This window comes from Humulus lupulus, chromosome 9, assembly GCF_963169125.1.
Source record: "Humulus lupulus chromosome 9, drHumLupu1.1, whole genome shotgun sequence".
NCBI lineage: Eukaryota > Viridiplantae > Streptophyta > Magnoliopsida > Rosales > Cannabaceae > Humulus > Humulus lupulus.
This window is the reverse complement of record NC_084801.1, coordinates 116,803,340-116,875,428: the sequence shown is the minus strand read 5'-3', so window position 1 is coordinate 116,875,428 and position 72,089 is coordinate 116,803,340. Positions and strand designations below refer to the sequence as shown.

At 38.9% G+C, this 72,089-nt stretch overlaps 1 long non-coding RNA gene across 13 annotated transcripts in view; it reads left to right on the top strand.

Annotated features, from left to right (window-relative positions):
• Positions 1-71,682: 71,682 nt before the first annotated feature.
• Positions 71,683-72,089, top strand: part of LOC133802036 (uncharacterized) — a 9,687-nt gene continuing 9,280 nt past the window's right edge. For 4 of the 13 annotated variants that reach the window (XR_009877114.1, XR_009877120.1, XR_009877119.1 and 1 more), the window contains exon 1: positions 71,683-72,012. This is a non-coding gene — a long non-coding RNA (uncharacterized LOC133802036). The remainder of the gene's footprint in view (positions 72,013-72,089) is intronic. The other 9 variants (XR_009877125.1, XR_009877124.1, XR_009877123.1 and 6 more) reach the window with 5 other exon arrangements.

Below are 72,089 nucleotides of genomic sequence, written 5' to 3'. Positions count from 1 at the left end.
TCTACTTTGCTAATGTTCTAGAAAGAACATAACACTGTAATGTGTAAGTAGATCATATCGTAGATTGGCAAGTCAGTGTAAATCCTGTGCACTGACTAATCATAGGACTAACTTATTTTGAACATATAATCATATTTATATTCCACTGTGATTACATCACTATAAATAAGATTAGCTATATGCTCGGGATTTAATAAAAGTTTATATTAAACAAATAATCATGAAAATAAAACATGTGAGCAAAGTGATTGACCAAGTCAAAAAATGATTTCTATTCTTTTATTGATAATAAAATGAGATTACAAAGAATTTGGGTTTTAATTAGGGCATAAAACCCCAACAACAACTTGCCGACCTAAGCAACAAAAATAGGGTTTAACCCTAGTTCCTGTGAGAAACCTTGGCTGTGGTGGTCAAGCGTCCACATATTTACATGTCGCCACCTAAGCTTTCCAACTCATGGCATTCACAGGCATCATAATATTCATGCACATTTTGAGGAACCCACGCCTCAATCAAGACTATATTCAAGGTTCGGGCCAAGCCCTAATCATGTATATCACGTAATGGGTGCAATTTTCTTACCTCTGGTCCGATTGTAATGTAAAATAAGAACAACCCTCGAGCACAATCCTAATCCCAAGCCCCTAGCGATAACCTAGTCACAACCAAGTGTAGAATCCCATCAATAACGAGTAAACACAAGCTTCTAGAACAAGTCCTAACCTCCGAGACACTGAAACATACTAAACTATGTCGTAGGATCAATCTCGAGCCCTAAGGTTTGAGTTCCTGCACTCAGAACCTTCATCGGCCAAAAACCCTTATTTGTGCCGCGGTGCACCCAATTAGGGTCGCAGCGCCCCACCACTTAGAGTCGCGGCTCTCACAGCTAGATAGCCCTGCCCCAAAATAGACAAGACACTAGCCACAGTGCAGCCTATCAGGCATCGTGGCGCGACCCAGCTTCAAGAAACCGCCTAACACCTAAGTTCATCAGGGCCACGGCATGGCCCCATGAACTCGACTTTCTCAGTCCAAAATCTTCAAAAAAAAACACCCCAAATCTATACCAAATGCACCATTCAATCCCACAACATCCCTAGAACCTCCCAAGCAACAAAACTCGTGTTTCCAATGGATCAAAAACTCACCAAATTGTGAAATCCAATTCAAAATTTAAGAAACTTAAGGGAACGGAAACTCAAAAATTCAAAGCTTAAATTACCTCTGATTATGTCATTTTCCCACTAAATCCTCCGGCTATCAAGCTTCTATTCTTCTCTATAATCATTATGACTCTAACCTTGCTTGAATCCGAGCCCTAAAACTCGAGTTTCCTTCGAAAACACAATGAGCGGTAAAAAGAGAGAACGAGAGAGTTTGAACGTGTTTCTGTTTATGACAGGTTACTTAGGACTCAAGTAACCTTAAATAAATCCCAAGGCTCGAGGTACCAAAAACATTCCTAGGGGTAAAATAGTCAAAATCCCCAGAATTCCCTCATGTCGCACTAACTTCAAATATATCCTTAAATATTCATTCTCATTACCCAATATCCCGATAATATACAAAATACCCAAAATACCCCTTGACTCAGCCCGAGTCAAGTATTGGTCCCGTTGTGACTTGCCCGCTAACTTGCTCCCTAGGATCGCCTCGTGCCGAGAAACCAAAACATATCCACATAATAATGTGGTCTCACACATATATCACATATATGCCAAATATACCCATTACGGGCTAAATTAAGAAAATTTCCCTTTTAATATGAAACGGGCCCACATGCATATTTAATATACCTAAACATGCATATCAAGTCATATTATAGTATAACTCACATAATCATACCATGATACACATAAATATCACATTAACACATAATCTCCATAGTTTTCCATCCTGGCCCCCTAATCAAGGCCCTAAGCCTTATTAGGTAATTTGGGACGTTACACTAGGACTCCATATTAGTTCCCCTCAATAATTGTGGTGGATGGCAATACAGATGTGATTATGATGATTAGCTGGAAATACCACCTAAATTTGGAGGTTGAATTTTTCATTGATTTGATTCCCTAAGCTCAACAAACTTCCAGTGCACCTAATTGTATAGCACCACAAATGTTGGCTACGTTAATGGACCAATTATATGGATTATTGGATAATGATTTCATTCAGAATAAAAAGTTTCCACAAGAAGTTTTATTTTGTGTGAAGATTATACTGAAGGATTTTTATGTTTTTGTGTTGATTATAAACATGAACCACTTGATGGTGAATAACTAGTATAATCTAATGATTATGGATGAGTTATTTGATAAACTTAGAATATCAAGTTTCTTCTCCAAGTTTGAATTTTGATTAAGGCATTGTCAGTTAGAAGATTAAAACGATGATGCCCTTAACTGCTTTTGGAATCGTTAAGAATGATTAACTTAAGTTTTGGTGATGGTATTTTTATTGACTAACACTTTGAAATGCGTGTGGTTCTTCGTGGGTATACTTTTCAAACCTCACTCAGATAGGTTTGTATTGGTGCTCATTAAGGAAACTGGATATTTGGAAGCAGTGTTGCGAAACTTGATGGATTAAAATTTATATGTCAAGAAAGAAAGTGTGACTTCTGGATTATCGAGATTAAATTAATTGAACATGTAATCTTTTAGGAAGATATTGTAATGAATCATGCAAGGGTAGATCTATCTTGCAATGAAAATATTAGTCAAAGAGTGTGGACAATATCCGTGGATAGTTTGGATAGAGGGTCATTATCATTAGTTTGTTGAAAGTTCTCGAGGGTTGTTATGTCGTTAACAAAACATGAGACATTGAGAGGCGTGGGATGAAAGTTGTGAAAAACTAACTAGAGAACTAAAACAAGGGTTCAGTACCGCATAATAGTAAGAAAATTTTTATGGATCTCACAGGCTCTTGAGGTGAGGCTTAGATAAACACTTGTACAATGTGGTAAGATTGTTGCTTATGTTTCACACATGTTGAGGTCGTATGAAGAGAGTTACTATGGTATGAGTGAGACATTGTTTGTACCAATTTTGCCTTAAAGGATTTGAGACGTTACTTACATGAGACGGAGTTTGAGACCTATTATCAACCATAAGAGTTTAGAGTAACACTTCACTCAAATGGACTTGTGTATGTGACAAAATATGGGTTGAGTACGTGAAAGGTTATAATTTCCCATTATAGTATTATAAGGGTAAAACCAATATGGTGGAAAAATATGGTATCAGAGCCATCTTATTACTTTATCATGTTTGGCTCTTAAGGATAGAAAGAGAACAATCGTAGTTGGTGGTTATTACTTGCAATATTATGAGTGAGACAAGATAGGTTGTGTCTATTACGTAGTGATAACAACAATGCTACTTAAGCAAGTTAGACATTTATAGTTGCAAGATAAGGAATTAGGACTTTTTGGAATCGAATCCAAATTGGCAAGCATTCATATGAATAAACGGTAAATTCTAAAAGGTTTTTTTTTCTATAAGGGATGATTGGTTGTTGCATATATTCATAATCTGAAAGACTCTACTATGATCGAGGTCATAAGTCTGAGTTTGTTGCACATGATGAAAGTATAAACATGTACTGAGACCTGAGGAAACGACACTGGTTGGAAGGCATGAAGTATAGCCAACTTTGTTGCTAAGCATTTGGATGCCAACAGGTTAAGGCTAAGCACTAATGACACTCAAGTTTGCTTCAGCCATTGCTTATACTAGAATAGAAAAGGGACAAGATCACCACAAATTTTGTGAATGGTTTGCCTTGATGCTTTTAAGGCATGACGTTGTTGGATGGTTGATGACTCGTTGACTAAGTTTGCTCTGTATTAAAAAAAATACAAAAATTGATCGACTATATGTGGATAGTATAATGACTACAAAAAGCGTCTATGAGCATGGTGTCAAATTGGGATCCTTGTTTCCCATCAAGATTTTGGTGAGCGTTGTAGGAACATTCAGAGACAAAATTAGATTTAAGTATTTTTAACATCCTTAGATTGTTCGATAGTTTGAGAAGACAATAAGGATGTCGAGATACGTGCTTCGTTCTTGTATCTTGGAGTTCAGAAGTTACTTGCAATACTTGGAATCACTTGTTGCGAGTGGAGTTTACTTGGAATCAAAATTTCTTGATCATCTATATACAACATGACATCCTACGAGAATCTATAGGGGAGACCATGCATATCACCCTTCTATTGGACAGGAATGGACAAGCATGTTGCCATTGGACATTAGATTTTTGCTAACATAGTAAGAAATATTGAGACCATACAATGACTCAAGGTTGTTCAAAGACATCATAATAGTATTTTTCTTTTCATCGATGAAAAGTTGAGTTCGATGTTGGTGACTATGTCTTACTAAAAGTTACTTTCATGTATGGCGTAATGATATTTAGAGTGAAGGGCAAGCTAGCTCTAATGTATGCTAAACCTTTCAAGATTATGAGTTCCTTGTGTAAATGTTGAGGAAGTATAATCCATACCCATCACAAAAGGAGATTTCAACAATTTGGGCCTTATGGCGGATCCATAGAAAAGACAAGAATACTTGGTAGTTGGAAGCGGAAGCAGAAGTATGTGCCTATGAGAAGTACCATTGTGTTTTTTAATTTTCAATTGGAGGTTGTAATGCTAAATTTTGGGACGAAAGTTCTTTAAGAATGGAGGAATGTAAAACGTGACAACTTTTCATGTTGAAAAGTCAAATAATAAAAAAATAAAATATTTTTATCTTGTAAGAGGTGGGACCATTCTTTTTCTTTTTTTTAATTTTTTCTCTTTTCTCTTTCCTTCCTTCTCCTCCCCGATAACTCTTTCTTCTCTTTCTTTTTCATTTTCTTTTCTTTATTTCCTTTTTCTCTCTGTAACAACCCACAGCAAAGTACCAGGCCAACCATTGTCGAACCACCATTTCAGGCACGCATCAGAGCTGTGGCACCACCGGCTGATGACAACGACAACCCCAAAGTTTGGTGGCCATTGGAGCTAAGACGCGCCTAAATGGATGCTCCAAAGTTTCATCGTCAGAACTTTGAACATGTTTATTGGCCACCTCTAGCCACCCCTCGGTGAATGGTTAGTACCGTTGGACCCAGCATGAAGACAGGAACGTCACCCACTAAGTCATTCCGGTCAATTTGCCATTTTTCTTTGGCAAGATTTTGGGTATCTCTGCCCCTTTGGAAGTGTTTTCTGATGACAGCGGTGATTTTTTGGGCTAATGAGTTGCATATTGCTAATGTACTCATCGAGGGGATCATTTTGATATATGCCATGCCTATCTTCGTTGACATTTTCGGTGCATCGCTCACTGTCATCACCAATCGCCAGTGTGCACCGCTTGGGTGAGGTTTGAGAACTTGAAATTTTAAATATAGTCATATTATATGTCGTTGGACACGATTTTGATTAAAGAATGCAATGATGATAATCATCTACTCATTTGATGCACGTAGGAAAAGCGTGATATTTTAATTGGATAAATAACACTAGGATCATCGTTAAACTCGGGAGCGTCTCGGAGAATTATCGAATCATCGTATCTAGAGGTAGGGACTCAACTTGATTATTGGACTTATTTTACATGCATTGAATTGCATCAAACATATTCCAATTTTGATATTTATAAAGTGTTTGAAAAATGGAAAACCTAATCTACATGTTTTTCTGGATTGTTCTGAGGGCAATATGTGCCAATTATATTTTTATATACATAGTGATGCAGGTTATGGTTCTTGGGTTTTATTTAAATGCAGCTGTTATGCTGCCCAATTTTCTAAAATATAAGGGAATATGTTTCCTACTATTCATGTTTGTATGCATTTGGTTATACTGATGAGAGTCATAGTGATCATGATTTATGCATGTTGTTGTTTCACGACCTAGTCTCTCTATCATCATAGGTAGGTTAGGTGTAACGTCTCAAATTTCCTAATAAGGCTTAGTTCCTTTATTAGGGTACCAGTAGAGCTTGAGTCGCGGTTATTGAATGTGGTTATAACCATGCTTGAAATTTTTGATTAAAAATGATTAAATCATATCTGTATTAAGTGATAGATGCTTATCTGTTTGTATCTGATTGAAAAGCTCGGCTTATAAGTCGTGGTCGGCAATAGCGTGCAGAACGCAGGCCGTTATGTCTTGGCCAGCCCGGAACCGTGATATACGCTTGCAGGGCTCTATAGCCACTTGGAATATAGACTGTGGTTCACACTTGGTCGGTTTTATGGCCGTTTCAGAAGGAATAGTGTGATGGGCACCTATGTGGCTCTATGGCCGCTTAAATGGATTTAGTGCACGCCTGAGTGTTAGTATTAATTGCTAAGCATGCTATTTATGATATGTAATTTTTTGCATAACTGTTTATAAGTACATCTATGTTTTCTTGTTGAGCCTTGGCTCACGGGTGCTACGTGGTGCAGGTAAGGGCAAAGAGAAGTTGGACCAGCCATGAGCTTGAGAGCTTCGGGGGCATAGTGTACATATGCACCCTGATCGACCGCTACGTTCGAGATTACTTGTTGGAACTAGAGTTGAATCCTAATTTTGCCGCCTAGGCTAGCCCAAGGTATTTATTTTGTGTATGTATCAGTTTATAAACTCTTTTTCGGATCCCGTGTACAAACTTAAACATTTTTAATGGAATGATTAGTGTTTGACCAAAAAATTTAATACCTAATCCTTGAGTTAGTCTTAATTACACTTTTTAAGTCCAAATGATTCATTTAGCGAGTTAAGAACTATTTAAAATACACACTGTAACGGTCCTGGATTAGTAGGACTTTACATCAGGTATCAACTCACCTGTATGTGTAAAGACCTAGCATCTGTACACAAGAAGTGTTTTGAGCCTCCCTCTCATGGTGGTTATCAGGTCCAGCTACTCGGTTCAGAATGTTAGCTTTTTTATGGTGGGTATCTGGAACTAGGGATCTAGTGGACGATGTGATGTGCACGTGTAGCTTGTCTATTGTGATTATGTGTGGTCTTTCTATTTTTGTTTACACATGATAATGATATGTTTTGTTTCGAAAGCTAACCATGCAGTGATTTTTATTAAATCTATGGGTCATTTGTGATTAGTTGTTTTCGTACTGAGCTTTATGAGCTCACCCCTATTTCTACCTTCCAAGAAACACACAGTTGAGAGTAGGGGATATCAGGATGGATGAGGATCCAACTTTTGGATTTTTCCTTGTTTATTTAAATCTAGATTTCTTGATTTTAAGGAAATGTGTATGACTTGGGAATTATCCCTAATTCTATTAAGGTATATGAATTGGAATTGGGCTATATTATTTAGTTTGAGGAATTACAGATGCTAAGTATATTTTTATAATTTGTGACTTATTAAATTTAACTATTGGGTGATCGCATAATTGTGGGAATATTACTTTTAAACATATATATGATGAGAGTGATTCCAATTTTATTACTATTATTTTCTATATAATTATAGGAGTTATTCCATTATTTTTGGACTTGTGATTATTGTAGTTTATAGTATAAACTAAAGGATAGCTTATAAACATTACTTTTCAACAAGGGTCAAAGTTTGACTATTAACCACCCAAATTATGAATATTCTAATTATGCATGCCCTAAGGCCCGAGGTGTGACAGTTGTGCTCCCAAAATTGATGATCTTTTTCACTACTTTACCAACTAATGTAGACAGGTCATAAAGCTCGAAGAGCAGGAGCAATAGTTTTTGCTCTAAGGATAGTTTTGTGCCAATTTTGGCTTTGTTTTGTTATGTTATATAGATATTATGTAAAAAGTTTATGAAGTATTGTTATTATAATCCATATCTTCATAAAGAGACGGTTGAGATCCCCCTGACTTATGAGTTACTGTTTTCTTCTGCGAGGTTGCATGGTAAGTACGGCAACAGGCTTCTTTCTTATTAGAATTTTTCAGATCATTAGTGTGCAGTCTGATTCAACTTTATATTCTAGCATTTTCTGTACTCTAGAATTATGAACCTACATTACTCTTTTTACTAAATTAGATAGACTTTTTATGCATCTTATGATCTTGTCTTTATTTCATCTGTAAGAAAATTGATCTGTTTGTTTTTTCAGGATATGGAATCTATTAATTTTCTTGAACCGGCTGGGTATTAGTGAGTCAGTAATGATTTCTAATTGCAGTGATTTAATTAGCATTAGTTGAAAGAGTTAACGTTACTTTTAGTTTAAAAAAATCAGTTACATATATGATATTATTTTCGGAAGTATTTTTTATACTTCTTTAATACTGTATTCTTTTATTAGGAACCGTTGTTGAGTACTGTCCCTACTCTATTCTATTACTTCCTATTATTCTATACAAGTTAATAGTTTTAAGTATTTTATAATCCTTATTAATAAAGTTTATATTAACATGTTGGTTATATGTTTTCAAGTTTAAGTGCATATGCGTTGTATATAAAGGGAAATTTGGGTATTTATGCAGTGCATATATAAAAAAAATATCATTTTTTAACATCATTTCAAAATAATACTACTATTTGTTTGGTTTCCAAAAATACTCTTATCATTTTTTAGCATTCATCTCTCTTCTCTCTCTCTCTCTACTCCCTCTCTCTCGGGTCACATTTATTCTTTGGAGTTATGGCAGCCACCACCAAATATCATCACCACCAAATTTCTTTGAAAAAACGTCTACAACTTTGGCATCCTCCTCTATTTTTTTCTTCTCTCTTTCTTCTTCTCTCTTAAAGTGTCCATGGAGACCAAAATAAAATGCCCCATGATAGTTTTTAATGATATAAAACTCAAACCTACTAAAAGTTCAATTAAGACACTAATTTATGCATTTCGAATAGATCTTTGCATGATTTTTGGGTTTTTTTTGCAATTTTTTTCACAATTTTTTAGATCTGAAACGAAAAAGTTTATAGAAAACTTGATATGCCTCGATAGATGTAACGCCCTACATCCTTAGAGCCGTTACTAAGTGAGTTTAAAACGTGCATTTAACTCGCTAGTCGAGGTTTTAGATCAAACAGTGTAACTAAGCCATAAACAGAGGAAAAAACTTTAGAAATAAATTCATTTCATTGAAAATCATAAACGTTTAACACTTGGGATTCCAAAATACAGTTTAGAAATATTTACAACATATAAACTGAACCAAGTCGACTAAACGACAAAATCTAGGGTTGTTTACAAACATCTCCCAAACTCCACTGGCTGTGGCAGCCAGGCTGGCCGAACATGTACACGCCGCCTCATGCCTGCTACACTCGTGGCTGGTTGGCTTTCTCCTTACCCTTACCTGCACCACAGAGCATCTGTGAGCCGAAGCCCAGCAAGAAAACCCGCAGGCAGATAACATATGCAAAATATGCACCAAGCATATAAACAGGCCACCAATAGGCTAAACACATACGCCCTAGCCGTCCTAGGCGCTTTACCAGGCCCTAGGTTTGCAGTCTGCACCGTGAGGATATCCCAGGTATCCTTTTAGGGACCCGCCCTGACAACTCGTACTCCACGTGCTCCACGATGCTCCCGACCCCTTGCTATACTCAGCCTTGCACTCAACGTGCCTAACGCCGTTCCCGGCCCCCCTGCCGATCTCGGCCTACACCGTTCCCAGCTCTTGCCGATCATTCACATATTAGCACTCGTAGCATAATAAACAAGTACAAAATACTAACAGATACAGTCAAAGGGTCACGCCCTGGAATTCAAACATATTGGGCTCCGCCCTGCATACCAGCTCTATTCAAGCACATTGGGCTCAGCCCTGCATACAAGCTCTATGGGAACAAGGGTTTTCTTACCTGAGTCCCGAGCTCTCCGAGCACCGATGTCCCGAGCACAGTCCTCTAGCTCGAACCTCGCCGAAACCCTAGTCACAACACAATAACCATATCCATCCATCAATTTCTAATCCATTGATTAACTTCGAGCCATAACTCTAACCTCCAGGACCTTGAATTCTATCAATATGGGTGATAAAATCCATCACGAGCCTTAACCATTGAGTTCCCAAGCCTAAACACCCTTAAAAACACAAGCTGGCACTAAGGGCCGCGGCTCTACCCTCAAGCGTCGCGGCTAGCCTCAAAACAGAGGCTAGCATATCACTGACACCCACACGGGCCGCAACGCACCCACCAAGTGTTGCGGCGCGCATGAATCCTCTCAGCCTCCCATGGCCGCGCGGGCCGCGGCGCACCCCTCCTAGGGTTGCGGCTCTCACCTCCAAACCCAGAATTTTCCATCTTCTTCCCTAGCTTTTCCTCAAGCTAACTCATTCAAATCCTACTTAACAAACCCAGATAATTATCACATGCATACCAACTCAATATCGACATTAAAACCCCATCAAAATCTGCTCCAAAACCTAACTAGAATACCCATACACAGATTAAGCTTAACTTATATGCATACTCTAGCAAACCAGCAACAATTCTCAATATAATCCCAATAATTAGAGCTTACCTTGCTGAACTCAATCCCATAAGTTGATCATCAATCCTCAAGCTTTAAGCTCCTAAGTTTCGTTAGCCAATTCCTTGCTTAAGCTAGTTTCCACCAAAATTTCCTTGAGTTTTGTCTTAGGGCGTGAAAGAGAAAAAGGAGATAAGGATTATCTTCAGCTGGGAGGAGGTAAGTCGGTTCCTAAGTCTTCTAAACAATTCCTTCCTTTGTTTTATTTAACTTAGTCTATGTGGTTACCTCAAGGCTCGGGGTACCAAAACGTCCCCGAGGGCAAAATGGTAAATTTCCCCAATATTCCCGCCTAGGCATTCTATCTTCAAATATATCTCCAAATATTTATTTTCATGTCCCAATAACCCCATAACACCTAGTACCCAAATTACCCCTCGACTCGCCCCGAGTCCGAATCTCAACCCCGTTGTGGCTCTCTGGCTAACCGCTCCCCAAGACTGTCTCGGATCGTGCTGCACAGACATATCATATATATATAACATTTATCTCATTTATGCCCCTAATATCCAGATGGGGCCCACATGCACATTTAACTCAACGAAACATGCATCATAATCATATATTCACATAAATCCACTTATAAGCATATTAAATCATCTATTGCCCTCCAGGCACACTAATCAAGGCCCTAAGTCCGATTAGCAAATTCGGGTCGTTACAACTATCCCCTCCTTACGGAAATTTCGTCCTTGAAATTACTTGAGCAATTCGGGATACCGCTCCCTCATCTCTGACTCAAATTCTCATGTCGCCTCCTCAACCTTGCCGTTTCTCCACAGCACTTTCACTAAGGCGATGGTCTTGCTCTGCAAGACTTTATCTTTCCGGTCAAGAACCTGAACCGGCTTCTCTTCATAGGACAAATCCTGATCAAGCTCCAGATTCTCAAAACTTAAAACATGCGTCGAATCTGACATATAATTACGGAGCATGGATACACGGAAAACATCATGCACCCCTGATAAAGCTGGAGGCAACGCTAATCTATAAGCTACCTCTCCTACTCGTTCCAGAATCTCGAAGGGGCCAACAAATCTAGGGCTTAACTTGCCACGAACACCAAACCGTTCCTCACCCCTCATGGGTGAAGCCCTAAGGAATACATGATCACCAACCTGAAATTCCACGCTCCTGCATTTTAGGTCTGAATAACTTTTCCGTCGACTCTGGGAGGCGAGCATATGCACTCTAATCTTCCCAATCGCCTCGTTGGTCCTCTGAACCATCTCTGGTCCCAGATAACTCCTCTCACCTGTCTTATCTCAATGAATAGGTGATCTACACTTCCTTCCAAAAAGCATCTCGTACGGAGCCACTCCGATGGTCGCCTGATAACCGCTGTTGTACGAGAACTCGATCAAAGGGAGATACTTATTCCACGATCCTCTAAAATCTAGCACACAGGCTCGCAACATGTCCTCCAATATCTGGTTTGTCCTCTCAGATTGTCCATCCGCCTAAGGATGAAAAGCGGTACTAGACCGTAACTGCGTACTCATAGCCTTCTGCAAACCCTCCCAAAACTTGGAAGTGAAGGTGGGGTCTCTGTCGGATACCATCGACCTCAGAGCCCCAAGAAGTCGAACAATCTCCTTCACATACAACTCAGCGTACTGCTCCACAGTATAAGTTGTCTTAACAGGCAAAAAGTTGACAGGCTTGATATATCTATCCACAATCACCCCCACCGAGTCATACTGTCCCACAGTCCTCGGCAAACCAACCACCAAGTCCATAATGTTATCTTCCCACTTCCACTCTGGAATCCCCAGAGGCTGCACCAACCCTGCTGGCCTCTGACGTTCAGCCTTAACCCGCTGACAGGTTAGGCACTTGACTACATACTCCACCACATCCCTCTTCATGCCCGACCGCCAATACAGAACTCTCAAATCCTGGTACATCTTCATCGTACCCGGGTGCAAATAATAGGGAGTGGTATGCAATTCATCTAAGACCCCTCGCCGGATATCGGAATCCATCGGAACGCAAATCCGACCCCTATACTTTAGTAACCCCATCTCTGAATTGGAAAAGTCCTTAGTCACTCCGACTAAGGCACTCTCCCTACGACCTCTCAACCGGAAATCTTTCCCCCGCACTTCCTTGATCCTATCAAGGTGTGTAGACTGAAGAGTGATGTTGTCCAATTGACCAACCACCAACTCTATACCTGCTCTGGTCATCTCCTCAGCTAACTTATCAGATATCTACCTCGAACTAAACAACTGTCCCGGGCCTTTCCGACTCAATGCATCAGCCACTACATTAGCCTCCCCAAGATGGTATAGGATATCACAATCATAATCCTTAACCGACTCCAGCCACCGCCTCTGACGCACATTCAGGTCCTTCTGAGTAAAGAAGTACTTTAGACTCTTATGGTCGGTGTATATCTTGCACTTCTAACTGTAAAGATAATGCCTCCAAATCTTAAGTGCAAACTCCACCGCTGCCAATTCCAAATTAGGCATGGGATATCTCTGTTCATACTTCTTTAACTGCCTCGATGCTTAGGTTATCACCTTACCAGCTTGCATCAACACGCATCGTAAACCCTGTCTGGATGCATCACAGTAAACCACAAACTTTTATTCTCTGTCGGCAAGCTTAACACTAGCGCAGTGACCAATCGCCACTTCAACTCCTCAAAACTGACCTCACATCTGTCCGTCCAGACATACCTTGTCTTCTTCTTTGTCAGTTCTGTCAATGGTGTAGCTATTCTGAAGAATCCCTCAACAAACCGCTGATAATACCCTGCTAAACCCATAAAGCTTCTCACTTCAGGAACATTGCTCAGTCTAAGCCAATCTCTGACCGCCTCAATCTTACCTGGGTCAACCAAAATCTCCTCCTTACTGACAATATGGCCCAGAAATGTAACTTGTGGCAACCAGAACTTACACTTACTGAACTTAGTTAATAACCCGTGCTCTCTCGACTGCTGTAGAACCAATCGTAGATGCTGCTCGTGGTCTGTCTCTGACTGAGAGTACACTAGGATGTCGTTGATGAATACAATCACAAACTTGTCTAGATAACCCTTACAACCCTATTCATCATGTCCATGAAGGCTGCTGGGGCATTGGTTAATCCAAAGGACATAACCAGGAATTCATAATGTCCATACCTCGGTCGAAAAGCAGTCTTTGGTATGTCCTCCTCTTTAATCCTTAACTGATGGTAATCTGATCGGAGATCTATCTTGGAAAACACCGTTCTTCCCTGTAGCTGATCAAATAAATCGTTGATCCTAGGCAGTGGATACTTGTTCTTTATGATTAACTTGTTTAGCTCCCTATAGAGAATACACATCCTAAGGGACCCACCCTCCTTCTTAACGAACAACACTGGAGCACCCCATGGCGAGAAACTCGGTCTGATGAACCGTAAATCAAGTAACTCCTGCAACTGAATCTTCAACTCCTTTAACTCTGCCGGAGCCATTCTGTAAGGTATCCTAGATATTGGCTCTGCTCCTAGTACCAACTCTATAACAAAATCAATCTCCCTCTGCGGCGGTAACTCTGGCAAATCCACTGGAAACAAATCTGGAAACTCACACACCAATCTAGTCTCACCCGGTCCAACCGACACCACCCTAGAAGTATCCACAACGCTTGCCAGGAATGCTATGCAACCATCCTGCATCAGGTCCTTAGCCCTTAGGGCTGAAATCATTGGTACACGCGGTCCACTAACTGACCCCACAGACACAAAGGGTACCTCCCCTTCTGGTTCAAAAGTCACCATTTTGCGCTTGCAGTCAATCGTTGCCCCATACCTTGATAACCAATCCATTCCTAAAATCATATCAAAATCATCCATCTCTAACTAAATCAAATCTAGAGACAGTTCCCTACCATCTACCTCTACTGGCAATGCTCTAATCCACTTCCTGGAGACTACCAATTCTCATGTTGGCAACAAAGTCTGAAATCCCCTAGCATACACACCGCTAGGTCCACAAAGCTGGTCTACCACTCCAGTGGAAACAAATGAGTGAGTAGCCCCTGAATCTAACAATGCAATATACAAAGAACTAGCACTAGAGATCTAACCTGTCACAACTGAGGGGCTAGCCTCCGCCTCAGTCTTTGTCAAAGCAAATACCTTGGCAGGAGCAAAACTGTCACTCTTCTTCTGCTCCTCCTTCTTAACTCGAGGGCAATCCCTCCTCAGATGACTGGCACTCCCACAAACAAAGCAGGCCCTAATCCTGCACTCACCCTGGTGTCGTCGCCTGCACCGCGGACACACTGGAAAACTCCTCCAGTTGTCACTGCCACCTGGACGGCCAGTGGAAGTACCCCGTGCCCTCCTATCTGAACTAGGAGAAACAAAAGAATCTGGGCCTTCCTCTTCTACTCACCAGAACCACCACTACGACTTAATTCAACAAAAGGAGGCACTGTCCTCCTGGCATCGCTCCTAACAACGCTTTCCTCCCAAACCTGATCTTCGGCCCTCTGAGCTGTAAGAGCCTTGTCCACTACCCGGCCATAAGTAGTAGTCTCTGGATCCAAGGTAATATTCACATCGCAGGCGATCATAACACTTAACCCCTGCACAAACCTCTCCCTTCTTGCCGCATCAGTCGGCACTAAATCTGGCGCAAACTTCGCCAATTTGTCCAACTTTATAGCATACTCTGTCACTGTCGATCGATTCTGAGTCAGGTTGATAAACTCATTAATCTTCACAGCTCGAACTGCCACACTGTAACACTTCTCGTTAAATAAGTTTCTGAATTCTTCCCAAGTCATCACTGTTACATCCCTTCTCTGAACCACAAGATGCGGCATCCTCTCTAAACATGTAGCTAGCACAAGCTACCCTCTCATTCCCTTGAACTCTCATAAAATCCAAAATTGAGGAAGTCACATTCATCCACTGCTCTGCCCGCAGTGGGTCCAATCCACCCTCAAAGGTGGGAGGATGTTATTTCCTGAACCACTCACACAAAGGTTCCCACCTGTTTTCCATAACAGGTTGAACCGGCACTGGCGCTGCAACCTGCTGAACTGGCAACCTAGTAACCTTAGGTGGGGCCTGCTGCCTCAACTGCCACAACTCTTCCTCAGTTCGCCGCAATCTTGCTTCCATCTCGGCAAACATCTCTTGCCAATTCTGTGGGGCAGGTGGAGGGTCCTAACCCTGGTTGTCATCCTCGGCCTTACTGCCGCAGAGCCTAGCTGATGGTCGAGGCATCTCAGCAAATATGCCCGCAACCAACGACGCCGCTCATCGGGCATGATAACAACATCCAAAACCACCTCCCAAACACATCTGTCATCCACAAACAGTAACTCATATAGCATATAACACAACGGTCCATGCCCTGGCATCATGCATATGTTAACTCATTCATCAAGCTCTATATAAAATGAGCAGGCAAACAGGGCATCCAAGCATATATTCAAACATACCAGTCAATTATACCAACCAACCCTGAGTCGTGCTTGTCACTAACAACGAGCGTACATGTTCGGTCAATCTCCAGAACCAATAACCTTGGCTTGCTTTGATACCAAGTTGTAACGCCCTACATCCTTAGAGTTGTTACTAAGTGAGTTTAAAACGTGCATTTAACTCGCTAGTCGAGGTTTTAGATCAAACAGTGTAAATAAGCCATAAACAGAGGAAAAAACTTTAGAAATAAATTCATTTCATTGAAAATCATTAAAGTTTAACACTTGGGATCCCAAAATACAGTTTAGAAATATTTACAACATATAAACTGAACCAAGTCGACTAAACGACAAAATCTAGGGTTGTTTACAAACAACTCCCAAACTCCATTGGCTGTGGTAGCCAGGCTGGCCGAACATGTACATGCCGCCTCATGCCTGCTATACTCGTGGTTGGTTGGCTTTCTCCTTACCCTTACCTGCACCACAGAGCATCTGTGAGCCAAAGCCCAGCAAGAAAACCCACAAGAAAATAACATATTCAAAATATACACCAAGCATATAAACAGGCCACCAATAGGCTAAACACATACGGCCTAGCCATCCCAGGCGCTTTACCAGGCCCTGGGTTTGCAATCTACACCGTGAGGATATCCCAGGTATCCTTTTAGGGACCCACCCTGGCAACTCGCACTCCACGTGCTCAACGCTACTCCCGGCCCCTCGCCGTTCTCGGCCTTGCACTCAACGTGCCTAACGTCGTTCCCGGCCCCCCTGCCGATCTCGGCCTACACCGTTCCCGGCTCTTGCCAATCATTCACGTATTAGCACTCATAGCATAATAAACAAGTACAAAATACTAACAGATTCAGTCTAAGGGTCACGCCCTGCAATTCAAACATATTGGGCTCCGCCCTGTGTACCAGCTCTATTCAAGCACATTGGGCTCAGCCCTGCATACAAGCTCTATGGGAACAAGGGTTTTATTACCTGAGTCCCGAGCACTCCGAGAACCAATGTCCTGAGCATAGTCCTCAAGCTCGAGCCTCGCCGAAACCCTAGTCACAACACAATAAACATATCCATCCATCAAGTTCTAATCCATTGAATAACTTCGAGCCATAACTCTAACCTTCGGGACCTTGAATTCTATCAATCCGGGTGATAAAATCCATCCCGAGCCTTAACCATTGAGTTCCCAAGCCTAAACACCCTTAAAAACACAAGCTGGCACTAAGGGCCGCGGCTCTACCCTCAAGCGCCGCGGCTAGCCTCAAAATAGAGGCTGGCATCTCACTGACACCCACACGGGTCGCGACGCACCCACCAAGCGCCGCGGCGCCCATGAATCCTCTCGGCCTCCTATGGCCGCACGCACACGCGGGCCACAACGCACCCCTCCTAGGGCCGCGGCTCTCACCTCCAAACCCAGAATTTTCCTTCTTCTTCCATACCTTTTCCTCAAGCTAACTCATTCGAAGCCTACTTAACAAATCCAGATAATTAACACATGCATACCAGCTTAATACCAACATTAAAACCCCATCAAAATCTGCTCCAAAACCTAACTAGAATACCCAAACACAGATTAAGCTTAACTAATATGCATACTCTATCAAACCAGCAACAATTCTCAACATAATCCCAATAATTAGGGCTTACCTTACTGAACTCAATCCCAGAAGTTGATCCTCAATCCTCAAGCTTTAAGCTCCTAAGTTTCCTCAGCCAATTCCTTGCTTAAGCTAGTTTCCACCAAAATTTCCTAGAGTTTTGTCTTAGGGAGTGAAAGAGAAAAAGGAGTGTAACGCCCTGGCTACCCCCGAACAGTTACGGAGAACGGTGAACCAGAAATTTGACCCGCTACCCGAGTCCTTTGGTTAAAAACGTGATCTAAGTGTCATTAACAGGTTAAGGTGTAAAACCAGTAAAAAAAGAAAGGGCACTTTTCATTAAGTAAATAAACTGCTCATGAGCCTTTTTAAAATGTTTACAAGTAGTTCATGTTACAAAAGAGTTGCTACAGTTCCAAATATACAATTCTCGCCGGCCTAAGCGGCAACAATAGGGTAAACCCCTAGTCCCTCTGAGAACTCCTTGACCGTGGCGGTCAAGCGGCCCTCTATGTACATCACATCACCCAAGCTCTCCACTCAGGGTTGGCCAAGCTTTTCCTTCCCTTTACCTGCACCACATAGCACCCATGAGCCAAGGCCCAGCAAGAAAACACAATAAAGCATGATATAATATCAACAACGATCATAATAACCATTCAGGACTATCAGTCCAACAAATAGGTGACAATAGCCAAAAGTCACAATAATGAGCATCGCTCCCTCTAGCCATGTGACGATAGGGTCACCAGGGCTTAATCGATAAGTGTTTCATTCATAAGTTTGTTCAGGACAGGTGCATGGTGATTGGTCACCAACATAACCTTCCTCACGACTCTAGAGTCGAAACTATGGACAACGTCCCTTAGCCACGTGACAAACAGTCACCGGGGTCATATACCTTGGCTATATTCATCTGGTTGTAAGCCAGGCAAGTGCTTATAAGTTCCTCGACCCTAGGGTCGGTCTGGCATTAATGCTATAGAGCCATTCAATGCATGATTCTCGACTTTAGAGTCAGTCCCTGACTAGTCAGTGTCTCAAACAGGTAAACAACGTTCAACAACATTTAATATGCAATCCATGTCCACATATATCAACCAACATGCCTCAAGTATCAAACCACGCATGTCATATACCTATACAGGGTGCAACTGTACTCAAACACCGTTTTCTTACCTCTGGTTCGAGTGAGAATAATTATATGAATGACCCCTGAGAACAATCAACCTTTAAATTCTTCGACGGTCACCTGGTCATAACCAAAATATAGGATTCATCAATAAAAATGATAACTGAGGGTTCCCAAACCAAATCCCAGCCCCCGAGACCTCAAATACTACCCAACCGGGTACTAGGTCCAACCCCGAGGCCTATGGTTTGAATCCCTAAGCTAAAAACCACTTTTTGGCAAATTTGGTCTTTTGGGCCGCGGCCCCCAAAAGTTGTGCCGCGGCACGCCCCCAAACAGAGAAGCCCCCATCTGCCAGACGCGCATGGGCCGCGGCACGAAATAGCTGTGCCGCGGCACCCAGCCCAGTTCAGCCTAAGCCTCACGCACGAACCAGATTCTCCCCCTGTGCGTTTTTCTCTCAAACCAGCCTCTCAAATCATCATAAAACCTCCTCCAAACATGTAATTAAACCCCCAAATAACAACCTTAGCTCACTCACATTAAACCCCAATCAACTAACACCAAAAACCTCCTTTGATTCTCATTTCCCACATCAAAAACCATGAATTAAAAACTATAAGCAAAACAGAGCACCAGCTATAATTAATGGCCAAAACTCACCTTGAGACTAGCTTTAAACCTCCCACACAGGCTAACACAAGTGCTCCAACCCAGCCTTAAGTTCCTCTAGCTTGAATTATCACCAAGAACACAAAACCATCAAAGGTGGAATGAAGAGGTTGAAGCAAGGAGAAGGTACGGGAAGAGAAGATAGAGCCTCTGTTTTGTTCTGTTTTATTCTACAGCCTTCAGCCATTTAAAACAAGTATATCCACCCCTAAAATGACCAAAATGCCCTTATACCATCCAAAGCCTCTTAAACCAACCCAAGGGCAAAATTGGTACTTCTAGCCTAACCCGTTAATCATAATTAATGCCTCCCAATTCTCGCTAATCTCAATATCCTCAAACACCAACAATTTATATCCCGTTACCCTAAAATCCCCGGTAACGCTATAACCTTTAATATCACCCCGAGACTCACCCCGAGCCCCGAGCTCAAACTTGTTATGACCAAACCGATAAATCATGTTTAAGGATCGTCTCATGTCGAAATTCTCGAACCAATCCACATTATAATGTGGTCTCACAATATATCATTATCAGACAAATAAGTATTCAATTATACCCTCAACGGCCAAATTACCAAAATACCCCTGTAAAAAAATGTGGACTCACATGCATGCATTTAACATCATTTTATAATATAATTCTCATAAACATGCATAAACACATTTAATGGCATAATTAAGCAGTTATGGCCCTCCCGGCCTACTAATCCAGCCATTAACCATAATAGGGAATCTGGGGCATTACAAGGAGATAAGGATTATCTTCAGCTGGGAGGAGGTAAGTCGGTTCCTAAGTCTTCTAAAAAATTCCTTCCTTTGTTTTATTTAATTATTCAATGTGGTTACCTCAAGGCTCAGGGTATCAAAACGTCCCCGAGGGCAAAATGGTAAATTTCCCCAATATTCCCGCCTAGGCATTCTATCTTCAAATATATCTCCAAATATTTATTTTCATGTCCCAATAACCCCATAACACCTAGTACCCAAATTACCCCTCGACTCGCCCCGAGTCCGAATCTCAACCCCGTTGTGACTCTCTGGCTAACCGCTCCCCAGGACTGTCTCGGATCGTGCTGCACAGACATATCATATATATATAACATTTATCGCATTTATGCCCCTAATATACAGTCGGGACCCACATACACATTTAACTCAACTAAACATGCATCATAATCATATATTCACATAAATCCACTTATAAGCATATTAAATCATTTATTACCCTCCAGGCACACTAATCAAGGCCCTAAGCCCGATTAGCAAATTCGGGTCGTTACAATAGACCTCGATGTACCTCGATGCCTAGCTCGATGGGCCCCTAAAAATCATGATTTTCATGACAAAAAAGACCACTTGTCTCGATAGACCTCGACATGGATCGATGCAAATCAATGCAATTAATAGAAAGTGCATAACTGTTCACTCGAGTGTCCATTTGAGGTGTTTTTTTTTTAATTTGGGTATTTTCTTGAGATCTACATCTCTGGGATGTGTACACACACATTTGGAAAGTTGAAAGTTTGAAAACAAACCCAACTTTGAAAATATAAGGGTATTGTGTTTGAACTTTGGTGTGTTTTTAAGCTTTCAACTTCTCAAATATGTGTATACACATCTTAGATGTGTAGATCTCAAGAAATTACCCAATTTAAAAAAAAATCACCTCAAACGGACACCCGAGTGAAATATTATGCACTTTCTATGAGTTGCATCGAGGTCTATCGAGGCCTATCGAGATGGCATCCAGGTGTGTCAAGGCATTTTTTCATGAAAATCATGATTTTTATGATATACCTTGATAGATCTCGATGTACCTCGATGCCAACTCGATGGGCCCTTAAAAATCATGATTTCCATGAAAAAAACCACTTTCCTTTATAGGTCTCGACAGACCTTGATAGGCCTTGACATGCCTCGATGCAAATCAATGCAATTAATAGAAAGTGCCTAACTTTTCACTCGGGTGTCCGTTTGAGGTGATTTTTTTTTAATTTGGATATTTTCTTAAGATCTACACGTCTGGGATGTGTACACACATATTTAGGAAGTTAACAGTTTGAAAACATACCCAACTTTGAAAATATAAGTGTATTGTTTTGAACTTTGGTGTGTTTTCAAGCTTTAAACTTCCCAAATGTGTGTGAACACATCCCAAATGTGTAAAATGTGTAGATCTCAAGAAAATACCAAAATTAAAAAAAAAAATCACCTGAAACGGACACCCGAGTGAAAAGTTATGCACTTTCTATTAATTTCATTGATTTGCATCGAGGCATGTCGAGTCCTGTCGAGGCAAGTGGTTTTTTTCTTGAAAATCATGATTTTTAATGGCCCATCAAACTGGGCATCGAGGTATATCTTAAAAATCATGATTTTCATGAAGAACAAAAACATATGCCTCGACACACCTCGATGCCATCTCGTTAGGCCTCAACAGGCCTCGATGCAATTCATAGCAAGTGCATAATTTTTCACTCAGGTATCCGTTTATGGTGATTTTTTTTTTAATTTGGGTATTTTCTTGAGATCTACACATTTAAGATGTGTACACACACATTTGGGAAGTTGAAAGCTTGAAAACACATTAAATTTCAATACAATACCCTTATATTTTCAAAGTTGGGTATGTTTTCAAACTTTTAACTTCCTAAATGAGTGTGTACACATCCTAGACGTGTAGATCTCATGAAAATACCCAAATTAAAAAAAATTACCTCAAATGGATACTCGAGTGAAAAGTTATGTAAAAACTATTAATTGCATTGATTTGCATTGAGGCATGTCGAGACCTATCAAGGCCTATCAAGGCAAGTGGTTTTTTTCATGAAAATCATGATTTTTAAGGGCCCATCGAGCTGGGCATTAAGGTACATTGAGGTCTATCGAGGTATATCGAGTTTTCTACAAATTTTCATGTTTCAGATCTAAAAAAAATTGAAAAAAATCATGCACATATCTATTCAAAATGCATAAATTAGTGTCTTAATTGAACTTTTAGTTGGTTTAAGTTTTATATCACAAAAACTATCATGGGACATTTTATTTTAGTCTCCATGGACACTTTAAGAGTGAAGAAGAAAGAGAGAAGAAAAAAATAGAGGAGGATGCCAAAGTTGGAGAAATTTTTTCAAAGAAATTTGGTGGTGGCTGCCATAACTCCAAAGAATAAAGGTGTAACGTCCTGGATAGCCAAGACTGTTACACTGTGTATTTATAACAGTGCAGGTCTTACTAATCAAGTCATTTAGTTGAAAACGTGTCACTAAAACCATTAATGAACTAGGGTTAAAACATATATTTATGGTCCTCCTGTTCCTGTCCCACCCATAACCGTGGCGGTTGAGCAGCTAGTCACGTACATTCCACCTCTAGAGTTCTCCAAGTCAGGGCTGATCAAGCTTACCCTTGCCTTTACCTGCACCACGTAGCACCCGTGAGCCAAGGCCCAGCAAGAAAACATAACATTATAGCACAAACAATGATAATAATTGAATAACTCATTAAGCATGTTCATACACTAACATCCCACATTAATCACATAGTCCATAGACATAACCAGAGAATCTACAAACCAATATTCAGCTATTCAGCATGACAAATTCATCAATCAGCAATGATAACCGAATCACACGATAAACTGAGCTTAGTGAATATTAAGCTGTCCTCGGCTACCATTGGCTGAGTCGCGCCCTGTGCGCCATTGTAAACTCCAGCACTCTTAGGTCGTTTGTTTATTATTCACATGGCATAATACCACCCTTCATAATGCATATAAAACAGGGAACCCTTAGTCCCATTGTAAATTCACAATCGAATGCAGTTTTCTTACCTTTAATTTCCAAGTACTCTGATTACAAGGGATGCCTCTTGAGCATGATCTGTTTCCCGAGCCTTATCTTATACCTAGTCACAACCAAGATAAGGGTATCTATTAATAATTGTATAAATGTTTCTAGATAAGGTTCTAACCTTCGAGACATCGGATTCCACCAAACACGGTAGTGGAATCGATCCCAAGCACTCTAGGTTAGGTTCCCGTGCTTAAAATACTCCAAAAGGTCAAAAATTCCCAAAAGGGCTGCGACCCTATGAACCCATGTCGCGACCCGCCTCAAAATCAGAGGCTCGGCCTCCCTGGAAAACCACACACATGCCGCGGCGCTCCCCTGAGGCGTCGTGGCCCACCTCTGCCTCCGAGCCCTCTTGGCTCCTCTTTGATCCATAGGGCTGTAGCACACCAAGAACACGGTTGCGGCCCAGCCCTTCAAACCCAGAAAAACAAACATTTTTAACACTCAAATCCACTCTAAACCATCCTAATAACACAACTAAATTATCACAAACTTTCTAACATGCTTCCAGCAGCAAAACCCAGCAGAAACCTAACTTAAAAACTCATCAAAACACCATTTTAATTTCTGAAACCTGCACACTCAAGAACACCAAAACCAGTCAGAAAAACCCAGAATTCAAACACTATATCACAAATTGGAGCTTACCTTCACTGAAGAATCAATTCTCCAAACACTCACTGAGCTAACTCCCAAGCTTTCTGCCTTAATTCAACCTTTAATGCCAAAACCCATAAACATTTTAGAACTCAGCCATAATCACAGAATTTAACCACCATGCATAAAACTCATAGCTTACCTTAACTCTTGATTGAATCCTTAGCTAATCCTTGAGCTAATCTCCTAAATCATAGCTCCAATTCTCTGAGCTCCAGCCAAGTTCTTCTTGGTTCCTTGTGGTTTCCTTTGAGAGAGAAAGAGGAGAGGAAGGAAGGTAGGTTTGGCTTTTGTTCTACTGTTTTCTAGATTTTACTTAGTCTATCCTTAAGCTAGTAAGTCAATCCCGAGGCTCGGGGTACCGAAAACGTCCCTGAGGGCAAAATGGTAAAATTTCCCAGTATTCCCACCTAAGCTTCCTAACCTCAAATATATCTCCAATTATTTATTTCCACAACCCGATAACCCAAATAACCATCTAATACCCAAAATACCCCTTGACTTGCCCCAAGTCAAGTATTAGGTCCTGTTGTGACTTTCCCGCTAATTAGCTCCCTAGGATCGCCTCAAGTCGCATGCTGCATATATACCCACATAATAATGCGGTCCTCACAATTATAACATATAATCACATTTACACCCTCATGGGGCTAAAATTACAAATATACCCCTATAAGCTAAACGGTGCCTACATGCATACTAATACTCGTAGACATGCATTTCATATATGTTCATATAATCATACAAGCATGCTTATCACAAAACCATGCATTAAACTACTTAATTCAAACATAAACCAATCGTGCCATCCTGGCACACTAATCAAGGCCCTTAAGCCTTATTAGTGATTTTGGGTCGTTACAACTATCCCCCTTCCTGAGAATTCTGTCCTCGAAATTTACCTGAATAGCTTGGGATACTGATCCTGCATCACCGAATCAAGCTCCCAGGTCGCTTCCTCGACCCTGCTATTCCTCCATAACACTTTAACTAGCCAAATTGTCTTATTCGGTAGAACCTTGTCCTTCTGATCTAAAATCGGAACCGGTCACTCCTCATAGGACAAATCTGTCTGCAATTCCAAGATTCATACTTTAGCACATGTGTTGAATCAGAGACATACTTCCGCAACATAGAAACTTGGAATACGTCATGAACTCCTAACAACTACGGTGGCAAGGCCAACCTGTAAGCCACCTATCCAATCCTTTCTAGAATCTCGAAAGGTCCAACAAATTGAGGGCTCAGTTTTCCCTTTACTCCAAATCTCCTCACCCCTTGCAATGGTGAAACTCGTAGAAACACGTGGTCCCCAACCTGGAACTCCACGTCTCTACGCTTAGGGTCAGCGTAGCTTTTCTGCCTACTCTGCGAAGCAAGCATTCTGGCTCGGATCTTCTCAATAGCTTCATTTTTCTTCTGAACCATGTCTAGCCCCAAATATTTCCTCTCCCCCATCTCATCCCAATGAATGGGTGACCTACACCTCCTCCCATATAACATCTCATAAGAAGCCACTCAAATCGTGGACTGATAATTGTTGTTGTTGACCGCATTTTTGGCCAACGACGTGTAGATGTCAAAACGACAAAAAACCTTCAAGAGAAATATACGACACAGACAATTTTTATAGTGGTTCAGCCCCAATGTGTTGGTAATAGCCTAGTCCACTTAGAGTTATGATTATAGATCTACACTCAAGATCAGATGAACCTGAGTCAACTGAGTTTCTTTAGTGCATATGAAATGAATACAATATTTCTCTAGATACAAATATTCTCTCAGAAAATTAGAATCGAACCGAAAAATCTTCTTTATGATGCCATGAGCCTTGTATTTATAGGCTTAGGATCGTACAAATGATGTCCCCCATAATCGGGATATTTCGCTATTCTCACTATATTCAATTAATAATAATATTCAAAATACAACAATACACTATTTTTGTGGGATAATCTAAGAGATTCTCGCACAGGTATGACCGATTCTTGTTGAAACCGTTACTGGGATCCTTTGCGTAGCACTGTTCTGTTTATTTGGTCCACATCACACTCAGGAGGAAAACTGAAGGGCCAAAATACCTCACTGGTCAGCCAAACACTTGGCGGACAAGCACATGACTGGGCAGACAAGCACATGACCAAGCGGACAAGCACATGACTGGGTGGACAAGCGCATGACTGGTCGGACAAGCACCTGATTGGTTGGACAAGCACATGACTGGGCGAACAAGCACATGACTGGTCAGACAAGCACCTGACTGGGCGGACAAGCACCTGACTAGGCGGACAAGCAATTGACTGGGCGGACAGGCACATGTCTGGTCGGCCAAGAACATGACTGGGCGGACAAGCACATGACTGGGCGGATAAGCATATGACCGGTCGGACAAGCTCCTGACTAGTAGGTCATGACACTTGACTGGTCAGTCAAAAATCTTCACTGGTCTACCGGACCACTCCTAAGCCAGATTACCCAGCCATTCCTTGATATTTGTCACTTTTATTGCCATGTCATCGTTTTCAAATTTTGGGGATAAAATTTGCCCCCCAAGTTTATTATATGATGTTCTCACATAATAAACTCTTTTCTCCACTACTGACGGCACAAATAAAAATCCAACTGTTCATTTTCCCGCCTATGCAACAGACCACAACTCCATCGTGGGGAGAAAATATACTCAAGGAATTCCAAGGGTCTAAGAATAAGTGGAAATTTCCACTTTTTCCCTTTAAATAGACCCATAGGTGCTCATACTCTCATAAGCAAAAAAGAAGAGCAAAAAATTTCCCTCTCCGTCATCTTTTTCTGTCTTGGCCGAATACCCCATAAGTCCTCTTCTTGGCCGAAAGTTCAAAGCTCCATCTTCTTCAAGCAAATTCAAGAGTTCTTCAAGAAGTCACAACCTCTTCAAGACATATTTGGGTAAGTCCTTCTTCTTCATCTCCACCTATGTGTTTTTTTTTTCTCAAAGCTTTAAGAAAAAATATGTGTAGGCCGAAACCCCCATAGGAAATTTTCTCTTGAGTTTGTTTATGAATCTTTGAAATACAATGTGTTTTGTGGCTGTTTTGATTTTGTTTAGGTTATGGGTAACTCAATCTTATCTTCAATTTCATGGAAATTTGAAGAAAAATGAATTTTTCAACCTAAATTGCATATATGTGTTTATGGTTATTTGATGATATATAGGGTCCCTTAGAACCTTTGAAACCTTTCAAATCCCCCATTTTGATCTTGTTGTTGTGTATTTTGGGTGAGGAAATGTGTTTGTGTCCTATGGGATTTAGGGTTTATCGAAAAAAGTTGAGGGAAAAAAAACTATGACCGATCGGGTACCACTTAGCTCTCCTCGGACTTGACCTAGCCCCTAGGAAATGCCTGTACTGCTCGGACAAGGCCCCTCGGCACTCCTCGGATGTGCACATGCCAGCCAGACTAGACGCACCCGATCGGTCAGCATGGCGCTGCCTACCAAGCCACTCTCATATGCGCACCTGCTGCGCTCCTCGGATCCTAGGCAAGCCCCTTAGACGCTCCACCAATCTGCTCAGACATCGCGTGACATCCACTCGGACACAGTGTGACATCCGCTCGGACACCGTATTGACTCCTCGAACATGCGCACACACCGCACCCAATTGCTGGACCTAGCTCCTCAGACACTCCACCAATCTGCTCGGACACCGCATGACATCCGTTCGGACACCGTGTTGACTCCTCGGACACACCCCGATTCGCTCGGACATCACGCACTTTAGGCACCAAATTTTTGACTTATCATTTTTTCCCTCATACATGCTCATTCTGGGGAGTAAAAAATATTTTTACTACCCAATAAAATATTTTCTGAGTAGTAAACAAATACTTTTCCTTTACATTAATCGATTCATGCTTGTTTGGTTACTCACCTCCCCATATTTTTATTTTTTGTAGATGAATCGCTTCGACTATAGGGTAGGTGATAACCATACAAATTCTGACACTTCCATTCCGCAATCGAGCGATACTCCTCAAAGCAGCGACTCTTCATCGAAATCTCCTAGTAGTCGCACCCCCGAGGATCGTCTTCATCGTCTTAAAAAGATCCTTCCCCAATCAGCCTTATACTTCCTCCACGAAGAACAGTTTCTCAATCAACAGGCTGAGCAGTCAGAAATGAGGGTAAAGAAATCTAACAGACTTCCTCAGGACCAGGACCCTTAGGTAGCTCGCAGAGCGGCACAGAAAGTAGTGGAACGCAGTGAAGTCCGAACTGCAACTTCTTCAAGACCGCCTCGCCAGACACAAAAACCCAGCAAGCCTCGGAGAAAAATCACTCAAAAATTTACTACCAAGATCCAGCGATTAGCCGTTCAAAAACTAAGAAAAGAAGGAGAAGAAACACCTTCTTGGTTTACAGCCAAATCCTCCAAACTTAACCCCGGGATGTTCGACAAACACATTCAAGCCTTGGGCCTGAAAGGGGTTAACATGATATGTCTGCGCCATCATCAAAGAGCAAACAAGCCTGGCGGACCATACTGTGCCTGGTCTAGGCACCACGTATACGTCTCTCCTTTTCAGATTGCCCCCAATGGGATTCAGGCGTTGTCCGCTCTATACATCCTTTACTTCCTACAAGGCTGGGATCCACCCACTGCTCATGAAGTGCATTATCTCTTCGATTTTAGGACTAACCCAAGCCACAAGAATACAGGTTTTTTCCACCTCTTCCACAGGCATAAAGGGATTAAATACCTCCATGGTATCTCTCATAAGTCAAATCCTGGAAAATACTATACAGAGTATTTTCTTACTTCAGATATCAAAGCCAAAAACTTAGCTTTTACACATGCGGGTCCATTTCACCAGCCCTTGCTTACCAAGGAAATGTGTTCCCGAGCAGAAGGATTCGCTAATATGTGCACCGAGGAGAAGAATGTGAAAGAGTTGGTTACTGTGGATAATCTTCAGATGGTGGGCCTATTACCGAGTAACCAGAACATCATAGTAGAGAGAACTACTGAGGAAGCGAATGCAACTGACTAGTCCAACGTGGATACTGAGGTAGTGACCGATCAGTTCTCTCCTGGCCCGTCTCCCTACTCTCATAGACCAGGTGACCTTATCATTAGGGAACCCTAGCCAGAGGATCAACGCAGACATGTTATTCCCACACAGCCTGGGAAAGGAAAGACCATCCAGCTTTATAGAGACTTAAGCTCATCATCTGATGAAGAGGATGACTTCCTTGACCAAATCCTAAACTCAGGTCTAGTAGTCATAGTGAGATGTTTTATTTTAAATAACTTGGTTATATGGGATTTATAGAACTGTCTGGTAGTTGTAAAGTATTTACCCACATATTGCTTTACTTTTTACTAACAAATCTTGTGTTTACTCTTTTGTAAATTCAGAGATGTTCAGGCAATTCAACACCTCTCTTGCCCAAAAGAGGAAATCTGGGGAAGGAAGTGGCTCCAACCCCCCAAGCAAAGTTCCAAGGACAACCTCGACCAGCCAAGGAAGACAACCCGAGGAGCCGATTACAATCCCGTAGCTGACCCCTTCCTCAATTTCTCCCTCTGCGAGCCTAACCCCTACTCGCCTGACTGGCTTGAGTGAGGCCCTTCACACTGCTGGTAACATTGGGAAGGAACTGCTTGACCAGACCCTTCATGATACTTCAACGATTCAAAGCTTTGAATCCTTGCCTCGGCCTAGTGTTGAAGTCTTCTTACAAAGAGGGCTCACACAGCTGATGAATGTAAGTATTTTATCACGAGACAGTTTGTTATTAATCATTTTTACTTGTAGTAACTTCCTGCTTTCCATGCAGTCGCTTATCACCATTAGCCATGCTCAGCATCGAGTAGTAGACTACAAGGAATTGATCAAGGTCTTAAATGATCAACTAGTGGATGCCCAAACTAAAGTGGAGACTTTAACTTCCTCAGAAAAGGATCTCAAATCTAAGGTGGAGCAGGCAAAGAAGATCGTGGCTGAGCGAAATGAGTCTCTTAGGGGGCTGGCTGACGAGAACCAAAAACAAACTCAAATCAACAAGTCATTGACTGATCAGCTAGAGAAATTGTCTTGTGAGAATGAGGAGCTAAAGCGAGAGAAAGAAGCTGATCTCGCTCGCTACGAGGAAATTTGTTTCAATTGCTTTTACCAGGTGTGGAAGCTAAACAAACCTCTCAACCTCGACTTTCTCACAGAGGAGGCCAAGGCAGAAGAGCTTGCCAAATGTGAGGCAAAGGCTACTGAGGAGGCAGCTAATCCTGCTGGTACCACACCTTTTTCCCCCATGCTATCGTTCCGACCAGAAGAAGCAACTGATGCTGAGGAAGGTGTTAATCAACTTGAGTGACAACCTGACCAGGGAGCCCCATAGCCGACCAGTGAGCCTCCATCCGACCAGTGAGCCTCCAATCCGACCAGCTGACTCCTTAGCATACTAGTAGACCTTTATTTTGTATTTCGCTACTGTACTTTTGCTCATATGGCCGAGCTATTGGCATGAACACTTCACTTTTTTAGACTTAATCATTTAAAAGTTTTATTACATAGATGCCTCATATTTTCATATGAGTACTTAGTTTTCTAACTTAGAAATTCTAAACATTTCATAAGTTACTACTAAGCATGCTTTCTCACAGTCTTATTGCTCTAACATTTTATGAGCATAGCATTTTGTTTACACATGAATAGTTGTTCCTAAAATAAAATTTTGAAAAAATTCCAAGTTTTTTAAGCTTTGTAAAACAAGTTAGCTTAACGGCCCTTTTGACTTCAAGGATTTACAAGTCAGCCTGAAAACAAATATCTTTGCTCGTGTTCTTATTGCTTGTGTTGAATTGTATACCAGTATACCCTATGTGCCCCCCAAGTGATTGAGGGTTGAAAAATCCTTGATCACTTGCTACTTGACCGAATTTGTCCGAGCAGTTATTACTCGTGAAACACATTGAATATAAAGAGGATATTTCATCAGTTAAACACTGCAAAAACATGCAACTATGTAAACGTTGGTCATTCATCTGATGGATACCGACCAGTTGAACATAGCCCAGTATTTCCTTCAGAAAACCTTTTTTTTTTTAAGTTGTACTGACAGTTGAACACTACCAAAGCAAGAATAATCAACACATAAGCAAAATTTGTAGCAAGATTCAACCGCGCTGCGCATGGTCTCTTTATTACTCATAAAAAAAAGGACAAAGCGTGTCTAATTATGAGTCTCAAACAAAGTAAAATTGTTCAAAAATAAAATGACTGGTTAGCCAATAGCCAGTTCACAATCAAACTTAAATAACAAGTTAAACACTTGAAACTAAGCTACTACTCTATAAGCAGTATTTATAGATAATATTTCCTCAAGTGCTCGCCATTCCAATAGTTATTGATCAGCTCTCCATTTGATCGAGCAAGTTTGTAAGTGCCGGGTGGTAAGACTTGCTCAATTTGATACGATCCCTCCCAGTTTGGTCCTAGCACTCCAGCCGCCAGGTCTCTGATGAACACCTTTCTGAGGACCAAATCTCCAACCTGGAACTTTCGATCTCTGACTTTGGAATTAAAATAGCGGGCCACCTTTTGCTGATGAGAAGCAACTCTCAAGCTTGATTTTTCTCGTCTCTCCTCAAGGAAATCTAAAGATTCAGCTAGTAACTGGTGATTCTCCTCCTGGTCGTACATGGTTCTCCGATGAGATGGTGGGTCTACTTCCATAGGTAACATGGCTTCATACCCATATGCCAAGGAAAAGGGGGTATGACCAGTTGCTGTCCCGGCAGTAGTCCTATATGACCAAAGGACTTCTGGTAATTCTTCCGCCCAAGCACCCTTAGCTTGCTCTAGACGCTTTTTTATGGTATCTTTCAAAGTTTTATTTACGGCTTCAACTTGCCCATTGGCTTACGGATGAGCTACCGAGGAGAAACTTTTCGTGATGCCATGCCTAGTGTAGAAATCGGTAAATAAGTCACTATCGAATTGAGTGCCGTTGTCAGAGACTATCTTCTTGGGCAGACCATAGCGACATATTATATTCTTAACCACAAAATCTAACACTTTCTTCGAGGTGATCGTTGCTAGTGGTTCGGCTTCCGTCCACTTGGTGAAATAATCCATAGCAACTACTGCAAACTGTACTCCTCCTTTCCCTTTGGGTAGTTTCCCGATCAGATCAATGCCCCATACTGCAAAAGGCCACGAGCTCTGCATTTGCTTCAAGACATTCGGAGGCGCCCTGGGTACTTTAGAAAATCTCTGGCATTTATCACACTTCTTCACATACTCCATGCAATCTTCATTCATTGTAGGCCAGAAAAATCCTTGCCGCAAAATCTTTTTAGATAGACTCTGCCCCCCAGCATGATCTCCACAGAACCCCTCATGCACTTCAGCCAATAAGTTTTTTGACTGGTCGGGTGCTATGCACCTTAGTAGAGGCAAAGAGTACCCTCTTCTATACAATTCCCCATCCATCATAATGTACCTAGCAGCTTGCCTCATAATCTTCTTTGCTTCATTACGATCACCCGGGAGGATTCCTTGCTCAAGGTAAGCAATGATGAGTGTCACCCAAGTGTCAACTAATGTGATGGACATGGCTTCTTGTTCATTAATGCTCGGCTCTGCCAAGTATTCCACTGGTACTATATTCAGAGTTTCAGCATCTTTTGCACTAGCTAATTTTGCTAGAGCGTCTGCATTAGAGTTCTGCTCCCGCGGTACCAGCTTAATAGTATACTCCTTTAATTGTGCTAGCAGATCCTTTGTCTTATTTAAGTACACCATCATGCATAGGCCCCTTGCTTGATATTCCCCTAAGACTTGGTAGACCACCAACTGGGAATCACTGTTCACTTCAACCGACTGGGCACGAACATCTCTAGCCAAGCGCAAGCCTGCTAGGAGGGCTTCATACTCTGCCTCATTATTAGAAGCGTTAAATCTGAATCTTAATGTGCAATGAATTTGATGCTTCTCCGACGTGACTAATATAATTCCAGCTCCTGAATGATGTTCGTTTGATGACCCATCAACAAAAAGTTGCCAAGCAGGAAGGTTTTCTCTTTGCTCAGTTACACGCTCTTGCTGGTCTGGAATATCAGCAATAAAATCCGCCAAAGCCTGTCCCTTAATAGCAGACCGTGGTTGGTATTTGATTTCGAATTGGCCCAACTCAACCGCCCATTTAAGTAGACGACCAGAAGACTCCGGCTTCTGAAAGACTTGACGTAGGGGCTGGTCGGTAAGAACTTTAATGGGATGTGCCTGGAAGTACGGTCGCAATTTGCGGGATGCAAGTACCAAGCAATAGGCCAACTTCTCGATCACGGGATACCTGGACTCTGCTCCTAATAGTCGCTTGCTAACGTAGTACACCGGATGCTGCACATTATCCTCTTCTCGTACTAAAGCAGCACTAACAGCATGCTCTGTGACTGCTAGGTAAATAAAGAGATCTTCCCCATCAACTGGCTTCAAAAGAATAGGAGGTTGAGCCAAGTAATCCTTTATGGCTTGAAAAGATGGCTCACATTCTTCCGTCCATTCAAACTTCTTGCCTCCTCTAAGCAAGTTAAAAAACGAGACACACTTGTCCGTCGATTTAGAGATGAACCTGCTTAGAGCAGCAATCCGCCCAGTCAAGCTTTGCACATCCTTAATTTTGGCCGGAGACTTCATTTCTGTGAGCGCCTTTATCTTTTCTGGATTTGCCTCTATTCCTCGTGAGTTCACAATAAACCCAAGAAATTTTCCAGAACTTACTCCAAACGAGCATTTGAGGGGATTCAACTTCATGATGTACTTTCTCAGTACTGCAAAGCACTCGTCCAAATCTCGTACATGTCCTTCAGCTTCCTTTGACTTCACCATCATGTCATCTACGTACACCTCCATATTCTTGCCAATTAAGTCACGGAACATGCCATTCACTAAACGCTGGTATGTGGCTCCCGCGTTCTTCAAGCCGAATGGCATGACCTTATAACAGTACAGCCCTATGTCTATTCGGAAACTGGTATGCTCCTCATCGGGAGGATGCATACTAATCTGGTTATACCCCAAGTAAGCATCCATAAAGGAAAAAGTTTCATGACTAGAGGTCGCGTCCACCAACTGGTCTATTCTTGGCAGAGGAAAACAGTCCTTTGGACATGCTTTGTTCAGGTTGGTAAAGTCCACACAAGTCCTCCACTTTCCATTGGACTTGGGCACTAACACTGGGTTTGAAACCCAGGCAGGGTAATATGCCTCCCTTATAAACCCGTTTTCCATTCGCCGCTCCTCCTCCTCCTTGAGAGCCTTTGCTCGATCTTTGTCAACCAACCTTCTCTTTTGCTGCACTGCTGGATAGCTTTCATCCACGTTGAGCACGTGGCTGATCACAGTTGGTGAGATACCCACCATATCCTTGTGAGACCAGGCGAATACATCTTGATTCATCCGCAAAAATTCTACCAGCTGTGCTTTTACTTCTGACTTCAACTTTTTTCCAACCTTGACCCCTCTGGTCGGGTCATTCTCATCTATTAGAACCTCCTCTATCTCCTCGGACGGTCCCACCTCACTTTCATAATCCCCAAAGTGAGGATCAAAATCCATTCCCTCGCTTTGGGCAACGCCCTATTTGGTGACTTCATCACCGGATGGGGCTTGTTGTTCACCTATACCAAGAGTGTTTTCTTGGCCAAACATTCCTTCTTGATCGGCTACGACTGTAAAGCTTTGGTCGACATCCATCTCATCTACCTCCTCTCTCTGGGCACATACAATCATGTTGTTTTCTTTGGCCCCCTTTCGTGCTTTAGCTACCGAGGCATTATAACATTCCCTAGCCTCTCTCTGGTCTCCTCGGACACAACCTATGCCTGCACTGGTCAAGAACTTCATGGAAAGGTGCCATATAGAGACTGTCGCATGCAATGTTGTGAGTAGTGGTCAACCAATAACCACATTATAGGTGGACGGGTAGTCGACTATCAAAAACTCTGTCATAACTGTCTCATGCTTGGGAGCATCCACCATTGTGACTGGTAACTTGATTGTTCCAGCTGGTGACAACCCTTCTCCAGTAAATCCATAGATGACTTGAGAGCCTGGCTTCAAGTAATTGATAGATAGTTTCATCCTTTCAAAGGATGATTTGTAGATAATGTTCACAGAACTCCCTGTGTCGACCAGGCATCTCTTCACCTTCATATTTGCTATTTGGACTGTCACAACAAGAGGGTCATTATGAGGATATCTCACGTGTCGTGCATTGTCTTCAGTGAAAGTGAGGGACTCACTTTCGTATCGTGGGTTCTTCGGAGGCCGCTCCTCTACAGTCATGACCTCAGACGTCGATGTTGCATCCAACTCATGCCGAAGGGTTCGAGCATACCTCTCCCTTGCTTTGTTGCTATCCTCAGCCAGATGTGGACCTCCACATATGGTGTCAAGAGTGAAGTCCACAGGCTCGGGTTGCAAAGGTTGAGATCGCTGTCGCTTAAAACCAGGATTATTGTTACTTCCCTCTCCTTGGGTTTTTTCTACTCAATATTTTTTCAATTTCCCCGACAGGAGGAGAAACTCTATCTCGTCCTTGAGATGATTGCATTCATTCGTGTCGTGACCATAGTCTTCATGGAAACGATAGAACTTATTCAAATCTCTCTTACTCATCTCATTCTTGATGGGTGGGGGTTTCCTGTAGGGGACCCCCTGATGACTTACGAGATATATCTCCGCTCGGCTGGCCGAAAGAGTGGTGTCATTGGTGAACTGAGGTTCATACTTTGTTGGCTTATCGTTTGATCCTGACTTAGCGTTCTTTTCATTGCGGCTGTCAGACCCGTTATTCCCACGTTTCTTACCACCACTTTGATCATTTCCACCATTCTTGGGAGGATCAGTCGATCCGCTCGGATTGTTAAGGCCTTTCTCTCGCTTCTCAATCGCGTCATCCAATTTCATATATTTATCCGCCTGGTCAAGAAATTATTGTAATGTTGAAATTGGGTTGCGATGAATACTGTCCCACAAAGGACTCTGATATATTATGCCAGAAGAAATGGCCACCATCTTCCCCTCATCTCCAACTCCAGTAGCTCGGTTAGCTTCTTTCATGAACCTTTGTATGTAGTTCTTGAGAGATTCGTCTTTCCCTTGTTTAATATCCGCCAAGTGATTAGCGTAAATCGGAGGGGTTCGAGCAGCACTGAACTGCCTGCAAAACTCTTTCCTGAAACTTTCCCAAGAAGTGATGGAGTTTGGCTTAAATTTCCAATACCACTCCTGGGCAGTATCGGACAATGTAGTGGGGAAGACTCTGCACTGAAAGTCATCACTCACTCCAAGCAGCTCCATTTGTTCTTCAAATTTCCCCACATGCCTTATCGGATCTGCCTTATCTGTATAAACTGGTAGTACCGGTGCTTTGTACTTCACTGGTGGCTGGGCTGCTCTAATTCGAGCACAGAATGGGCTGCCACTCCTGTGGTCTACTGGATCGATTGTAGAAGGTCGTTTCGACAGACTTTGAACTGTTGCTGTCAGAGCATCAAGCTGGGCTTGGATGCTTGGGGCCACTGCTTAGGATTCATTCTCGGGACCGCCTGGTCGGGCGCTCCTATCCGGCACACCATCATCAAGTATTTCTACTTGACTGGTAGGTCAGTTCGAATTTCTCCCTTCGACCGGGATGGTCCTTCTCCTGTCAGTAATGACATCTCTTAGAACCTTCTGAGAGGTATGCCTCCCTAACCGATTGAACATCATACTCCGAGTTTTTTCGGAAGGCCTGCCGTGCGGGACATGCTCCTTGCCGCTGCGCTGCTGGTTGGAATGCAGTGGTGGCCTTCATGTCTGCACTGGGCGGTCTTTTCCTCGTCGCTGGTTGTTTTCATTCTTCTCCTTCGATTGATTAGTGTGATGTCTATCAGCTTCGTCACGACCATTCCCGTCTTTGAAGTGTGAAGTTTCTTTACCTCAAGGAGCCATATTTTGCTCCTGCTCAGGTGGAGTTTTCTTACTGCCTGACTTGTGACTTCTAGATCTGGAAGTCTCTGATTGGTGGCTCCTTGAGGGGGTGATAGAGTTCCCCCTTTGGGTTGAGGCAGTGCCCGATCAGACCCCATCTTCTTCCCAACCAAGTGGGTTACTACCACTCTTGTTTGGTCCTCGAAAATTGGGTCTGTCAGTGTTTTTGCGACCAGCTTCTATGGTCCTTGCTCCTGGGGTGGCTGCTCCTCGTGCTGCAAGCTGCAGCTTGGGCATTGGCCTGGGCTAGCTGCATAGCTGCCTCCAGAGCGAGTGCAGCCTCTCGATGTCGCCTATTGGCCTCCTCTTGCTGTTGCCTAATTTCTTCGCTCTGAACGTCTGTCTCCCGTCTTTGCTACTCAAGTGCAGCCTTCTGCCTAGCCATTTCTTCAGCGAACGACTCCTGTCTGGCATTGAATTGTTCCATTTCCTCCTGGAAAGCCCCCATGGCTTCCTGGAGTTGTTCAACCTCTGGAGTCATGTCCTCGAGCATGACTCTAGGCTCAGTCTCATGGTCTTGAGGACCAGGACCTTCTGATCTAGCAGGCTCTCTAGAGGAACTTGGCTTCTTGGAGGCCGCATTGGTGTTCTTAGGCGCCATAATGCTACAGGGATTGTCTGTCTTTCTCTTCAGGCTCTCAATCAAAGCACCAAAATGTTGACCGCATTTTTGGCCAACGAGGTGTAGACATCAAAACGACAAAAAACCTTCAAGAGAAATATACGACACAGACAATTTTTATAGTGGTTCAGCCCCAATGTGTTGGTAATAGCCTAGTCCACTTAGAGTTATGATTATAGATCTACACTCAAGATCAGATGAACCTGAGTCAACTGAGTTTCTTTAGTGCAGATGAAATGAATACAATATTTCTCCAGATACAAATATTCTCTCAGAAAATTAGAATCGAACCGAAAAATCTTCTTTATGATGCCACGAGCCTTGTATTTATAGGCTCAGGATCGTACAAATGATGTCCCCCATAAGCGGGATATTTCACTATTCTCACTATATTCAATTAATAATAATATTCAAAATACAACAATACCCTATTTTTGTGGGATAATCTGAGAGATTCTCGCACAGGTATGACTGATTCTTGTTGAAACCGTTACTGGGATCCTTTGCGTAGCACTGTTCCGTCTAGTCGGTCCACATCACACTCAGGAGGAAAACTGAAAGGCCAAAATACCTCACTGGTCGGCCAAACACTTGGCGGACAAGCACATTACTGGGCGAACAAGCACATGACCAAGCGGACAAGCACATGACTGGGCGGACAAGTGCGTGACCAGTCGGACAAGCACCTGATTGGTCGGGCAAGCACATGACTGGGCGGACAAGCACATGACTGGTCAGACAAGCATCTGACTGGGCAGGCAAGCACCTGACTGGGCGGCCAAAATACCTCACTAGTCGGCCAAGACATGTCTGGTTGGCCAAACACTTGGTGGACAAGCACATGACTGGGTGGACAAGCACATGACCGTGCAGACAAGCACATGACTGGGTAGACAAGCGCATGACCAGTCGAACAAGCACCTGACTGGTCGGACAAGCACCTGACTTGGCGGACAAGCACCTAACTGGGCAGACAAGCACCTGACTGGGCGGACAGGCATATGTCTAGTCGGCCAAGGACATGACTGGGCAGACAAGCACATGACTGGGCGGACAAGCACATGACTGGTCGGACAAGCACCTGACTGGGCGACAAGCACCTTACTGGTCGGCCAAGGACATGACTAGGCGGACAAGCACATGACTGGGCAGACAAGCATATGATTGGTCGAACAAGCACTTGACTGGTCGGTCATGACACTTGACTGGTCAGTCAAAAATCTTCACCGGTCTACCGGACCACTCTTAAGCCAAATTACCCAGCCATTCCTTGCCATTTTTCACTTTTATTGCCACGTCATCATTTTCAAATTTTGGGGATAACATTTGTTATATGAAAACTCAATCAACGGAAGATGCTTACTCCCAGATCCCTTGAAGTCAATCACACATGCCTTAAGCATATCCCAACACCTGAATCATCCTTTCAGACTGTCCATTAGTCTGAGGATGAAAAGTTGTGGTAAACTTTAACTGAGTCCCCATGGCTTTCTGCACAGCACCCTAGAACTTGGAGGTAAAGATAGGGTCTTGATAAGATACAATAGACTTAGGAACCCCATGAAGGAAAACTATCTCCCTCACATACAACTTTGCATACTGTTCCACCATGTAAGTCGACTTCACTGGTAAAGAATGAGCTGATTTGGTGTATCTGTCCACTATCACCCACACTGAGTCATAAAGTCCCACTATCTTGGGTAGACCTCCAAAAAAATCCATGGTAATGTCCTCCCACTTCCACTCGGAGATACCCAAAGGCTGAAGCAATCCCGTTGGTCGCTGATGCTCAGCCTTCACCTGTTGACATGTCAAACATCTGGCCACATACTCCACCACATCCTTCTTCATCCCAGGCCACCAATATAATGTCCGTAGATCCTGATACATCTTCGTGGCACCCGGATGAAGCGAGTACGGCGTAGTGTGAGACTCATCTAGTATCTCTCGTCTGATCCCTTCATCTGCCAAAACACAGACCCATCCCTGATATCAAAGCATACCAGCCTCAGAAATAGAATATTCCTTAGCTACCCCCGCTAAGACATTCTGTCGAACTTCCTGTAACTGCACATCCACCAATTGACCCTCCTTGATCTGCTCTAGTAGGGTCGACTACAAGGTAACATTGGCCAATAATACCACCACCAATTCTATCTTTGCCCTGGTCATCTCATCTGCTAACTCTCTAGAGATCTGAACAGAACTAAATACCTGCTCGAGCCCCTCCAGCTCAATGCATCTGCCACAACATTGGCTTTCCCTGGGTGGTAAAGAATATCACAATCATAATCCTTAACCAACTCCAACCAATGCCTCTGCCTCATGTTCAGATCCTTCTGGGTGAAGAAATACTTCAAACTCTTATGGTCAGTGTATATCTCGCACTTCTCCCCATACAGGTAATGTTGCCACACCTTCAGTGCGAATACCACTGCATCCAGTTCTAAATCATGGGTAAGATACTGCTGCTCATATTCCTTTAGCTGTCGTGATGCATAAGCTATAACTGTCTCATTCTGCATCAGCACACAGCCTAAACCCAACCTTGATGCATCACAATATACCACAAACTTCCCTTCTTCCGAAGGAAGACTCAGTATAGGTGCAATAATAAGTCGTCGCTTCAATTCTTGGAAACTGTTCTCACACTTCTCTGACCAAACAAACTTCTGATTCTTCCTTTTCAACTCTATCATTGATGTAGCAATCTTTGAGAACCCTTCTACAAACCGCCTGTAGTAACCCACTAACCCGAGGAAACTCTGAACCTCTGAGGCGTTCCGTGGCCTCGGCCAATCTCTCACTGCCTTTACCTTGGATGGATCCACCTTAATTCCCTCTGCACCAACAATATGCCCAAGAAAAGTCACCTTTGGCAACCAAGACTCACACTTCTTAAACTTGGCATATAACTGATGCTCCATTAACCAATGCAAGACCTGACAAAGATGTTGTTCGTGCTCTGCCTCTGAACTGGAGTACACTAAGATGTCATCGATGAAGACAATGACGAACTAATCCAAGAAGTCCTTGAACACCCTATTCATTAGATCCATGAAAGCTGCCGGAGCATTGGTCAATCCAAAAGACAAGACCAAAAACTCATAGTGCCCATACCTCATTCGAAAGGTCATCTTTGGTATGTCCTAATTCTTGATCCTCAGCTGGTGATAACCAGATCAAAGATCAATCTTTGAGAACACCGTCTTTCCCTGTAACTGATTAAACAAGGCATCGATCCTTGGTAGAGGGTACTTATTCTTGATGGTCAACTTGTTCAATTCTCTGTAATCTATACACATCCTCAGCGACCCGTCCTTCTTCTTAACAAACAAAACTGGAGTGCCCCATGGAGAGTAGCTAGGCCTGATGAATCCCAAATCCAGAAGTTCCTGCAGCTGTATCTTTAATTCCTTCAACTTTGCTGGTGCCATCCTATATGGTGCCCTTGATACTAGTTCTGTCTCCGATGCTAACTCAATAACAACCTGAATCTCCCTACGTGGCAACAATCCTAGTAGATCCTCAAGAAATACATCCAAGAACTCACAAACCAATCTGGTCTCTCCCGGCCTTGCCGGCAAAACCCTGGTAGTGTCCACCACACTAGCTAGAAAACCTATACATACTCCCTGTAACAAGTCTCTGGCTCTCAGTGCCGATATCATAGGTATGCGGGGTCAACATAACGCACCCACAAAAATGAAAGGATCCTCGCCCTCAGGCTCAAAAGTCACCATCTTCTTCCTGCAATCAATAGTAGCCCCATACCTCACCAGCCAATCCATCCCTAAGATCATGTCAAAATCCTCCATGTCTAGCTCAATCAAGTCTACTGAAAGCTCCCTACTATCAACCATCTCTGGCAGTGCTCTAATCCACCTCCTAGAATCTACCAGTTCCCCAATAGGCAATATAGTCCCAAACCCCGCAGTACGATACTCACTACGTCTACACAATCTATCAATCACCTTACTAGAAACAAACGAATGTGTAGCACCAGAGTCAATCAATACAGTAAAAGGAGAGTCAGCGCTAGAAAGCTGACCTGTCACCACCGAGGGACTAGCCTTGTCCTCTGCCTGTGTCAAGGTAAACACTTGAGCTGGAGTCAAGCTATCCACCTTTCCTGCTTCCCCTTTCTTCACTGTTGGGCAATCCTTCTTAAGGTGCTCCGCACACATAGCAAGCATTGGCCTGACACTCACCCTAATGGCATCTTCTGCACCTCGGGCACTCCGGATAGCTCCTCCATCCCTCACTGCCACCCTGACGACCACCCTGAGCACCCCGACCCCTTCTATCGGGACCAGCAGTGATCAAAGTGTCAAGAGTCTTCCTCTTCACATCACTAGGGCCTCCGCCCCTACCTGACCCAGAATATGGAGGCACCACTCTGCGACCCTCACGCCTCGCTGCACTTTCCTTCCAAATCTTGTTCTCCGCTTCATCAGCAGTAAGAGCCTTCTTAGTAGCCTGGGCATAAGTTGTTCCCCCAGGTACTGTTGTAATCCTCACATCCCGGGCTATCATAGCATTAAGCCCTCGAATAAGCCTATCTTGCCTAGATGCATCTGTAGGCACAAGATCTGGTGCAAACTTTGCAAGTCTATCAAACTTTAGGGCATACTCAGTAACTGTCATGTTGTCCTGCACCAACCCCACAAACTCATTAACCTTCGTTGTCCTTATGGCAACATTGTAGTATTTCTAGTTGAACAAATCCTTGAATCCATCCCAACTCAAAGTAGTGACGTCCCTAGTCTGTGATCCCACTTCCCACCAGATGCGGGCATCCTCTTTCAACATATAAGTGGCACAGGCCACTCTGTCATAACCTTTTATCCTCATGAAGTCCAGGATAGTAGAAATCATAGTCATCCACTGTTCAGCCTTTAGTGGATCAGGTCCTCCCTCAAAAGTCGGGGGATGCTGCTTCTGGAACCACTCATACAATGGCTCCCACCTGTTCCCAACTTCTACTGGCTGCATGACTGGTGCCACTACAGGTGGCAGAATAGGTGCAGCACTCCCTGATGGAGCCTGTTGTCGAAGAAGACGAATCTGCTCATCTTGGCTCTGAAGTCGTGCTTGCATCTCTGCCATAATTTGCTACCAGTTCTCAGGGACTGGCAGAGGAATATGGCCCTGGTCATCACCTCCGGTCCCAGACCTAGTGTCGGCTAGTCGCGTAGATTTTCTTGGACGCATAACTATCCAATTCAATTTGCAATCAACGACTCGGAAATCAGACCATGATGACATGGTAAAATATTTTCCAAAATCCACCAATGGAACATAACCAATCACAAACAATCAAGATATAGGCATTCATCCATGTATTCACCCATATATACACTATATGCAGTTAATCATTCAGATATTCATTTACATGCACAGCAATGCTAATAAGCATGCCTCAATATTATCACACAGCAGTCAAGCGCCAGGCTCTATCAGTATCTCATACTTCCTATTAATCCAACAGATAACAACATTCGTAATTCTTTCCAAGCACACAAACATATAAGCACATATACACATTTACAAAACCCATCGAGCTTGTCTCTAGCAGCGAATGTACATGTGCAGCCGGTCTTTAGGAACCCTTAAACCTAGGACGCTCTGATACCAAGTTGTAACGCCCTGGATGGCCAAGACTGTTGCACTGTGTATTTATAACAGTGCAGTACTTGCTAATTAAGTCATTTAGTTGAAAACGTGTCACTAAAACCATTAATGAACTAGGGTTAAAAAGGTTTTGGTCATAAAAAGATACATTTCATATAATTAAACGTTGAGTACATGGGATCCCAAAAGATATAACATTTGAAAGTCGGTTTACAAAATTTCCAGAGTACAAACAACCACTAGCCACTCTAAGGGAAAAAACAGATATTTATGGTCCTCCTGTTTCTGTCCCACCCACAAACATGGCAGCTGAGCAGCTAGTCATGTACATTCCACCTTTAGAGTTCTCCAAGTCAGGGCTGATCAAGCTTACCCTTGCCTTTACCTGCACCACATAGCACCCGTGAGCCAAGGCCCAGCAAGAAAACATAACATTATACCACAAACAATGATAATTATTGAATAACTCATTAAGCATGTTCATACACTAACATCCCACATTAATCCCATAGTCCATAGACATAACCAGAGAATCTACAAACCAATATTCAGTTATTTATCATGACAAATTCATCAATCAACAATGATAACCAAATCACACGATAATCAGGGTCAACACCCTTAGGTCGCATCCTCTATTTATCCCACTAACTCCGGTCCGCTTAAACCAAGCTGAGTGAATATTAAGCTGTCCTCAGCTACCATTGGTTGAGTCGCGCCCTATGCGCCAATGTAAACTCCGGAACTCTTAGGCAATTTTTTTATTATTCACATGGCATAATACCACCTTTCATAATGCATACAAAATAGGGAACCCTTAGTCCCATTGTAAATTCACAATTGGGTGCAGTTTTCTTACTTTAATATCCAAGTACTCTGATTACAAGAAATGCCCCTTGAGCACGATCCATTTTCAGAGCCTTAGCTTATACTTAGTCACAACCAAGATAAGGGATAAGGTTCTAACCTTCGGGACATCGGATTCCACCAAACACGGTAGTGGAATCGATCTCGAGCACTCTAGGTTAGGTTCCTGTGCTTAAAATACTCCAAAAGGCTAAAAATCCCCTTAAGGGTCATGGCCCTATGAACCCATGCCACGGTCCGCCTCAAAATCAAAGGCTTGGCCTCCCTGGGAAACCACACACGCCCTGTAGCGCTCCCCTGAGGCGCCGCGGCCCGCTTCTGCCTCCGAGCCCTCTTGGCTCCTCTTTGCTCCATAGGGTCGTGGCACACCAAGAACAGGGCCGCGGCCCAGCCCTTCGAACCCAGAAAAACCACCATTTTTAACACTCAAATCCACCCTAAACCATCCCAATAACACAATTCAATTATCACAAACTTTCTAACATGCTTCCAGCAGCAAAACCCAGTAGAAACCTAACTTAAAATCTCATCAAAACACCATTTTTATTTCTAAAACCCACACAATCAAGAACACCAAAACGAGTTAGAAAAACCCAGAATTCAAACACTATATCACAAATTGGAGCTTACCTTCACTAAAGAATCAATTCTCCAAACACACTGACACTACAAGAAAAAATGCTTTTAATAACACCGAAAATGTGTTATCAAAACATACCATAACACTTTTTGATGTGTTAAGACTGACTATGTTATCGTAGGTCAGGGTACTTTACATAACACTTTATCATTGTTATACAGATGTGTTATTATACTGTCAACGATAACACAATTTTTGTGTTATTTTAATAAATAGATAAGTGTTTAATTATGTTATTTATAGTCGATTATATAACACATTTCAATACTTATAAATTTGTGTTACTACACTTTAGTATAACACTTTTTTTTGTGTTATACTACACTTTAGTATAACACATTTTCTGTGTTATACTATACTTTAGTATAACACATTATTTGTGTTATACTACACTTTAGTATAACACATGTGTTATATTAGCTTAGAGAAACATAATCTTTTTTTACTTATACAAAACTAGGAAAACAAATATGAAAGTTGAAGCCAAATAAGGTAACATAAATAGATTTTTATTAATTACTCAAATGTAATTACAATATTTAGTCTACTAGTCTAGGCTTAAGAAATCATATTACAACATAATTTATGCCCAATTCAGATTCCTTTATCACTAAATACAAAACAAGAAATGTATACAAAAATTAGTGAAATACATTCTTCCATTCTAAAGGCCTCAACTACAAATGTTGTCAAGAATTGCTCCAAAGAAATCATCTCAATATACCTGCACATTGTAAAAAAAAAGTCCTTTTATTATTAAGAACATAAGACTTAAGCTAGTTTCCACCTGTAAGCATATAAAGTTTAAATTAAATTTGTAATAACTCCAAAACTTGACGAAACAACAGGGTATAGCAAGATGTACTACCATGCAAAACAACGACTGAAACAACAAAACATGCAACTTAAAACAAGGCTTGTGAAATGTATCAAGATAACAAATATATCATTCTCAATGATCAAAAAGTATGTGAGGAAGAATTTATTCCAGAACTCTAAATTCTGTCAATATATCCCCAAAAAAATTAAAGAATAAAAACAGAATCACACTTTGACTTTTTATACAACAAAATCATAAAGAAAAACAATAAGATAAAAAAATCAAACATGACAAGAATTGATGTTTTGAGGAGACGGTTTCTGGTATGTCTTATATTTCAATTTCCTGTTTGTGTTCTAAACTCTAGGCTTTAGTGTCAAGTTTATGATTTTTGAAGAAAAGGTCTATTTATGATATAGAAGAACTCAATCATACTTTATGCTTAATCATTCAACTTTAGTTGCAAGCCAGAAGCAAAAGAAAATCTATTTCATTTTCTGCCATCTGTTTCTTGTATGCATAACGTTATGTGCTATACTAATTTAGGCATATAAGGTCTAGTACTAAGCTCAAAATTACTCTCAACAACTTAACTAAACTAATTGATTTAACTAAATTATATATATAAGGTCTAGTGCTAAGATTAAAGTATGTGCTATACTTACTAATGGTGACTTTGTACTGTACATGCATTACAGTCTCAGACCCCAAATGAAACTCTAAAAGCTCCAAGCCAGAGTATAAACAGTCAACTAGAAAAAATTGAAGAGAGACATTTTCCCAAGTTAACAGTTAGAAAAAGAATATTAATTACATACCAGCCAGTTATCCATGAAGCAAATGGTGACCATTTTGGGCCAACAAGCTTGGTACTCCAATAGTAGAGACCCCCAGAAGTAGAAGCAGAACAGAAACTAGATACTAAAAATCAAACACAAAATTTTGAGTTTACTAAACATTGTTTATAATTAGTCATCCAACATAAAAGTTGAAAATTGCAGCAGTGAAAGAAGCTATAAAAACAGAGGAAACCAAAGCACATGCATATCTAGAATTATCAAAGGAAGTACAACATCAGAAGCAAACCTAAATATACCATCAGAAGCAAGAGAAATGGTAGACATAACAACATCAATAAAACTAGAAGCAGAACAGAACAAGTCTGGCTTTCCTTTTCTAGCTAATTACTGCAACAAGCTATAAATTCAATTGTTCACATGCTTAATAGCCACTCTATCAGTACTCTTGCAGTACCCTCAAAACCAAAGTGTTGGAAGTCATAAGACTAATAAAAAATCTAAAAAACAAAATCCACAAATTGAAAAACTGTACAGAAACCAAAAATAAAAAATCTTACTCAAGAAGCGATAACGAGAGGTTGGACTGTCCAAAAGAAGGCTGAATTATCTAAGTTGTATGATATTGCTATGAAATGATTCTTAAAATATACATGGTTAAATTAACTAAAACTTATCATGGTTCTTATCATGCATTACTTTTATAGATAAAAAATTTATAAAAATTATTTTTATTATACAAAATCCAGAGCACAATATACTAATTGGAATAAAAACCATGATAATATAAATGATTAGTGTCATTGCAGGCCTGTAGTGTAGTGCCAAAGAGATCCTCTAATATAAATAATATATGGTTCTTCTAGTATTATATATCTATAGTGTAGTGCCAAAGAGATCCTTGGGAGTATATGACACATATCAAGACTAGGTCCACATCAAGTTAATATAATACATATTTGGTAAAAAAAATATACACAAAGTACCCAATCTTCCTTGAATTTCTCGTGATTGTTTAAAATACCTTTTTTAATCAAACATTCTGAAGTTAAAAATTGATTTTGCTACTATAACCCACCAGATAATTGTTGCTAAAAAAAATTAGCATCTAATTCATTACATACAGAAAGAAATATCAAGTATGCAGCCAGAAAATACTGGTGCATATAGGGTGGCATGCTTTATTAGACTATATGATCACAATTATCTTCTTCTACATATCCATGGAATTTGAGATGGCCCAAATCAACAATGCATATATACATACATGTAACATTCATCTAATGAGGAAAAAAGATATAATTTCTAATATAAACAAGAAAAAAAAATCACAAAGAAAAGCAAAACAGAAAATTGAACGAAATGATACAAAACCCCAGTACCTTAACAGAGAAAACTTGATCAATATTCACAAGTACATCAATGGAGCATTCAAAAAGTCTGTGCATCGAGTCCTGCTCAAGTTCTTCTGTCTACAAAAACAATTATCTAGTTTTAGTTTTGTAGTGATAACTGGATGTATAAATTTATAGCCTGCTAGTACTAGGATAGATCACCAAATACCTTATAACCAGCAGAAAGAGCATAAACAACTCCAGGCAACAGCACAACCATGTGCTCATTTAAAATGGAAGACTCCTGCATGTAAACAAACCAGTTAATATAACAATGAAGTTAATATAACTATTTTGATTTTTGAAAAGAAGCATCTCTTTGCATTCTCTTGGGAAAATTAAATTATTGTTGTTGTGAAACTAGATATTTATTCATTAGTCATATATTGCCCAATAAGGAAATATATTCGTTTAATATAATTGCTTAGGTAATTTATAAAATCCATTAATTTAGATATTTCTTAATGGTCAATTGTTAATTATTAATTAAAATTAAACTATAATTTTAAATTAAAAACCGAAAATTAATATACAATTTTTCCATTAATTAAAAGAATTGGACAATTTCACTCCAACAAAATTATTAACATTTTTAATAAATAAATAATAATAAGATTTTATTTGAAGACCCATAAAGAAATAAAATTTTCTATTTATAACAAATCTTAATAAGAAAATATCTATAAAAAAATTAAAACATAATAAAATAAAAATATTATAGTAAGACCTAAAGAAACACATAGAAACATTAAATTAAAAAAAATAAAAAACACTTGAAGCATTTTACAGATTGTCATTCTTCTTTGTCATCTTCTTCTCCTTCTCCTTCAAATATTTCTCCCACACCTCGTTCTTTTTCCTCTCTACACCAAAATAGTTGGCCATTGATCAATGCAGAGTTTGCATCGCAAAGGTGCATCTTGTCATCTCTCGAACTAATTCATCCATGTTGTTCTTCAATTCAAGCAGACGACTGAAATTTTCATCAAATTTTTGAAACATAATATCGAAATATATTTCATTTGGATTGTACTCTAGTTAAGCATCAAGTGGATTTACATCTTTCTCATCACCGCTAAACTTCTCACTCTTGATATTCTTCAATGGAGACTTTATGTCATTGTCAAACTTCCCAACCTTTATCTTCTTCAATGGAGAATCTACTTCATCATCTTTGGAATGAAATGGTGAAGAGTTATCTTCATTCTTTGAATAGGATGAGTCTGATATGTTGATGATAGACATGATAGTTGAATATGTGTAAAACATGATTTTTTTTTTTTAAATAGCATAATCGGTTTAGGGTATATGGTATTATATTTATAGTGTGTGTTATGAAAAAACAATGCAACCTTTCACATTCTTAATAAAATATTTTGGATTCCTTTAAAATAATTAATAAAATATTATTGAAAGAATAAATAATAAATATGTGGTAACTTCCCATTGTAATCACTAATAACACATTCATATTAATTAAATATTATTTTTATTTTGTAAAAACAACCATTAATGTAATATTCGTTTTCCCGGAAGGGCAATTTTGTAATTTTCCCATTGTGTGCATCCTTGTCATTTTTTTTCTTTTCCTTTGATGGAATATTGGATATGTATGATTACCAATGAAAATAAAATTCATGGTTTCCCATGTTTAAGTTTTTGTAGAATCACAACACGAGAATAAGGTCAAGTAAATAAATAACGGTTTGGGTTAAGTTGTTATTTATTTAATTAAAAAGTTTTATTAATTATTATTATGAGAATAATAGTAATAATAATATGCTTGAAATTATTTTATCATATTATGTGTAATTTTTTGTTTGCCATAATATTAAATAATTGAATTTGCGAAAAGATCACAATACCCTCAAGTTTGGGATTGGTTCAATGGGCATTTTAGAGACTTTATTTCTTCTGATTTAACATGATTAAATATTTTGAAAAATGGGTCAAATTTTTGAAATTTAACTGATGATATCAGTTGTGGAACCTTAGTTATTTATTTACTTTTTTTAAAGAAAAATATAAAGAATTCCTTGAAAAGAGGATTTTACCACTTCAAAGGCTAACTTCTTTTCTAAACCTATTCTAAAATGTGTTTACCATGATAATCTGAAGGAAAGAAATCGTGGAAATAGTGAGGGAAGCAAAGGATCGAAGAGAGAGAGAGGATAGTTATCGTTTTTTTTTAAGAGAAGAAATTTTTGAGTTCTTGCACTTGGGAAAAATCTGGCTAGTATTGAACGTTCTAAAATCATTCTAGGGAAGGAAATAAACTTTTTGAGTGTGGGAAATACAATTATAAAGCCCCAGATTGTGATTCACCATTTTTATCCAAGAAAATGCATATTCTTGGATAATTTCAGATTTAAGTGTAGTGCACCAAAAAATTATTTTTAGATTATTTAAATTTTGTGATTTATTTTATTTAAATGTTAAGTGTGATGAATTGTTTTATTTAATTGTTGTTTATTTTATTTAGTTGTTTGTTTTATTTGATTGTTTGTTATTTTATTTAATTGTTAGAATTGTTTGGTATAATCTTTTTGAATTTAAATTTGTTAATTGTTTGTTTGGTTATTTATTTTAATAAGTGAATAATTATGTAACATGTTTATTTTACCATTAGTGTTACATTTTAAATAAGTGTGACAATTGATGTGATTATGTGAGATTTGGTTGAATGCACTAAGGTGCATGGTAGATAGTAATGTACCCTAGTGATCTAGTGTGTGCAAGTACATGGCAATAAGGTGCACAAGTGTGGATTTTCTACACATTTTAAATTACCATATATTATATATAATTGATTTATTTTATTTAAATGAAAGAAAAATAAATAAAAAAAGGAAGAAAAGAGGCAAGTAAGTGGCGTGTAGCACATTATGGGATTGATTGATATGTTTTCCAAAAATTTTTTGTGAATAAAGTTAGATTGGATAAGATAATCAATTTGGGGAAATCACCATTATTCCAATCAATTATCATAAAAGAAAAATTAAAATAAAATTAAAGGAAAATAGAGAAGAAAGAAAACTTACTATTTCCTTTTAGTGGTAGCTTTATGGAAATGAGAAGTTAAAAAGGGGATTATGAAGGGAATAGGCCATTTTGGCCGTGACATCTAGAGAGGGTAGAGAGAGAGGGAGGAGAGCTAGAGAGAGAGAAAGCAAGGCTGCCATATTTTTCTAGAGAAGAAGAAGAAAGGAAGAAGAAGAAAAGAAAGAGAAGGAGAAGGAGAAGAGGGTTTCGAACCCTAGGTAAGAATCCATCTACTAGTTTCACATATGTGCATTTGTATCTTCTCCTCTTCTCTAATCTAAGGTTGATTTTGTGGCTTCTTTCTTTGGATGTATGGTGTTTGGAAATCCTCTATAGGTGACAAGGTTTTCTTGCTAGAGTGTTCTTGATTCAACAATCAAGAGAGGTAATGGTTTTTTCTTAGCCTATATATTGGTTTTGATTGGTTTATTTTTGAGGTTGTTGATGGTGATGTTAATGGTTTGATTATTGTAGGATTGGTGATTATGATTTGTATTTTTAAGGGAATATGTTTTGTTTAAAAAGGGCTCATGGGAATGATTGAGAAAATGGATTTGATGGGGTTTATATGAGGATTATATTTTATGTTTATATTGCTATGGTTATTTTAAATCATTGATTTATGTAAAATGACAAAAAAAAAAAATGATGATACATGCATACTAGGTTTTATGTGAAGGTAGATGGGAATTTTGTGATGTTTTATGGTGGATCTTAAATGTTTAGGCCTAGGGGTGAAAAGTTCAATCATGTGTATTTTCTTATATGTGTTTGAAATAATAATGATTTTAGAAATATGATAAGATGTATGTGATTTTATGTGCCAATGAATCATGATATGCATAAAAAGGAGAAATGATATAAATATGTTAAGGCTATTATAAAGGCATGTAAGAAATATGGTGTTTATGAATTAATGTATGATATTGTCATTGTTATTGTTTTTGTTGGATTTCATGTGTAGATTCAATGGAATAGAAAAATGGGATTTTATAAGATTGCATGTGAATATGTTAGTAATATTCTTAGAATTATGTATATAATAAGAGCATGATGAGATTTTGGGCATGTATGATTTTATGTGAAATTTTTGAGATAAAAGATAAATTTCATGAGAAATTAAGCTTGCAGTTTTTTTTTTTGTGAATAATTGGGTAAAAGTTTGATAAAAAAAATAATTTGCATGCATAAGTAATGTCCTTGATGTTATGTTAATTTTATGAAATTAAAAAGGGTATTTTAAGTCACAATAAAATGATATTTTACTCAAATAAATACCTACAGAATTTTTATTGTATTTTTAGAAAAATATGAGATTTTAAATTGAATATGGTGATTTTTAAAGATAAAAATATGGTTGCTGGAATTTTTGTAAAAAAAAAATGTGAAGTGTTTCAATAAAATGAATTTGATGAGTATTTGAAATAAAATTAATACTCTAAATTATGGTAATATTAAAAGTGGTATTTTAATATGGTATGAATGCATATTTTGATAAGTTATGATTTTTCTTTATTTTTGATTGAGAAAAATAATTAGAATCAATTTATTTGTGATTTTTAAAGAAATTAAATAGTGGCTGAAAGTTTGGTTTAAAAAGTTAAAAAAATGATTATTTAATTGTCACATATGGATTTATGTTACATAAAACTAAGTCTTAAATAATTTAAATAAAATATATTTTTCCCACACTTAAAAATATATTTTTCTCATATTATTTATGTAACACAATTAACCAATATTAAATTTGATTTTTCTAAAGAAATATATTAATCATATGTATTTTAATTAAATTCCAAGCTTTTGCTATTTCCGTGTAATTTGAGAATAATAAATGAAATTGTCACATATTTTATTTTTTTTAAGCTAAATAAAATAATGTTTTGAGAAATTTAATCAACCTAGAAATTTTAAGAAAAATAAAGCATGTTATAAGTCTACTAATTTTTAAAAACGATAGAAGTAAGACATGTAGAATTATCGTTTTTAAAACGTCACAATTACGCAATGTTCCCATGTATACATGTTACATGCAAATCCACTTTTACGTCCAAAATTATGTCTATTATTCAACCATGTGGTTTTTATAGAAAGATCATGCATGTAAAATAGATAAAATGAGCATTATTCTTTTATGGCTTTATATGTAGTTAAGAATAATTGCATGTTGTGTGTAACTCTTATTATGTGTGAATGGCCCATGCACACATGAGTTGTATGGAAGGGCAAAATAGTAATTTTACGAACCTAAGAAATGTTGTTTTGGTTATGGTACAGGCTTGTTGAGAGGTTGTGAAATTTCTTAGCTCGGACCTGAGGTAAGGAAGTTAGATAGATTCTATGATTTTATGTTATGAATGGTAAGACTGTTGTATGAATGAATTGTTATGAATTATTGTAACGACCCAACTATTCTAGACCTTGGACCATTAATAACTACTATACTAATCTTAAGAAAATGTACATATGAAATAACCATAACTTTGTTAAAAAACTGTAAAGTAAAGGTTAAATACATAAAAATTCATTTAGGATATGGGATCCCATTGTTTTGAAAATAAAACAAAACATAACTTAAATAAATTGGTTACAAAATTAAGTGCGGAAAAATAATACATAGAAATCATAACTAAAAGACTAAAAAAAAACTTCATCCTCTAATCGAACGCTCAGTCCATCGATTCCATCCTGCCTCAATACACATCCCCAAGCTGCCAAGAATCTTTCCGCCGCCATAACTATTTTCCTGCACATATAAAACATAAAGGAATGAGTCTAATACCCAGCAAGGAAAATCTACTACAAACATGAAACATAATCATACACACAACTATAAGCTATAAACATATAACATATATCTATAAAGACGTACATCATATAAGACTATACTATTAATGGCCATTAAAACGTGTGATAAACCATCTACATCCCCTTTCTAATATCTGAGGTAGGTTAGATCGCATAGTAGTTTTATGATAACCCATCTACGTCCCCTATCTAATATCTGAGGTAGGGTAAATCATAACCATGAAACATAAGAAAACATAACATAACATAACATACTATAGCATAACTTATCATAACATATCAACATAACATATAAGCATATAAAACTATCCTATTTTCCTTACCAAAAACCGGGATATGAGAACAAGATCGGGACTTTCAAACACTCCTAAAAACGATAATAGAGAGGTGAGTATACTAAAGAAAAGAGATGGAAAGAATAAACTACACCATCGAAACGATATTCACCAACGAAAACCTTAAGTTCGAAGAACTTAGATACCTAACCAAGAATAGAGAATACGAGTTAGGATTTGAGTAGAAAACCTATAAGAACTTAAGGAATCAATACAGAAATGAACTAGAATTTGGAATACCTTTAATGCTTCTATGACCGAACTACTCCTCGAAACCGAAATATACTATAAACCTTACTTCCCGAGTGTTTATTAAGCTTATAATGATTAAGCTTATAACCACAACCCAAGTGTTTATCACTCTATAGTCTCACTAGCACTTGGAAGGCTCTGATCAATTCTTGAATAATGAATGAAAATGCTTGGTGCTAGGTCCTATTTATAGAGTTATAGGAATAAAAATCTTCTTTTTGGCTTTGAATAAAAATAATGAATTTAATTGAAAATATTTTAATATTCTTCAGCCAAAGGCTTTGGACTTGGTCAAATTATTAAGAGAGAGGTTTAAGGAGTCAAAGCTTGATTTTTAAAATAAAAATAATAAAAACAAATAGAATCCTAACTTCTAACTCCCTAAATCTCGTAACTCTAAACTCACCTGCAGTAAAATCAACATATCTGAAGCTGTAAGACTCCGATTTAGACTCTATTTATACCTTTAGAAAGATAATTCAATTATCTACAACTTTCTAGAAATAATATGTTTCGAAATTCATAACATAACTGGGTCAAAAATAGATTGGAATTTACAGTACCCTAAAGTTACGAAAATTTTATTTACAACCTAATCCACAAATAAATAAAATTGTGACAAATGTCATGCTCCTAACAGATTCTGGTGAAGACTAAGTCTTATATTTCCCTTATTTTATCATTAAAATAATAATTCCTTAATAATCATGCATATAACAAATGTCATAATCCTATTGGCTCTATCTAAACCTTAGGAATAACCCTGCTCATGACAAGTGTCATATTCTTATTGGCTCTATCTAAACCTTAGGTTATAATAATTATCATATTAATAACCACCAATATTAATCAAATCTTATGTTATAATTAATATTCTTAAACTATAGGTTAAACTTATAAAATCCATAACTATTGGTAGGAGTTTCCAACTAAGTCCCGGCTTGAACCAAAATCCACAGTCATAAACGTACTACAACTACTACTAGCTATTACTATTACTACTACTAGTTATCTAGCTAATTAAAGTTCTTGGACTCTACAATTATGAATGCCATAATGTGATGATATGTGGCTTGTATGAATATGATATGTTTTTTAATGGATGTTAGCATGATGAACGCGACACATCAAATGGGTTGCTAAGGATATAAAGACGTAACCCGAGTTACTATGGATATAAAGACGTAACTCCTAGGGCGGACGCGCCGAGGTTATTCAAGGACCAGAGACTCTTGTTTACCTCATAGGGTGACATGGACAAGTTAGCGGACCGTGTTCATCAAGAATGATGTATGAATGTGATATGATGTTAAGTTACGATAATGTTATGATGTGCTATGATGTTATGTTACGATAGTGTTATGATATGCTATGATGTCATGTTACGATAATGTTATGATATGTTATGATGTTATATTACGATAATGTTATGATATGCTATGATGTCATGATGTGTAAGATGAACGATAGTGGTTGTATTTGTTGTATCCTTACTTGCTTATTGTTTGTACTTCCTTACTGGGCTTTTAGCTCACCCCCTTACTTTCCCTTCCAGGTAGAAAATAGGATTTCTATGTGGCACGCGTGGTGACGTGAGGAGTTCTATCGTCGTAGGATGTATGGCGAGGGGTATCCTATGGACGGAATAAACGATCACTTTAGGATGCCATTTTAATTATGTTATGTTTTAAGAGACTTTCTAAATTATCAGTCGGGCTTAATTATTTAAATTTGTTTCTTTTAAACTTTGCATAAGAAATCATATTTTATTTTTAAACTAACGGGCCCAACTTGCATTGTTTTAAGCAAGTCCCCACTGAGAGCTTTATAAAAAGTGGTTTTCTTTATAAAAAGTCATCCTCGAAATTTACTTACCAAATAATTCTGGATACCGGCCTTGCATGTCCTCCTCCAACTCCCACGTTGCCTCATGTTCAGAACTATTACTCCATAGGACTTTGACTAGTGGAATACTCTTGGACTGTAACTGCTTCATCCCTCTATCCGGGATGCTAACCGGTCATTCCTCGTAACTCAAGTCTTTCTGGAGTGTTATTGTATCGTACTTGAGGATGTGAGATGGGTCTGACACATACTTGCGTAGCATTGAGATGTGGAACACGTTGTGACTATCTGCTAGGGCTGGCGGTAGGGCTAGTCTATACGCAACTGCTCCCACTTTGTCCAATATCTCAAAAGGACCTATAAATCAGGGACTAAGTTTGCCTTTCTTCCCAAACCGCTTCACACCTTTCATAGGAGATATTCTTAAGAAAACTTGATCTCCGACTTTGAATTCCACATCACACTGCTTGGCATCCGCATAACTTTTCTAATGGCTTTGAGCAACGAGCATACACTTTCTAATCAGGGCTACTACATCCTGAGCTCCTCTAACAGCTTCAATTCCAAGTAGTTGCCTTTCTTCTACCTCGTCACAATGCAACGACGATCGACACCTTCTTCCATAAAGAAACTCATAAGGTGCCATCCCGATCATTGATTGGTAGCTATTGTTGTAGGAGAATTCTATCAGCGGCAAATACTCACTCCAAGATCTTGATATAAACACCGATCCTCCATTGAATACTATTGTCTTAGAGATTCTATGCAGTCCTACTATTTCTTGGACTTAAACGTTTGTGTATTGATCCGCTATGTATGAAGTCGTAACAGGAAGGAAATGAGCTGACTTGGTTAATCTATCTATTACTATCCAAGCCGAATCATGCTGCTTACTTGTTCGTGGCAAACCTGTCACGAAATCTATGGCTATATCTTCACATTTCCATTTTGGAATGCTAAGTGGTTGCAATAAGCCTGCAGGCCACTGATGCTCTGCTTTCACTTGCTGGCATACTAGACACTTAGACACAAACTTTGCTATGTCCTTCTTCATCCCTGGCCACCAATAGATTGCCTTGATGTCATGAGTCATCTTGGTCGACCTTGGGTGAACTGAGTACGGGGTACTGTGCGCTTCTTCTAGAATCGTCATCTTAATCCTTTGATCATTTGGCACGCATACCCGATTCTTATATCTCAATAATCCTTGACTTGATATTGAGAAATATGTGGCCTTGCCTTCTCTGACTGCATCCATTTGTGCCGCTAGTGTGTCATCATGCCCTTGCCCAATTCGTATATCTTCTAGCATATTTGACTGGATAGACAAATTAGCCAGCTTACCGACAACTATTTCTATTCTGGCACTGATCAGCTCCTGCTGTAGCAACTTTTCAATTCCTGCTAGCGCTGCTAAAATTCCATAACTCTTCCTACTTAGCGCATCGGCAACTACGTTTGCCTTTCCCGGGTGGTATATGATTTCGCAGTCGTAATCCTTCACTAGCTCTAACCATATGCGCTGCCTCATGTTGACCTCCTTCTGTGTGAAGAAGTACTTTAAACTTTTGTGGTCCGTATAAATCTCGCACCGTTCTCCGTAAAGATAATGGTGCCAGATTTTCAATGAAAAGACCACTGCTGCCAACTCCATATCATGCGTTGGATAGCACTGCTCGTACTCCTTTAGTTGCCATGAGGCGTAGGCTATCACCTTATCATTCTACATCAACACGCAACCCAACCCTTGCTTCGATGCATCGCAGTAGACTACGAACTTATCGTTGGGTGTCGGTACACAGAGTACTGGTGCTGAGCACAGCTTGTCCTTAAGCAACTAGAAGTTTTCTTCACATCTATCATTCTAGTTGAATCTTTGCTGTTTCTGGGTCTGGTTGGTGAATGGAGTGGCTATCTTAGAAAAGCCCTCTACGAACCTCCTATAATAATCTGCTAATCCCAGAAAGCTCCTTACTTCGGATGCGTTCTGTGGTCTTGGCCAATCCTTCATGACCTCTACTTTAGATGGGTCTATACCAATCCTGTCCTTGGATACTATGTGGCCGAGAAATGCTACTTGTGAAAGCCAAAATTTGCACTTCTTGAACTTGGCGTAAAGCTGATGCTCCTTCAGTCGTAGCAAGATTAACCTTAAATGTTTCTCGTGCTCGACTTTATCCTTTGAGTACACCAAGATGTCATCGATGAACACTACGAAGAATTTATCTAAGTAGTCCTTGAAGACCCTATTCATCAAGTCCATAAACGCGACTGGTGCGTTGGTAAGACCAAAAGACATAACTAAGAACTCGTAATGTCGATAACGAGTTCTAAAGGTCATCTTGGGATTATCCTTTTCCCGTATCTTGAGCTGATGATACCCGAATCGTAGATCAATCTTTGAAAACACAGTCACTCCTCAGAGTTGATCAAACAAGTTGTCAATCTGAGGTAGCGGGTACTTATTCATAATTTTCACCTTGTTCAGCTCACGATAATCTATACACATATGCATACTTCCGTCCTTCCTCTTCACAAATAGTTACGGTGCTCCCCATAGCGAATGGCTCAGTGCCCAGTACTAGTTTGATTGTGAAGTCTATCTCCCGTGTTGGCGGCAATCCTGCTAGTTGCTAGGAAATACCTCTAGGAAGTCCTTTACAATGTGGAAGTCTCCAACAACTTTAGTGGTGTTTCCTTTACCACATCCATAACATTGGCTAAGAATGTGTGACATCCTTTTTCTGTCATCCTCTGAGCTTTGAGAGATGAAATCAGCGCCGTATGTAGTCCTAAAACTTTTCCCATATAGCATCGTGTCTGACCACCAGGAGTCTCGAACATCACTTGCTTACGTCTGCTATCGATGGTTATGCCATGCCTTGCTAGCTAGTCCATTCCTAATATCATGTCGAAATCTTTAATCTCCAGTTCTATTAGGTCTCCTTCTAATTCTTACGTCCTTAATTTTGATCGGTACGCCTTGTACTATTCGTGATGATAGGACTACTTCACCCGAAGGCAACTATGTTACAAACCTAGTTCTACAAGGTTTGTCTAATTTCTCTATCATTCCTAACGAGATATACGAGTATATTGCTCCCAAATCAAGCAATACTAGAACATATACTATCGAGGATAGGAATCTGACCTGTAACTGCTTGTTACTAGCATTGGCTCCTCCCTGGGTCAAGGCAAAGACTTTGGTCTGGAACCATCGTTTAATCCATTTTCTCCTTCTGCTTGAGCTGTGGACATTCCTTCTTTCGATGACTTTCCTAACCACAGTTGAAGCATCCCTTGATGTTTGCATGACATTCCCCAAGATGTTTCTTTTGGCCCTTAGAGCATTGCAGGTATTCTACATAACCCGACTTATTGCCTCCATTGTTTGTCCGTGCTCTTTTATCACCATTGGGCTGCTTATCATCTAGATGCCTTCTCTTCTGACCATTACTATTACTATTGCTATGCTGACAGCTGTTGTTTTTTGACCATTTTGAGGTTCACCCTGTTGTTTAGGCTCAGGCCTACTAGCCTTCTCCTTACTAACATTCACCTAAAGCCTTTCTACTTCTATTGTCGTTTCTAGAACATTGGCATAGGTAGTATTTCTCGGGTTTGCTAGCTTAACCCCTAATTCAATCTTTCGTCTAAGTCCTCTAACAAACTTGGTCACCCTCATAAAGTCAGTTGGAACCAACTCTGGTGCAAACTTGGCTAATCTGTTGAACTGCCGAGCATATTCTACGACCGTTAAGTTGCCTTGCTTCAAACTAGCGAACTCCTCGACCCTTGTAGCGATGACTGCTGAGTTGTAATACTTCTTGTGGAACAGCTCCACAAATCTTGTCCATATCATGGTGGCGACATCGTTAGTCTGCTGAACTAAGTCCCACCATATTCTAGCATCCTTCTTAGGCATAGATGAAACGTAGGATATACGGTCTGCATTGCTGAGATTCATATGCACTAGGATCGGCTCTACATTTCTGAGCCATTCTTCTGCTTCAAAGGGGTCTGTTGTCCCTTCAAAGTTTGGAGCATGTTTCTTACGAAACTGCTCGTAGATTGGCTCCATGTGCTGAGCTGGGTATGGCGCATAGTTTGCCATTGGCCATGCCCCATAAGGACCTACTTGATGGGGTACTTGAGCCATCTGCTAAGGCTGTGGTTGTGGCTGAGGTGGAGGCTGAGTCTGCTGTCGCTGTTGCTGTAGTAATTCCTCCACTTGCTGTTGTAGTCTTGCAATTTCTGCAGTGTTGTCAACCGGCGGCGACGGTGCTCTTTCTTTAACAGTAGGATTGGTTGCACGCCTTCCCCTTCTGCGAACTGTAGGGGCTTCATAAGTTTCAGGAGCGACGCTTGAGGCGTTTCCATTGGTGCGAGCAAATCTTCTGAGCGACATCCTCAACAAAGTTCTAACAGTTGAGAACATGTTAGAACTTATCCTAATAGGCTCTAAGGCAAAACTTAATCTAAGCAAACATAACTTGGACCTATTAATTATGAATTCTTATGAAAAAAATTATGCAAGCCTTCTTTATGATTAGGGTCTATTTCTAAACATAGAAAAATAAGCCATCTTTATAATTTACTAAGTCTGTTTCTAATCATCCTATATGACTTAATTCTCAGGCTCGAAACTCGTCGTTGTTCCAAAGTTAACCATATTAAGGGAGGACTGAGATCAGTAAAATCGTTCCCACTACTATGGCCCCCTAAACTCTCGATATAGAACCTGGTCCATTGATTTGTATCCACCCTCACAGAACATGATCATTATTTATTAAATTTATTATTTATTATGATTGTAGAAAAAATCAAACTCATACTTGTCATTCAAAAATAACAATGATATTTATTTGGAAAAAAAAATTTAACTATGTACAACCATAAATGCAAAGATAATAAATAAAGAAAATAAACTAATTTACAGGTATTCTTAACTAAAAACATAAGGGCTAAAACGTTTTACTAACACATAATCATAACAACTATAACATAATCACTTACATTGGCGGTTAGATTCGGAGCTTGAGCGTGTGTATCAAGGACAACTTCATGCAAATGGACCGTTGCTTTGATACCAACTGTAACAACCCAACTATTCTAGACCTTGGACCATTAATAACTACTATACTAATCTTAAGAAAACGTACATATGAAATAAGCATAACTTTATTAAAAAACTGTAAAGTAAAGGTTAAATACATAAAAATTCTTTTAAGATATGGGATCCCATTGTTTTGAAAATAAAACAAAACATAACTTAAATAAATTGGTTACAAAATTAAGTGCGGAAAAATAATACATAGAAATCATAACTAAAAGACTAAAAAAAACTTCATCCTCTAATCGAACGCTCAGTCCATCGATTCCATCCTGCCTCAATACACATCCCCAAGCTGCCAAGAATCTCTCCGCCGCCATAACTATTTTCCTGCACATATAAAACATAAAGGAATGAGCCTAATACCCAGTAAGGAAAATCTACTACAAGCATGAAACATAATCATACACATAACTATAAGCTATAAACATATAACATATATCTATAAAGAGGTACATCATATAAGACTATACTATTAATGGCCATGAAAACATGTGATAAACCATCTATGTCCCCTTTCTAATATCTGAGGTAGGTTAGATCGCATGGTAGTTTTATGATAACCCATCTACGTCCCCTATCTAATATCTGAGGTAGGGTAAATCATAACCATGAAACATAAGAAAACATAACATAACATAACATACTATAGCATAACTTATCATAACATATCAACATAACATATAAGCATATAAAACTATCCTATTTTCCTTACCAAAAACCGGGATATGAGAACAAGATCGGGACTTTCAAACACTCCTAAAAACGATAATAGAGAGGTGAGTATACTAAAGAAAAGAGATGGAAAGAATAAACTACACCATCGAAACGATATTCACCAACGAAAACCTTAAGTTCGAAGAACTTAGATACCTAACCAAGAATAGAGAATACGAGTTAGGATTTGAGTAGAAAACCTATAAGAACTTAAGGAATCAATACAGAAATGAACTAGAATTTGGAATACCTTTAATGCTTCTATGACCGAACTACTCCTCGAAACCGAAATATACTATAAACCTTACTTCCCGAGTGTTTATTAAGCTTATAATGATTAAGCTTATAACCACAACCCAAGTGTTTATCACTCTATAGTCTCACTAGCACTTGGAAGGCTCTGATCAATTCTTGAATAATGAATGAAAATGCTTGGTGCTAGGTCCTATTTATAGAGTTATAGGAATAAAAATCTTCTTTTTGGCTTTGAATAAAAATAATGAATTTAATTGAAAATATTTTAATATTCTTCAGCCAAAGGCTTTGGACTTGGTCAAATTATTAAGAGAGAGGTTTAAGGAGTCAAAGCTTGATTTTTAAAATAAAAATAATAAAAACAAATAGAATCCTAACTTCTAACTCCCTAAATCTCGTAACTCTAAACTCACCTGCAGTAAAATCAACATATCTGAAGCTGTAAGACTCCGATTTAGACTCTATTTATACCTTTAGAAAGATAATTCAATTATCTACAACTTTCTAGAAATAATATGTTTCGAAATTCATAACATAACTGGGTCAAAAATAGATTGGAATTTACAGTACCCTAAAGTTACGAAAATTTTATTTACAACCTAATCCACAAATAAATAAAATTGTGACAAATGTCATGCTCCTAATAGATTCTGGTGAAGACTAAGTCTTATATTTCCCTTATTTTATCATTAAAATAATAATTCCTTAATAATCATGCATATAACAAATGTCATAATCCTATTGGCTCTATCTAAACCTTAGGAATAACCATGCTCATGACAAGTGTCATAGTCTTATTGGCTCTATCTAAACCTTAGGTTATAATAATTATCATATTAATAACCACCAATATTAATCAAATCTTATGTTATAATTAATATTCTTAAACTATAGGTTAAACTTATAAAATCCATAACTATTGGTAGGAGTTTCCAACTAAGTCCCGGCTTGAACCAAAATCCACAGTCATAAACGTACTACAACTACTACTAGCTATTACTATTACTACTACTAGCTAACTAGCTAATTAAAGTTCTTGGACTCTACAATTATGAATGCCATAATGTGATGATATGTGGCTTGTATGAATATGATATGTTTTTTAATGGATGTTAGCATGATGAACGCGACACATCAAATGGGTTGCTAAGGATATAAAGACGTAACCAGAGTTACTATGGATATAAAGACGTAACTCCTAGGGCGGACGCTGTGATATGATGTTATGTTACGATAATGTTATGATATGCTATGATGTTATGTTACGATAGTGTTATGATATGCTATGATGTCATGTTACGATAATGTTATGATATGCTATGATGTTATGTTACGATAATGTTATGATATGCTATGATGTCATGATGTTTAAGATGAACGATAGTGGTTGTATTTGTTGTATCCTTACTTGCTTAATGTTTGTACTTTCTTACTGGGCTTTTAGCTCACCCCCTTACTTTCCTTTCCAGGTAGCAAATAGGATTTCTATGTGGCATGTGTGGTGACGTGAGGAGTTCTATCATCGTAGGGTGTATAGCGAGGGGTATCCTATGGACGGAATAAGCGATCACTTTAGGACGCCATTTTAATTATGTTATGTTTTAAGAGACTTTCTAAATTATCAGTGGGACTTAATTATTTAATTTTGTTTCTTTTGAACTTTGCATAAAATCTCATATTTTATTTTTAAACTAATGGTCCCAACTTGCATTGTTTTAAGCAAGTCCCCACTGAGACCTTTATAAAAAGTGGTTTTCTTTATGGACCAATGATATGTGAATGTTTTATTAAATACTAGTCTAGGGCGTTCTTTACATTAAGGGTGTTTAAGAGTGTATGGTGTACGTGGTTGTTGACAAATAAGCTTAGGGGACTCTAAGAATTAGTTTTAATGTGAAGAAATAGGTTGAAATGGTCCAGTGCAAGAAAAACATAATTTGAGCTCCATTGTTGGTGGTACACCCGCGTTAGAGAAGTAGACTTCGACCAAGGCGGCTGTGGCGTGATTCTTTGTGTTTTAGGGTCTTTTTGGACTGCTGGAACATGTGTGGAAAGTTTCCAAGTGGTTTGGAATGTTGGGGTAGCCGAAAATGAAAGAAAAAACCTCGTCGGCGCCGAAGAAGACAACAACTCCAACGAGAGCTCCGGAGAACCTGATCTGGGTGTTTCCTGAGATTTTAGAGCATTAATTTTTTTTCAATCTTAAAAATTAGGGCATTAATTTTAGAGCATTTTCCAACTAGTTTGATATTTTTCTGATTTTTATTTGAATTATTATGATTTATTGAAGTTTAAATAATGATTAATTATGAAAAATATTTTTATTGTTCAGAAAAATATGGATTTAGTTTTGATTGATGTATGAATCATTTAGAATGTTTTTGTATATTTAGATTCAAGTTTTCATTGTATTTGATAATTTTCTTCAATTATTTTCTTTTAAATATGTGATTTAAGGAAATAAATGTGGAAAAATTATTTAAATTATTCTAAAAATTCTAGTAATTTTTTTTTATTTTTAAAATGAGATTCTAAGGCTCTCTATAATTTTATTTCGAATTTTTATCATTTATATAATTTTCATGATTTATTTGGCTTATTTTATATTTTAAATATGAAAAATATTAATGCTACTTTTTTGAACCCTCAGTAATATTTGTATATTACTGTAGGGTTTAGAAACCACTATGTATAGTTAGATTCTAGTTTTAATCAGTTATAAAGTTTTATTTAATTAATTAGTTTTCTATTAAATTAATTAAGAAAAAATAGTTATTTTGCCCAAAAAATTCTAAAATAATTTTTATAGTTTATTTTGGATTTTTAAATAGTTCTATATGTTAGTTTTATTTTTGGGCTGGTTGTGTATTTTTTTTTTATTTGATAATTTTTTATTTGAGAAATTGAGGAAAAATAATTTATAAATGTTAAAAATTAATTTTCTGGTCTTATATGAGTCTTTGCTTATTATTTAGGGTTTTGGAGAGTTAGTTGTTAAATTTTGTTGTCATGTGATAATCTTTAGAAATTATTGAGTCTATTATGTAATTATGATATTAAAGGGCAATTTGGTAATTTTTACATAAAAAGTATATACATGAATTCATGCGATACATTTTAAACATAATTGTTTGTGCATGTAACATGATGGTTTGAACCTTTGTGAAAAATGATTTTAATTTACGTGTCATGCACGTTAAAATTTCATGGTAATTAGGGGTTTGAAAAAAAACCCTAACGCCTAGTTTTATTTTTTCCTGAACTTTCGCTGTGTAATTGGGTGTTTAGGAGCTAACGGTCGTCGAGGTGACACAGCAAGTGGCTCGGGACACGTCAGCAGAAAATGCACTGCTTAAGGTAAGAAGAGTGGACTTCTATGAACAGGGTGTACGTTATGCGTACAACCTTGTTTTCTTATTTGTTTAGTTATGTAATTATGTTTATGACCTGAATTGTTACATTAGGTTGGCAAGCATGAGGATAGTGCTAGGTATTTTAGTTAGTACACATGCTTAGATGATAGAGTCGGCGTGCTACTAGATTCTAGCTGCTTGTGTGGGTATAGCACTTGAAGGAATTATCTTGGGTGTGTATAACTTGGGATAGTAGGATGCCCCTTCGGAACTGTCGAGTGTGAGTACAGCGCAGGCAAGGCAGATTACATTTCATGTCTGATCAACATGACTTGTTAGTATTTATGTGTGTGAGTGTAACACACATTATGTTAGTGTGATATGGTGCTTATATATTGCAGGATGATTATTATACTTATGATGTTTATTTATGTTTAGTTGAAAGTTTATGTTTTCTAGTTTGGGGAGTTATGTCCTACATAGCTCTTCTTACTGGGCGTTAGCTCACGGGTACTCTGTGTGCAGGTAAAGGCAAAACAAAGCTGTGAGTGATGCGGGCTCGAGGCATGGACGAAGCATGTTAGAGGCTGGGCTCCATTTATTTTATGTTTTTAGAAATAAATGTTGTTTATAAATTTTCAGACTTGAACGGTTATTTTCTTTATGCTGTTGTTATTAAACCTAATGTCCAACATTTTTATTTTTAAATAATGAGATCTCATTGTCTGTGTAAATTTTAAATAAATATTTTCTCTTAGTTTCTTAAAGTATTTATTGTTTATTATTTTTAAATCGACTCCCTAAGTAACGTCTCGGGAAATCAGGGCGTTACAATTAATTTCAGCCAACTATTTTTTAATAACAAATTTCAAAATTAAATGCATTTAACAAAAATATAAATAACAAAACTAAACTATGTCATTTTGTAACGACCCAAAATGGCTAATAAGGCTTAAGGGCCTTGATTAGCATGCCGTGAGGGAATAATTGGTATTTATGTATGATTTAATGTTTAAATGTGTGATTAAATGATTATATGTGAATAAATGATTAAATGCGTGTTTATGAGTATTAAATATACATGTGGGCCCTGATTAGTTCAAAAGGGCATATTTGTAATTTGAACCCGTAGAAGGTATGATTTTGGTGTTATGTGGGGTGTTTCCAGTGTGAGGCGATCCTGTTCCGCAGTACTAGTTGAGAGTCACGACTGTGGTAAGTAATGTTTAGCTGAGGCGGTAACCATTAGTAACCTTAGTGTTAGTGGTATTGGTGAAATAAGAAAGGAAAAGTGGTATTTTTGCAAAGAGTGGAAATGACTAGGTTTCCCTTGAGGTTTAGGAAGGAAATGTTTTGAAGGAAGGGTAGAAAGGGTCATTTAGGCTTTAAATGAGATAATCACAACTGAGGATATGTTATACGTACAAACTTCTCAAAACATCCATAAGCCACTTTTAGTTCAAGTTTGAAGAAGAAAGAACAGAGCATAGGTCTTGAGAGAGAGGTGGATTTTGGAGGTAAAGAGTGGGATCAACTTGAAGAAGAATTTGCAGCCACCCACACTTAGAATTTCAAAATTTGGGAAAGAGGTAAGGAGTTCAAGTTCTGGTTTTAGGTTTTCATCTGTTCTTGGGAATTTTGGATTTCAATTTCTGAATTTTGGGTTTTGTGATGTAGTTGTGAGGAATTGAGCTTGGGACCTTGAGTGCTGAAGCTTGGAGTGCTTTGGGGGCAGCCTAGGCCGAAACTCTCTTGAAGGTAAAGATTTCTGGCCCTTGATTGTTCTGGGTTTTCTGGTTTTCAAATTATGTTCTTGAGCTTCAAGCTCAATTTTGGTTTTCTGTGTTTGGTGAGGTTGTTAGCTAAGTTGTAGTGTTATTATGTTGTATTGGGCGAGCTAGTGGTTTAAGGACATAAATTTGTGTTTGGTGGATAATTGGGAAGGATTTTTTGGGTTTTGGCTCGGGGAAGTTCGATGAGAAAACCCAGGATTTTGCATGTCTGATGCTAGCGCTGTAGCACTAGGTTGGGAGTGCTACAGTGCTAGGCTGTGTTTCTGGGGGGCTTGGGTTCTGACTATAGCGCTGTAACGCCCCTTTGGTAGCGTTGTAGCACTACCCTGTTTTCAGAACCTGATTTTTGGGTATTTTGTAGGGATGTTGTCTGGGGGCTCAGGGGTCAATTCCACCACCCCGTTTGGTGGAATTGGGCTTCCCGAGAGCTTAGGATTGGTCCCAAAGTTGATTTACGGAATCAAATTTTAATGAGGGTTCCATTTACGATTTGTGACTAGGTGTACGCTAGGGCTCGGAACGGGATCGTGCTCAAGGGTCGTCTTTATTAACAAAAGCACTCAGAATTAAAGGTAAGAAAAATCGCACCCTTATGTGACTATGTGGGACTGAGACTCCCTGTATTTGAATGCATATGTTGTGTGATTGTGATATGCCATATGAGCATGAAATAAACGTTCTAAGAGTGCCGGAACTGATATTTGTGCACAGGACGTGGCTTGGCCATTGGTAGTTGCGGACAACTTAATAGTCACTGAGCTCGGCTTAAGCGGGCCAGAGTTAGTGGGTTAAACACTGGGCTCGGCCTAAGTGAGCGGGAGACAGTGGGTTAAATAGAGGGTGCGACCTAAGGGCGTCAACCCTGAGTATTGTATGATGAATTTTAATATGTTGTTATTGTTGTGTGTTGATTATAACTTGTTTAACACTGAGATGAATGGCTTATGAATAATTATTTGACCTCTCTGAATAGAAGATTGTCATGGCATGCTAAATACCTGGTTAACAACTTTATGGATTATTTGTTTGTCTGTATCGTTTATGCTGTGCATTATGGTTTTTTTGATGGACCTTGGCTTATGGGAGCTACATGGTGCAGGTAAAGGCAAGGGCAAGGTGGACCAGTCTTGAGTTGGAGAGGTCTGGGGCAGAATGTACATAGTCAGCTGCTTGGCCGCCACGGGCGAGGGATGTACATGGACAGGATAACCTATAGTGCCTATTTTGCCATTAGAGTGGCTTGTGGTTGTACATAAACTTTGAAATTTTGTAAACTGTCATTTCAACCCTGTTTTTGGGATCCCATGTATCAAACGTTTATTTAAATGAAATTTATCTTTTATGACAAAAATCTTTTAACCCTAGTTTGATTACAGTTTTAGCGTCACATTTTTTTTTAACTAAATGACTTGATTAGCAAGTCTTGCACATTTATAATCACACCGTGTAACGGCCTTGGTTATCTAGGGCGTTACACATTTAATACAAGAACTACACATTCTTAATTTGATGAATAAATAATTAATATGTTGTTACTTCCCAAATGTAATCAGTAATCATGTAGCCACATTTAATTTAATATTGTCTTTTTAAATCATTTATCCATTAATTTCGGCGAGTACCCATTTGTATAATTTAATATTATATTATTAATAAAAATCATTCATTAATTTCAGCCACTATAATTTTAATTAGAAATTTGACTAATTAAATTCATTTAAAAAAAATAAATAGAAAATAACAATAATAATTTAAGCCATTTAATACAACTAGCAAATTTTTTTGATTTAATGAATTTAAAAAAAATGAAATTAAATACAAATTTCATAAGGTAAAACTCTATAATTTTATTATTGGTAGATATTTAAAAATTTAATTAATTTTTATCATAAACTAAAAAAAATTCGAGAATTTAATAAAGCAACCAAATTATAGTATTGATTTGATTTTATTAATAATGAAAATTATTTTGATAATAAAAAAAGAAATTAAAATAAAAAAACCCTTAATTGAAACTTTTAAAATTAATTTTTTTTTGTTGTTTCAAAATAAAAAATATATATTTGTATATTAGGGGCATTATATTTGCACTCCAATAATATATAAAGACACCCCATTAATTAAACAAAAAATTAATTTTATATTCATTTCTAACACTTTTTCTCAATATTTTTTATTGACATTCTTTAATTTCTTTTTTTGTTAATTTTAAAAAATTTATTTTATATTATTTTCATCATTATTTTTTTTAGAAAAAAACCTCTTATTTTAACAAGATTTTTTACATATTTTTTGTTTTAATTTTATTTTATTTAAATATTTTTAAATATATATTATTTCTATACATTATTTAAAATATGAATAAGAAAAAAAATAGAAAAATGTAAGCATGAGTTGAAAAAAATATAATGCATTGTATATTATTACATGTAGTATAGGTTATCTCTGTGACTAGTTAACATTGTAACGGCTCATCATGTAATAATTAGGTCTACTTAGTGCAATGTTATGTAGTAATTTTTTTTTTGGGATTAGATCTCCTTCTAAATTCACTACTCTATCTTACTCAGCATGACAACTATCTGAGACTCTAACGGTAGTATTGGTTTACTAGGGTACGTTGGAACAGTTCATTATGTCATAATTAGGTTTTCTTAGTGCAATGTTATCTAGTAATAATTTTTTGGGATCGGATCCCCTTCTAAATTCACTATTATATCTTAGTGCAATGTTATCTAGTAATATTTTTTTGGGATCGGATCCCCTTCTAAATTCAATACTATGTCTTACTCTCTAGAACAATTATCTCAGACTCTAGTGGTAGTATTGGTTGACTAAGGTACGATGGAACGGTTCTATTGACACCATTTTTCGTCAACTTGGAAATGAAGAGCAATTAAACAAAAATACCAGAGCAAACAAATAATAATAGACACAATTTTCACGTGATTCAACAGTTAAAATCTGCCTAGTCCACGAGTCGGTGTTATTCACTTTATGGAATTCTCTCAAAGCTTCCTGGAAGCAATTTTACAGAGTCTTCCCAATACAAATTTCTCCGTCCTCACAAATGAATTGCTCCACTTTATTTATAAAGTGGTTTACATAATATCTCCCCTCACATTTCGGGGAGTTATTATACAAAACAATTAAATAAATGCGTATAGTTACTACGCACGTGCATAAATCCCATGATATTTGGGATTTAATAACAGATTACAACCAATCCCTTAAATATAGGGATTCTATAATAATAAACATGTTCACACTTAGCTTGCGATCTTGAACATTAGAATCATAGGCCTTCGAGACTGACCAACCATCACAAGCTTGCTACCTCGGTTTGCCTCAGCTTTTAACAAGTAACATTGTTCAGATCATCCCTTTCAAGCTCACAATGCCCGAGCTCGAACCGGCCTGTCTGATGGCAGGAAATGAATTAGGAAATTTATACAAGTGCTGAACCATTGTCATTGTAGCATCGAGCTCAACTTGTAACCTTAGAACACTTCCGAGCTCAGCAATTCCAACGTCGTCATTTTAATAATCAGCGAGACTGTCCCTAACATTCTCATTAATGTTGATTATATGACGAATCTACTTATTTCGAGCTTATACTTTTCGAGCCTGACTTTCAAGATCAAAATTTTTATTCTCAAAATTTGGGTGTAACAGGTTCATTATGTCATAATTTGGTATGCTTAGCGCAATGTTATCTAGTAATATTAGCTTGGGACCGGATCCCCTTCTAAAGTCTCTATTGTATCACCTGAAAACCTATTGTACAACTATCTGACACTCTGTGATACTATTTTTGTTCTAGGTGAATTGGAACGTGAGAACTTTTCCTTATGTCATGATTAGGTATGTTATTTAGTAATTATTTAGTTTGGTGCAGTGTTATTTAGTAATTAAGATCATTAGTAATATACGATTGGGATTGGATAACCTTCTAAAGTCACAACTCTGTATTACTCTATATGATAACTATTTGAGACTCTAGCGGTAGTATTAGTTATCATGGTGACTAGGGTAAGTTGGAATGGTTCTCTAGGTCATAATTAGGTCTGCTTAGTGCAATGTTATCTAGTTATATTTTTTCGGGATCCACTACTACAAAATACCCTTTACGGGACACTTTTTTAGGACACACACATCAATGCAAGTCCTTAAAAATATTTATGGAGTTTTTAGGACACTCATTGAGAGTCCTAAAAAAACACAATTTAGGACTCGCAACGAATGTCCTAAAAAAATATGCGAGTCTTAAAAAAATATGGGCTAAAAAATGAGTGTTTTACTTAACAATTTTAAGGACTTGCTTTGGGAGTCCTTAATACTCTTTAATGACTCGCTTTGTGAGTTCTAAAAATACTTGGGCTGAAAAATTAGGAATGATGACTTTTAAAGATTCGCTTTGCGAGTCCTAAAAAAATATTAAGGACTCTCAAAGCAAGTCCTTAAAATTGTTAAGTAAAAGAGCATTAAATTCGAAATTCCCTCAATTTCCCTCTTCTATTTCGCATTTCCCTCTTCTATTTCGCGCTAAAGGTAATAAAAAAAAATCCCAATTTTTTTCCCAATTCTATTTCTCAGCTCTCTCTCCCTTCTGAAACCCCAAATGTCGAAACCCCCAAATCCCACAAGATCTTCTCCATTTTCCCTCCCTCAGCTCACTGTTGGTTAATTTTTTTCATTTTTTTGTTAGATACCTCTTCTTCTTTAATTTTTCCCCACTGTTTTTTTTCCTTTTTCTTCTTCCTGATCTCCGACTTGTAGATGGCCCTCCGACTGCCTGTCTCTTCGCCTCCCTCCCTTCTGCTCCGGCTCATCTACAGTTGCATCTCCCTCTTTATTTTCAGGTATATATATATGCATATATTTAGTTTCATTTATTTTTAATATTATTAACTTAATAAAGGCTCTCTCTCACTTTTCT